This window comes from Syngnathus floridae, chromosome 19 (assembly GCF_059516105.1).
Source record: "Syngnathus floridae isolate MCC-2025c chromosome 19, RoL_Sflo_1.0, whole genome shotgun sequence".
Lineage (NCBI taxonomy): Eukaryota > Metazoa > Chordata > Actinopteri > Syngnathiformes > Syngnathidae > Syngnathus > Syngnathus floridae.
Window position 1 is genome coordinate 2423695 of NC_142431.1, and position 66703 is coordinate 2490397.

General features: G+C 44.2%; 1 protein-coding gene and 1 long non-coding RNA gene across 3 annotated transcripts; one reads left to right on the forward strand and one right to left on the reverse strand.

Moving 5' to 3' along the window:
- Nucleotides 1-927: 927 nt before the first annotated feature.
- On the reverse strand, nt 928-41050 carry LOC148381581 (glutamate receptor ionotropic, kainate 2-like). Of its 2 annotated transcripts, none has more exons than XM_088361537.1 (16): nt 40403-41050; nt 26400-26567; nt 26032-26295; nt 23382-23563; nt 22024-22077; nt 20696-20869; nt 12960-13103; nt 12246-12353; nt 12061-12174; nt 11764-11970; nt 11472-11695; nt 7541-7659; nt 6675-6892; nt 6385-6610; nt 2592-2842; nt 928-1939 (listed from the first exon to the last, which is right to left on the reverse strand). In XM_088361537.1, exons 1-16 carry the CDS (start codon nt 40524-40526, stop codon nt 1775-1777), a joined length of 2742 nt encoding a protein of 913 aa, XP_088217663.1. In that variant the 5' UTR covers nt 40527-41050; the 3' UTR covers nt 928-1774. The 2 variants fall into 2 exon arrangements, with proteins under 2 accessions (XP_088217663.1, XP_088217664.1); XM_088361538.1 differs by having other exon boundaries at nt 929-1939; nt 26038-26295.
- On the forward strand, nt 40391-42050 carry LOC148381582 (uncharacterized). The gene is made up of 3 exons (XR_015854330.1): nt 40391-40515; nt 40869-41073; nt 41437-42050. It is a non-coding gene; the product is annotated as an uncharacterized LOC148381582 (long non-coding RNA).
- The last annotated feature ends 24653 nt before the right edge of the window (nt 42051-66703 follow it).

Here is a 66703-nt window from a genome sequence, read left to right on the forward strand (position 1 = left end):
TAGTTTTCCATCTTATCCTACTCCTCATTCCTAAACTGCACGATGACCTTTGTTGTGCCGCCTGCAGGCTGTATGCTTTAACCTTTCCGGCAGCGGCATTGGGAAAACAAGGCAAATCCTCAATGTGCTGCGTTTGTGCAGACAGTGACGTGCGGTGAGGTTCACGACTGGGGAGACACTAGCTTGAAAACCTAGTTTGAAACCCTGACCCTAGCTTTAAACCTTAGAAAGTAGAGGGGGAGAGACACACAGACACACACGTAAACATGCAGATGGCTGCTTCTCCATCAAAGCACCACCATGGTTTGCAGGACGATTCCATCCACCTGAATTATTCATCCCTCATTAAAATGCACTACGAGTAATGACAGGCAAGAGTGTGTTTTTGGGGGGCTTATTCTTTCCCAGGCTAAAACGCAGAGGTCATTATGAGTCATTTGTAGTCAATTTGCTGTGATCAAGTGCGCTCCCGAGGAAGACAAAAACAGCCCATTTAGTGTGGCTGCATTCAGAGAACCCACGTATGAGCACATCAAACGATACATCCCTTCTTGTCCATTTGGCTGGCCAGTAAGAGAGAGAAAATGACTCGGATGAAGAAAGAAAAAGGCTGATGGAGCTGAGAAGAGCAACCCGCAAGGAGAGGAAAGTTTGACGGCAGCCTGGAGGTCAAAAAAAGAAATGCAAAATAAATACACATTTCTTTCTCACTACCCGAATTGAAGAAGACGCCATCCGTGGATTGTGTTGCGAGCAGCACTTAGGAAAAGCAGGAAGAGGACTTAATATGATGGAAACAAGTGTGACAGACTTAACCATCGTCTAACGCCCGCTGTGACCTTCCGTGTCACCGTGGAGGGTGGCCATTACTATGCTGCCGGCGGCTCCCAAAAAAAAAAAAACAATAATTAGAAACAAGAGAATCGGTTTTAAAAAGCAGCACCTTTGTGACTTCAAGCATAGCTTTATTACATAGCCATAATTTCTCCAGACACGCAAACACACAAAGAATGAAAAGAGTGAAAGCGGAAATGCGGCATAAGTAAGCGGGATGGAAAAACTACAGCGCAGCGTGTGGTATTCGTTTGGGTCCGCTGTCCGCTACATGTCGAGTCCTCGGAAGGGGGGGCTACCATGATACAAAGTCCTATAAAATGATCTTGTACAAAAACAAACATTATTATTATCATCATTTTTTTTTTTTTTGGTAGAAATCCTGCGTTAAAACAACAGCTTAGACGTTAGAAGCGAATTACATTGAGGCTTTTGAACCAAAAGCTTTGGCACGAGGAAAAAGACGGTACGATGAGTCAGCAAAGATGAATCCGAAATATACACACCAGTTCATAGTAAAAGTGTTTGGTGATGTCTACTCATCATCTTCTTGATATGATTTTTTTTTTCCCTTCTTCTTCAAATAATCCTATAGAAACTAACGGGGAAGGGGCTCACACAGAGGTTGGACGTCAACAAAAAAAACTACATCCTGTGTCACTTGTGTGTGTGTGTTTGTGTGAGATTATGTGTAAGAGAGTGTGTGTGAGTCCACCTTGAGCATATACAGTCCTTTTCACATCCGGTCCGGTTCGGTTCGGTCCGGTCCAGCTGCCTTCACAAAGTGACCATCGCAGTGAGGTGACACTTCCCACTCAGCGAGCTTGATTTCCACAGGAAACATCTCTCTACATAACAAATCAAGGGGGTCCCCTCCAAAAAAATTAAAAGACCGCCAATGAGGTCAGCCATGATGTCACCCAGCTCCAGTTTTGTCTTTTCACGCCATGGTTTCCTTCCCGGGGAGTCTCCTGTCGTTGAAGGTGTGCATGTTGATGACCTCCTCCGTCTTCACGATGACGGGCGGCTGCGGTTTCTGTTTGAGACGACGCTGGCACTTGAGAGACACTCGCAGCTCGTCCATCATGGCGCTGCAGAAGGATCTCTGCGTGGAAAAAACAATGCTTAGATGTCAAAAGTTTTAAGTCGCAATAACAATGTTCACCACTAGATGGCTTCAACACCAACAAATCCGCCATCTTAACGGCGAGATGCCACAGGTTATTTGATGACAAGAAATCCTTTTTATAAAAACATTATTATGTCTGCTCGAGCCCTGCCAAGCCGTTAAACGCCTTCAAAATCACTTTTAGATGATGCCCAATCCAATTTAGATGTAGGAGTGTGACACGGAGGCGGCTTGGACAACAGGTAATTTTTCTTTCACTTATACACACACACCATTTGACTGCTGCATGAATGACATCTCACGGAAGAGGGTGATTATAGAAGAAGAAAAGCCAGCGGAAGGAAGGGGAAAGAAGAGGCGGATTTAAAAAAAAAAAAGAAGGTTTCATGTGACAGGTAGAGCGAAGAGAGCAGGTGGGAGGGAGGCAAGTAAATGAACAAGCACCTCGCCGGCGTGGTCGCTGTGGCATTTGAAATGATTCAAACACTATCTTGATTAATGATGGCCGAGACGTGTGCGAGAACGAAAACACAAACTAATCAGCAGCTGCGGGAAAAACAAATGCGTCAAAACGCCGCAATGGAAACATTGAAGAAAAGAAAATCAAAGCTGCAATATGACAAGCTACCTTCTCCAGCTGGGCGTTCTGCTTGGACTTGTACAGGACCTCCCCCACGGCCACAAAAACCGACAGCACCAGCCCGGCGGCGAGCACGATGAAGATCCCGCCGATGTTCTGCACCCCTAAGGCGCTGGCCTCTTTGCTCTCTTCCTCGGGGCAGCCGTTCCCTCGCCACCATTTCTCTTTCATCATGTGCAGCTTGCCCTCTTCCTGCAGCTGCAGAATAGCAATGGTGATCTTGTCCCTGTACGGAGAGCCTGCGGGAGAGGAGACGGCCGTGATGTCATTTACTACTTTCCTAAAACTTGAGTGACGGAGTGAGCCCATTTAAAGCCGTCTCGTTACATATGGTCGCACACAAGGGGGTCCCCCTTTTAGCTCCCACTAATCCTCCTCATCACACAGTGACTCCATGCAACCTCTGCATTCCTATTAAGGCACAGGAAGTCGGCAAGAAAATATCCGAGGCGCCGCTGTTTGCTAAACAGGGGCCCAGCTGGGTGGAATATTACACAACGGTGGGATTATATGTGTATATTCCAAGTGGGGGTTTGTTATTTGTGCTCGGTTGAATGGCGGGATGTGTTTGTGTGTGTGTGGGGGGGGGAGCAGGGTGACGGTATTAGCGACACAGTCGGAGCTACTGGGGTGATCAAAAGAGGAGTTATTGTCGCACAGCCGCCTTGCCGCCACTTGCACTAAATAATGACACACACACACACACACACATGCCAGAGTGAGATTAATGCTCAGGGTAAGCTCGTTTCATTCATTTCTAAACGGTGTGAAAAGCGCGTTACATCTGTTTCTATTCCTGACTTATAAATCCAAATAAAAAAGGGATAATTCATGTAATCAGTTTATGAAACACAGGCAGGCTCATTTACATTTAGACGTATCGGGGGGAAAAAAAATCTGCGAGGTGTATGGTTGAAGGAGAAAATACCTGAAGCACGATTAAAATAAAAAAAAAAAAGAAGTGAATTAATCATTTGGTGGTGATGTGTGTTCGGAATGTTGGCAAAAAGCATTCTTGCTGTGCTTAACAGTCTCCCATCTGTTGTGGGCTCGCCACTGCAGGATGGGCTCTTTTTTTATTTTGCACTTTATTCTCAATGTCATCCATCATTTTCTGTTATCATCCATCATCCTTTCATCTCTCAGACTCCATTTATTTGGACGCACAAAGGGCATCGGCAGACAATTACGCAGAGTTTTTTTTTTTTTAGGCTGACTTGAGGTTTTCAAATCTTTACCTTTGTTTTGTAAAATAATACAACTTTATTTATGTTTCATAAAAGCTGCAGCAAAGGGCTCTTTGTTGTCAGATAAAAATGGTTTCAAACGAGGGTTAGGGTTTTAAGGCCATCAATTCTTCTTCAAGCATTTGCGTCATTTGAAGACGGGAAATCTCGCAACTATTGCAGACTCCTGATTGCTGCCCCTCCCCTTCTCTCTTTCCTCGCCACCAACCTCTCCATCATATTTCAAATGATAAATGATGGCCTAACAAAGGAGGCCTCGGATAAATGCTAATAGGATGAGTCCTCAGAGACAAGGATAGAGAGCCGCAGCCGCCGCAAATGGAAAAGCGCGACGCTTGACGCTACGTGCATTCATAACTACCTTACAGATGTTGAAAGGCGCCAGGCATCCATCACTCCCACGCAGCCGACGTGTTAGCTTTGAGTCGATAGCGCTGCTTTTGGGGATGGGACTTGGGAGGAGGGGGCATCGACAAGCAACGACAACATGGCACAAAATTGCTTTCTGCAATCATCAGAAAGTTTTTTTTTTTTTATAGTGGGATAAGGCAATAGTAAATCAGGGGCGGAGCTAAGTGGTGCCCAAGGGGGGGGGTCAAGGTCACCCTTGAACACGCTCTGGCTACTCCCACATAGAGATGATTTTGCTGTCATTTTCACATGCTTGCAGTATTCTTAAAGCTTCTTGAAAGCATATTGATTTAAAATCTACGTCCCTACTTTTCATTCAACTCGATTCAAATCCAAACGAACGAACCGCGCCGAGCCGGGAACAAAACTGGACTTCGATCCAAACATATTAAACAGACAAGGACGTTCAAAGTCGAGGAAAAAAAAAATCTTTTCTTTTAGGGAGCAGCTGCATTTAGTGATTAAAAGCCACATTTTTTTTGATCACAGAGGAAACATTTGAGCGAGGGTAATCAGCTTTATTCGGAACCAGTGAGTCACGAACACTCTCAACGTGAGCGCCGAATGAATTAGTGGCTAGTAATAACTCCTGCAGCAGACGTCCTAATCAGTCGTTTTTATGCATTTATCAGTGTAGCACTTATCGGGGAAATGAAGGATTTGAAATATAGCCGGTTATGTTTGATACGCCGCCGCCGCCGTGTGGTGGAAAAAACCCAACCGATGTCCATCTCAAGGACGTCGGTGTAAAGCGTTCGCCGCGGCGGGGCGATACATCACCGCGCCGCCTCGGCTTTGTTACAATCACGGCATCTCTGCAGATCTATAACCGCGCCGCGCTCATCGGCACGAGGCAGCTCCAGATGTGGACGGCCGGAATTAATCATCCGTATTTTGATGGCCTTCATATCGCCCGTGATGAATGTGGCCATTAGCCCCCTCCCCCCTCCCTCCCATTGGCCTCGTGGCGACCACTTTAACCTTTACTGCGACCGGGACAGAAATCAGCCACGGCTTTCCACTCCGGCACCCTTGGGATACATTTAGCCACCCGCCGGCTGCTTTGCATACAACACAACACGACGTGACAAAAAAAGATGAGTGTCGCATAAAAAGTTGAGATACTTTGAGAGTGTCTCATTTTTTGCGACAGGCGCAAACGTAGATTAGAGCGAGCGGTCGGATTGGCGTTTGATTGTTTGCCGGCAAAGTGTTTTGTTGAGACGCTCAGCTACAATTTACGCAACGTCGAGCGAGACGTGAAGGGGGGGGGGGTCTGCAGTAAATTCACTTTGGAGCTGCTTTCCACAATTCTTCCCCTCACAGTCTTTGTGACATGAGAAATAAGCTAAATCGCACCATTAGGGGATCTTCGCCAACATTAAGCTTTTGCTTCTCTGTCATTGAGGAAATATGGAAAGACGTGAGTCAACCTCTCCATTTTCTTGGTAAACATTTAGAATTTCACATTTGACTACAGATGGACAAATCACATTGTTGTTCAAACCATCATCCTACAAAATGGTTTCAATTCACTGTTAATTTAATGAGAGAGTTAATTAGTCGCCACCTGTACAGATACCAAGTATCGATACCAGTAGCATAAAATTAAAAAAATAAAATAAAAACAATAAAATACGTAATAAAAAAATATATATAATAAAGGCTTTTGATGCATAAAATTAAAAAAATAAAAACAAATTAAATATATACTAAAAAAAAATATATATATAATAAAATATAATGAAAAAATAAAAAAACAACGACAGCTAATTTAAAAGAAATAGCCATATAGCCATATTTCTTATTTCTTACTTTTATTTTACTATCCCCAAAAGATGGATGAAGTGGCTCGGGAAAGGCAGGTCTGACCCCCCCCCCACCGGCTAAGCGGAAAAAATTAAATGGATGAAGAATCCATCCCGGAATGTTTTGAATTGCTCTGTATTGACGCCGATGTTGTTTTGAGCACAATAACGCTGCCTGGAGTCACTTTAGCCTTTTTCATAATATCATGTTCTATTGACAGGAAAACGTTGAGACGGAATCAATAGCGCCAAATATGATGCAGATCAATTCCACGTAATCGTATGGAATTATTTTTTGAGCCAAGCGCTCCTTACCCATGGGCGTCCCCACGCCGTAAGCTTTGGAGTCGATGAGACCGCCGATCTGCGTGAGGTTGCAGTTCCGCTGGGTGACAAACTCGATGGTGGTGGACTCCATGAGGAAGGCGTATTCGGAGGTGAGGGCGCGCTGGATGCCCTCCTCCACGTTTTTCACCATCACCGACTGCCTCCTGCTGTTCATGAACTCCCACATTTTATCGTAGGTGGAGATCTTTGTCTTCTGCGCGTGACCGACGGAGAGGAAAATCAATCTGGGTACAGAAGAGCAATTTTTTTTTTCCTACCTTGAAAAATGTCATGGTGGCGCCATCTTCCACCACGCCGTAGAGGATCTTGGTTTGCTTGGCGAGGTCGTCGGCGGAGTCGATGGGCGACTCCATCCTCTCCACGGTGAGGAAGGCGGCCAGGTTGGCCGTGTAGGAGGAAATGATGATGAGGGTGAAGAACCACCAGATGCCTCCCACGATTCGCGTCGACAACGCCTTGGGCATGAGCTCGGAGCCTGAGGTGAGGGAGGCGGCGGGAGTTAAGCTGCCCCAAATATATCCCCCCCCCTCCACCCACTCATCCGCTATTCACATAACGACACACAAGATAACGCCGCTTGCTCTGAAAACAGTCAAGAACTCTCTTGAGATTTTTTTTTCCTCGCTTTTGTTTTGTTTTTCCACCCTTCATTCTATTCAGCCGATACGCCTGAGATGTAATCACTTGAAAAAAAAAAAGCTCTCGGAAAAGATAATTGTTGGATCCCCCCCCCAACTCGCTAACTGACACAAGTGGGTGCTTTGAATAATGCAAAGTGGGGAGGGGGATAAAAATAGCACTATTCCTGCAGACAGGTCGTTTCCATGCGTTGGATGCTTTCGGCAGCAGAGTGTGGAGAAGTGACGGGCTGTTTGGGCCAGAGAGTCATGTACCCAAGGTAACCTCACGTCCTGACTCCACACCCCACTGGTCTCTAGGCGCTGATGGGCCGAGCACAGACAGAGAGAGGACTATCACAGTGGCATTTTTAATTTTTTTTTTTTTTTTGTGGGACACACCAGATGTCTTTTTCTCTGTCGCCGCCGGCTTAGATGCAAGAAAAAAAGAGCCCAACCCTAAGAGACAGTGGGATATCGAGAGCTCCACAGGCTGAGGTAACTACCTTGCTGCATGAGAGCCCCAACTCCAAACCAGAAACTATTGAGCAGCGTAAAATTGTTTTCCACCACATCCGAATCGGGGTTGCACGGGTGCGGGTTGTACCACTCGTAGGGGCTAAACCTGCAAAAAGGACAGAAAAAAAGGTGTCAGTAAAATCGCTATAGTCAAATTAGAGATAAATCAGATTAATAAGAGAATAAAGTCTTATTTTTACAAGGAAAAAGTCGGCTCTTTATGAGGATTAAGTCGTTATTTTTTACGAGACAAAGTCCAAACGTTATGAGAATAAAGTCGGAAATTAACGAGAGCTCAGGTGGGGGGGGGGGAAAAATAGAAGACGTGTTACAAGCGCGTAAAAGACGGAAAGTAGATAAACATAGTTAAGGATATAATTAAGCGACACCTTTGAGTTGAAAGAACTTTACGTGGCACTTTGAATGGCGTCGACAAATAAACATTTGTAGAAATACTCGAATACAAATTTTTCTTTACGCATTCTGTTAAAATCCAGACTTTTTCCCGATAACTTTTGTCTTATAAAAACACATCATTCATAGCAGGAGTTCTAAAAGTTTATTCCTGTAATAAAAACTCTTGTAAAATACCTTTCCATAATGACTTTTCCCTCATAAAATTACAACTCTAATCTAGTTACGTTGCAGTGCAATAAATAAAGCGCTCGAGTGTGTGTGTGTGTGTGTGTGTGTGTGTGTGTGTGTGTGTGCGTGACACGCATCCAGCGCCGTGGGGTCAGAACTTGCGCCGAGACCAAATCATTCAGGCTTTCACCGACATCAACTTATTGGCATTCTCAAATGGCTTCACTTTATAGTGAGACCGGATCAATAATGTGGAATAACACTGTCACTGGTGATAATGTCCGAGTGCGTGATGATCTTAGGAGCTCATTTGGATTCCCTGACTCAGGAGCTGTTGTCTTCCGGACAGCAAGTGCGCTGGCTATTACTCACACGCACGCACACACACATTCTAAATTTGAGCTCAGCCTTCTGCAGGGCTGCTTTGGCTGAGTGTCGGTGTCTCGGGGTCAGCCGTAGACGTCTCCTATTAATTAGTTTCGGTAAAAGTGGCGTGGCATTAGTGGGAGGTGAATGGGTGAGGGTTAATCATCAAGGAGCTGGTAGAGTTTGTGCTCAAGTGCTTGATACATGGCTTACGCAAGGTTGAGGAGCCCTTCAGGCAAAGTGTAGCACTATATATGTGTGTGTGTGTATGCATATATACGTATAAAATATTACATATATATAAAATATTACATGTATAAAGTATAATATATATATGATTATTATTACTTTTATTATATAGATTATTTTTTTATATTACTTTTATTATGTCAGAATATTATAATTATTTTTATAATATATTTTTATGTGGGACTTTTGGTGTGAAGGAACTATGGGGAATGATTATCATTTAGACAGGCCATCGCACTGTCAATCAGAAAAGTAGTGCTTTGCCGCTATCCTGCGACATCTCTAGGCAATTATACACATTTCGCCACTGATTTCTGCCACCTACAGGAAGCAAGCAGAACAACACCATTGGCACAGGACGGTTCCGCCTTGACAAGATTGCTTTTCAGTCCCACAATTTCCTTCATGTTCCCCTTGAAAAGCATCTTTTCGGAAACGGCCGCCTCTGCACGCTATCATTCTTCCTGTCAACGCCATCCCAGCTGCTGATTTGTTCGAATGTCAATGAGCTCCGTCTCCTTGGCGGCGCAGCTAAGTGAAACTATCAAATGACCTCGTGGCCATATATGTACATTTGTCTTGTGCTAGAATCAGCTAAATGAAATGCAAAGTCAGATCTTTAGGGGATGCTATAACGCACATCTGCAGCCTGCGGCTTTGTGAACGCGTGAATACGAAGGTGGTGGGTGTAAATCTGCGCAACACACTTGATTGGATTGGCTCGGTCGACGCCCGCATGTTTATTCGCCGAGTGTCGGGCTCCTCTGCGTGACCTTTGCCTGAAGCCGCTTCTATATTCCCGCAGGCTGTGTTCTCTAGGAAGAAGCGCACGAGGAACACGCGGACATTAGGTCACCTCCACGCATGTCAAATTGCGCGCAGAATGCTAAAAGGATTCTCTTTCTGGCGGCCGTCTCCTCGCTCGCTCGCTGGCGCTTCCACAATAGCACAACGGGACTACTTTTTAACTGTCCCCCGGATTCAATTACCTCGGATAGCTTTATAGATCTGTTGACTCGCGCTCAGGCCAAGTGAGGACTTAATGTTCAGGGTGTTAAATCGCCACTCAGTGGACTTGAAAGACGCACTAGTTGCAACTAAAGATGCCATTTAAATCATCCGCTCTCTTGGGCGGGATGACATTTTCTACCTTGAAAGGGACTTGTGATGTGAGAAAATATCATTTGTTGCTGTTAATAAAGAGAGAAAATACGTTCAAGCGCAGACAGCTCTGGAAGGATCCGTTGGGAGAAGTGTGTTTGTCTCTCTCGCTTCAGATGGGATAACGCATTCAGGCAAGAAAAAAAGGGAGGGGAGGGGAGGGGAGGGGGGGGGTTGCGCGTGTGTGTGTTTGTGTGTGTGGGAAGTGCTTCAAAGATTTGAATCCCCAGCAGGAGACTGAAGTGTTCTGTGTTTTATTGTGCAAGACCACAATTTCATGAACTCCAAACAGTTTATTTGCAAAGACCGGAGGAGGACTGAGGCCGCACGGAAAAAGGCAATGTTGTGAGGATAAATGATGCTAGGAAAAAAAGTCGGAATGTTACAAGAATATTTGGACGATGAGAAAATATTTGGTATGTTACCGGAGAGGGGAAAAATATTCATATTATTATTGTTGTAGTAGAGTACAATAATATACCTGAGTAAAGTAAAAAAATAAAAAGTGCAACACAAAAATAATGGCACAAGAAAAAAGTCCTCACTTGAGGACGATAACAGGAAAGATAAGACTAAAAAAAAAATAGTCAAACTGTCCTATTTTTTTTATTTCTATTCATTTTATTCTTATCTTTATTTTGGTAAAATTCAGGCTTTTTATCTCCTAACATTCTGTTGTTATTATTTCTGCAGCATTTTTCTCCCCAAATCACACCTTTCTTCTTCTTTTTTTTTTTTTTTTCTCCCGCCCGCTCTCAGTAGAGCCCAAAGCGCTTTCCTGGCAACGGCTTAAAGAAAAGTTTTGTATCTTTCGCGGGGTTGGGATCCAAATATGAAAGAAGAGAACGTCACCTTCCATTTTAAAAACATTGTAGCAACTCCATTTGATATTTTTTCCCGCTGTGGTTTGCAATTAAAATCATGATGCATACACAATTAGATCAAAGCAATTTCATGAGATGAATATCAATATAATTGCATGCTCGTCACTTACCCGGCCACCGTTGCTAAATACGCGCTCAAATTTGCATATTCTGAACTAACTTAGGTGACAGTTGCTGTTTTTCCCTCTGCTGTGATCATTTTGCCGGTAACATTTGGCCAAATGTGCGTGAAAACCTTCCGTGGGGGCGGGGCTTAACACGCATTTCTCTGTGTGTTTTTGCAGGGATAACTTTGTGCAATGTCAGCAATTTATTTAGCTCTTTCCCAAGCGCTGATGAAGTGCTTTGCCTTATTTTCACCCATTTACTGCCACGAGATCAGAGTCGTCGGTTATTCGTCTAGATTTTTACCTTCAAAGCGTCTCCGTTAAAACTGTGCTTACGCCGCAAGTTGGAAAATGTTTTGAGCCTAAAGTGCTTATTTGTTTGTGTGACTGTGAGATTACATAAAATACATAATTATTACAAATGTTGTGGCGTAGGACAAAACCATAAAAGCTAGTTTTGAACACCACCACCTACAGGGCTGGAGTGGAACTGCATCAGTCAGAATTTTTTTTTTTTTTGCCTAACGCCTCTAACAGTGACATGAAGTGAGAGGGAAACATGTTACCTGGCTATGACAAACAGCACGCAACTGACACCCAAGCAAGCCAGCAGAATATACATCCAGATATCAGGTGAGAGCGGGTTTAGGAAGGAGAAGACCCCCGGGTTGGTGCCGTTGGGCTTGCGGTACAGGATACTTATCCCCAGCGTCATGAAGGGCTTAGAGAAATCGATGACCTTCTCCCGCACGTAGGTGATGGCCAGGGGAGCGACCGCCAAGTCCACTTTCTGCAGAAAGGGCAAAGCGGATGAGGCCGGGGTAGACAAAACGAAAAACAGCAAAACAGCAGACTCACGTGGTCCATGAGCTCGCGCACCATGCCGTTCCACTGGCCCGTGCTCTCATCCAGGGCGCCGTACTTGCCGTCTTCGACCAGCCGGACTTCGTATTGGAAGCCCAAGATTCCCGACAGCTCCCTCAGCAGGTCGATGCAATACCCTTCGAAGCGGTCGTTCCCGTACAGAGGTTTGTCCGACTTCTTAAACATGACGTATGGCTCTTCCTGTCCAGGGCGGGGGGGAAAGTGCAGAAAAGATCATCTTGTAAACATTTTCTATGGCTCTCACTTTTATTTCTAGCCGATTTGCTCTACCAGTATGGTGGATACGCGCAGAGATTTGTTAGCCAGCGAGTCGGTGATGTTGGACGTCTTGCTTTTGTGAGTCTCGGACATATTCAGACCGCTCGGAGGATCCCACGTGCCGATCTGTGGAGACAGTCACCAGTCCTGGAACTTTTCTGCCGCACGTCGTATCATTCGAGGCAGCGATAACGCACCTTTTCCAGGCCTTCCTCCTTCAGGCTGATAACATCCAGGTCGAAATCCGTCCTCAGTCCGTTGGTCTTGTTGAAGAGAACGCGGCCGGTCAGGCCATCCCAGTGAGCCTATAAACATAATGTTGATAATGATAATGAAAATCCTCAGCCCGGGAGCGCGGCCGCTCCATCAAGCCCGAGCGGCGTCTTTGCCCACAATATCAATCTAACCTCTAACCACCTCATTTTATTTCCGAATCATGCACCGCGCCGAGCTCCCTCCTCTCGCTGTCTGCCGCAGTAATTTAGCGCTAGACGACCGAGCTGCTAAAAGGGAGACAACAGTGACGAGTTCATCATGCGTTCGTGCTTCAACTTGCACTTTGAAGCAACAGAGAGGATTTGATAGTGGAGAGGGGCGGGGGGGGGCGAGTCCGCCGGTATTACCGACGGCACATTGATGATCGTGAAAATTACCTGCAATGATACCGTCCTCGGAATGAAAGAGCCGCAAGAACAAAGCAAGCAATCTGCTGACCCGAGCGAGAACGAAGACGCTTTGATGTACGCGTCGAAGAAAGAAAAGGGTATAATGGAGATGTTTAAGATGTATTCACGGGTTGTTCTCGGCAGAAAATGAGAGTGTAAAAATCAGCCATTCCGCGCACGAGCCCGCCGCTCATCAAAGTAACACGGCTCGGCGGCCGCCGGGGTCAAAGGTGGACGTCGCGCTACCTCTTTGATGAGGCCGATGAAGCGCCCTCCGAAGCGCCACGGCTTGTGGCGATTGCACTGCAGGGAGCTGACGGTGATCTGCGGCGACTGCTGGACCGCCACGGCCACCACGTGCACGGCGTCGTACATCAGGGCCGCGTCCGTCTGTCGGGAAGGACAACCACGTCACGAGTGAGGCTATGTTGCGTACATTCCGAAAGGGGAAATAACAGATTATTGATCGTCATCTTCCAACTATCGTATCCATTCACAAAAAGCAAAACAAATTGACAATGACCCCCCCCAACGACTCTCGCATTTCAATAAATATATACTCCGTTATTGGCTTTTCCAACAAAGGCGTGCAACAGGGCTTCTAACTCGACGCTCGATATAATCGCCCTCATTGATTCCGCACATCTATTACGGGAATGGGAGAAAGCATTCAAAAATAGCAAATGATACGATTGGAGCACTTTCAGGACACTTGGTTAAGTACGCTCAATACTGTACAAGAGCGAGACAATGCGTCATAATCCAATTTTAAAAAATAGTGTGGGAATTTTCCCCTTTCTATAAAGGCCCGATTTGATTGACAGAGTTCCGCCTAAGCCACACAAGTTCTGAAAGATGTGGCTCATTAAAGTCAACGCCTCAGAGGGACAAAAGGCAGCAATGTGTTCATCAGTCTGGGACTTTACTGCTCCCTGGCGTCTTTTAGTCCATTGTTAATTATTTAAAACACTCCTGCTCGTCGCCCACGTGTTTTAAACGTGCGCGTTTGTCGTTTCGGCGACCTCCTCCCCCCCTCGCCGCTCGTACTTCACGGTCTTTGAAGAAGAGCAATTCCTCAACGCATTGGTTCGTGATGGGAACAAGGGCTCGGTGGCATGGAGCGAAAGAGGGACGGGATCAAGGGAGCGAACGTGAAATGATGGCTTACATCTCTGGCAGATTGCCTCCCATTTCAAAACAATCCAAGTGTGATCTGGATATTTGTTTCAGCGCCAAGCGCCGCTGCGGAGTGCTCTTTTAAGTGCTTTAAGTGAAACCAATCTCCAACCAATGGGGACACTCGGGCGCTCGGGGCAAGGGTGGGTGGGGGGGGGGTCATACGGGATGGCAGGCTCTCGTGTCGGCTCACGTACGGAATCAGATAATCGGCGAACATTAACATGTTTCTTCATTTGTAATAAATAATAAAAAATAAAAATAAATAGAAAGCAATAATCATAAAACAACAACAGTGGTTGGCAGCGTATGAATTTTTCTACACAAAAAAAGCACATATGTGAGAATCAAAACAAATCGTCGCCACATAAGACGTGCGAACGCCACACGCACACACACACACACACACACACATCTACTCGGCGACAAAAGTCTCTGGAGACACGCTTCATTTACCCAAGGTGCATCCCGGCTTCCTCATTTGGAACAGGAGGAGCGAAAACGCCGCCGTGTGAACATTTACACAAATATATTCCTTCCTGCTCTCTCAGTATTCACGCCATCCATCCACCTGTGCATAATTCCATAATTCTTCTGATAATGTCGCACTCTGAAAAATGACATCCCTCTTTCTCATTTCACCTCGACACACAAATGTGCAACCTCACTGGCAGGTCCGGTGATGGACGGCAAGTGCATCTGCAGTGGTTTCTCCATATCATATACATCTGGTTAGCCTTAATGAGATGAAGCTTGACCTGTTATTCGCTATGCATCAATGCTCTGCAGCTGCCATCCACATAGCAGCAGCGACACACACATGGAAGACACACACACACACAAACGGCAAGCATCAGCGTCACAGTCTGCCACCGCGAAGGAAGCTGGCTGTTTCCTCGCTTCGCAGACGGCCCCGTGGGACCTGATGATTTACTAGACGAGTGGGCTAATTATTCATTTCATTAGCAAGTTCATATGCATGTGCGTCGCTCCACTAAGCGCTGGATGCGGGCATTTAATTCACAAATGCCGCTGTGGATTTTTTTCAAATGTATGACTTACAAGTTTGTCAAGACGGCTTTTCTGTGTGAAAAAGTGCAATGATTAATGCGAGAAAGTGTTAAGCTAGGATGTGGTGTTTACACGCTGAGAGATGTCTGCACACAATCACAATTTGGCAAGAATACCGACTCCCGCGGTGGAGCTAATCAGACTCCTGCACATGTTCGACTCCTTAGCAAATCGAATGAGTGAATTAACAAGAGATTAAAATGCTCAAAATATAATACATTTAGCATATTTTATGCTATATGTTGCTCAAATTTAAAATACAACACTGGCTTGTTTTCCACTTTATCAAACAAAAAGTTGTCTTAACATAATAAAATAAGAAAAAATAAGCTAACTACTACCCGGTACAGTTTGTAGTCGTGTTCACATTACTCCAAACATCCAGCCTCATGGTTTGTTGTTTTTTTTTGTTGGCCGGCTTCCATTATCGATGTAGCCATTCAGCCGTTGAATGTCGTACTGTGTGTGACTCACATTTTGCCCGTAAAAGTGAGTTGCTGCATTTGCAAGCGTTGCAAAGCAGTGAAAGAATGCGTGGGGGGAAAAAAAGCTGAAATGTGAGAAAAACAAGTGATTTATAAGCCATATTGGGGCTCTTTCAGCTTTCCAAGCGGCCACTTGTCAGATGATTTAGGTAAGTAATGCAGCATCATGCAGTTCCATCTTGACTTCTCTCCTCTTCTTTCCGTTTTTTTTTTTATCTATCATCCTTCTCATTAAAGAGGCGTTGTCATTATCGCCACTGACATTTCGTTTTCAACATTCAAAGCAGCCTTTTTAGTTATTTATGCGAGTTGTTGTGATTTTTTTTTTTTGTCACAGGAAAATAAAACTTTTGCCACGGAGGAGCCGTGGGTAATATATCTAGCGATGGCGCCGAATTTATGTGAGAGCGCATTCACGGTTCCACTCGAGATGTAAGCACACTTGAAAGTGTTTAAAGCAGCGCGGAATCCTGCGGAGTTCTCCGTCTAAGGAGAGGCTCATGTGGGGATAGAAGGAAGAAAATATGATTATTTTGTCGACAGGCAATACATACATACACAAGTTGCCTCCTGACATTTCCACTTTACATGCATTTTTCTTTTATTGATTCCCCGCGTAGCTTTTCAATACTTCCCTGTAACTTTCCCCGCCAGCCAAAACAAACTTTTCTAATTTGATCTCGTCGTTAAAGTCGATCTTTCAAGTGGCAGCTGGCTGTCCACTTTTGGCCAATTAGAAGCACGCCAGCGCTTATCAAAACACGGTTTGACACGAGGACCTTTTTTTTTTTTCCGTCAACATGCCTGCGGGCCGTTTTAGCTTGAAGGCTACAGAGACGAGCGGCTAGCCTTGAAAAGAAGCCAATTTGGATATTTAGGTTTCCCCGTTAGTTACATGTGAGCAATTCTTAGTGGCAAAAAAGTCAGAATACATTTAAGCAATAATGGAAATTTGTCATGATTAAACATGTTAATAGCTAGTTAGCGTCACGTAATTGTGCTTTCAATTAAACATTTCAAACTAAAACCTCAAAGGGCCAAAAATATTGACAGCTGGGGTTTTTTTTTGCTTGTTATCTCGTCCTTCCTTATTCTTCTCTGTGTGAAAATGCTCCATATTCTGCGCAGCGTGACGTGGGTGCTTGTTTTTATGAGGAGGTGGATGGGAGGGCTGGCTCCACCGGTGATGATGGCTTGTCACGACCGCCGCCACTCCCCCTCCCCCTCCCAAGGCCAGGCAATATTCCTGAGCATGAGTGTGACCGTGACACACATGCCCTCCCCGTCTCAACTCATGCGCCACAGAAAATCACAAACCTATATCTTGTGTATACACAAATAAAAAAAAAACTTGTTGACTGATATGGATTTTCGCTTTTCTTAGTCTTCTGAGCAGATAAGGGAAATTATTGAATGAATAACTAATCCAAGCTAGCGCAACCGTCGAAACGATTCAATACGATTCCGTTATTGCGGCTTTCCGACGCCGACTATTATATAAGACACCAGGACACCGGGCAATTTTCCTTAGACTGCATCTTCCTGCCTCTTCTCCCCCACATAAAGGCTTCTATTGGCCGATGGAGCGTCGGCGCTAATGATGTTGATGCTGCGCCAAGCCCAGCTGGTGGTGCCCGGCACAGGGCATCGAGTGTCTGCTCTCCACAGTCGTCGTCTTTAAAAAGCTTCTCGCTCTCCTCGGGAACAAAATCCCCAGGCAACTTTAACGTCACCGAATTCAAGCAACGTTGTTTTCTGCGTTGCTGTAAATTAAACTAAAAAGTTGACTCAGGTGACACTTTTGTGTATTGCCGAATAAGGCTCACCGTGGAATGTTTGCTGACTTGCTGACAGGGCGCAATATATGATAAGCTTACACGCCGACTGATAACAGTGCTGAGCTGTCAGTCAAGTCCCCGCTTCTTAATGTCTGGCGAAATGATATTAGGTGCGGATGCTTCACGCGAGCACACCCAGTGCCGTGTAAAACTTAATTTAGGCTGCAAAGCTTTGAACAAATAAAATAAATCCACCAACCCCTCAAATGCTGAATCTAATATCTAGTAAATCCCATTTGTGCATCGATTTATTTCAGAATTGCAGAATATGTCTTCTGCTGACCAGGGGGGTAGGACCAGAAGGGACTAAGCACCTGCAGATAATCGTAATTTGCTTGAAATGTGTGAATGGGCGCTCGGTGTAGCGCCACCATAAAATGGAATCCGACTTTAGAGCGAAAGCAAAACGAGTGTGATTCGTATCCAGATGAGTCTGCGAATAAATTATTTTGCTAGCAGGAATGCAAATGATGGCCTGGTCTTTAACAAATAATAATGATGGGAGGGAAAAAAAAAAATCTCCCTGCTAAGTGCGCATAAATCGACATGCATCTCGAGCATGAAAGAATTGAGTGCCCAATAAAAAAGGGAGGGGGGGGGGAACGTATGTTGCAGACTTGGTGCAATGGGACGTCACAAGTGCATGCATCATTTCCCGAGGATCCCTTGAAAGCAGGAAGCAATTTGTTTCCTATGGAGGCACACGCAATGACCGAGGGAGGCAGATGCATGACGACATGGAATCGTGTTTACGCAAATCTGCTTGGCTGTAAACGGCGCCATTTCCTCGCAAGCCAGAAGTGAAACAAGCACATTTAGCATGTCGAGAAGCGAGCTGACAGTTTACACTTCGACGGTTCCAGACCTGCTTACGCTACAGTTGGAAAAATGTGTGTGTGTATATATATATATATATATAAATATAATAAAAAATATATAAATATAATAAAAAAATATATAGAAGATATACATAAATTAATAATTATAAATAAATATGATAAAAGTGCATATTTATATAAAAAATAGGAAAAATAAGAACGCTTACATTGCCGTTTCCACTCTAATTTAGCGAGCACGTTAAGCATCGGCACGATCCATCTACCATGGTTCTAGTTTAACAGCGTCCCATAGGAAGCAAGCCCCATCATGTCATATTTATTATTCAAATAACTGATCTCAATTAATGAGCCAGTCATTATAACGAGCTATTACACCAGAATTTCCTATTGTGCGGATGACACCGGAGAACGCCGAGCCCGATGGGTAATTATAGCTCAATGAAACCGACATAAGTGCAATGATGCAGATGAAGAAAATGGTTGGGCTTTAATCCTTGGCGAGGCACACATCTGGGAATCTGCTTTTTTTTCTTCTCCGCTCGCCTTCAATTAAATCCGAGTATATACTGAGCTGAGCGAAGGGGGATTTAGAAATGGAAAAAAGAATTCGAATCTTATTAGCTAAAGGCAACAATTATAGGCGGGCGAGAAAATAATTATCAGAATGGATCCGTCCATACGTCCATTCGCAGCTTGTGGGTCTTTAATGGAGTTTAATTCACGTTTGATTGGCTTCTCCCTCGGGGGAAAAAAAAAAAAAAATCCACAAATGAAGCGGACTAATCAGTATCTCAGGTCCAAAGAGACTTTGCTTGTTCATGGCTGCAGGGGCAAAGAAAGGCTTCTCATTATGCAGCCTTCTCTGACACAACACTCGGCCTCACCCAAGGCGCAGAGTGTCACTGAGATTATTCACCTCTCTGCATTCATGTCAGCCAAACGGCGGGAGAGGAAAATAAATAAAATAAAAAGCAAAACACACAACACGTGCCTTTTAATGCTAGCGATGCCCCCCCCGATTAACAACTCCCCTCTCCTCGCAGTCAATCAATCCTGAAAAAAACACAAGGTGACACCGACACTGGTTGCCATGGCAACCATCTCTATACAACTGTTGCCTGCCTCTTGTAGCCAGGCTTGAATACGAACAAGGCACGAAGGAAAGGAAATAAAAGGCTTGGGGAGGGGGGTAGGAGGGACAAGGGTGAAAGGTCATGCAGCAGCTCCCGCCCCCCCCCCAGCTTTTAATTGAACGATACCCTCCGAGCTGGCTTCAGGGTACATTTGATAAATAATAATACAAAGTCTTCAAATGAGGAACTGAAAAATTAAAAACGTGATTATTACATGTCGCGCCCCCCCCGCCCCACCTCAGCAGGCCCCATTTATTATACCATTAAAAGTAGCTTTTTATATTCACCCTCTTATCTCTGTTGTCACTCATTATAAAGGGTCGAACACTCTAAAGAATAAAATACGTGAGCGGAGAGCGGCGGGATTTATAAATAGTCGGCACTAATGAAATAGTCTATCGAGAGCCTCTGGACTTATGATTATTTAAAAGAGCCCCACCGAGCCCAATGTCTTCAGAGATATGCCAATATGTGGCAGAGAAGCTGACAAATGATTCAAGCAAATGCTAATTTAGCGGCTCGACACTCTCCACTTTTAGTATAGGCATTTAATTCAGGGAGAATTATGAAATATTCATGACGGATATGCATCCTCTGCCTATGGATTAGCACCAACGTGCAAGTTGATTAACATTTAAAAAAAAAAAAAAGTGAATGTGAGTTTAAAAAAAAAAAAAAAAAAAGAGTATTATTTTAGTAACCAAGAAAAAAAAAGTAGTAATTTCATGAACCACTTTGACCCGGCAACAATCAAGCACCTGCAGCTTTAATGTTTGTTTACGACCTAAAATAACATCAGTGGGATAGGAGTCGTGGTGGCGAGATCAGACGTTTGACCTTTTCGGTTCCTCGAAGGTTCCGTCTTCAATGGCTGTGATCTTAAATATGCCAAGATGAAGGGCAGACCCGCTGAAAGCCGCACGCGCTTTGAAGGCTGGCCGACTAAATCGACTGTTTCCAACAACAAACGCCAAAAGAAGGACCTTGATTGTTCCCGACGAGCTCCGTATCCTCTTTTTCACTTTCAAACCACCTTATCCCACGCCGACTTGGATAGCGTCCCAAAAAAACAAGGCCGTAATTTACATCCGATGCGGCTAAAGCCCATCCAACTCTCTCTCTCTCTGTTCCCGCGTGAACATTGACAGATTGTCATATTTTGGCCGGGCTCCCAGAGGAGGGATGAGAGAAGCAGGAGGGCAGATAAATGCCTATTACCATTCACACCGGCTCATTACTGAACATTTAAAACCCGGCGGCACCGACACAAAGCTCGACTGCTGAGAACCGTCAAGCAGCGTAAACACCGTAAACCACAGAAGATCAAATTTTATGAATATGGGTGAAAATATGCAGAGGTCCTTATCGGCTGGATTGGAGCTCATCTGATAAAATTAAAATAATAAATACAAATTAAAAAAGAAAATGTTTTGGGCCTACCGTCATGAATCCATCCAGTAGGCCCGAGTCGGGTTTGGGCGGAGCTTGTAGTCGTTCCATGGACCACTTTTCGATAATGGATGACACCTGAGAGTTTTCAGTGTTGAGGATGCGAAAGCCGGTCATGTTCACACCGCTGAAACGGTACGGCTCCATATCCAGAGCGAAAAGGTCCTGGAAGGGCAAAAGTTTCATGATGGAAAATCTGTGCGCTTAGCAGCAAAAAGTAAAGAACACGAAAAGTACAGTTGAAGGTTTTCCCATTATCATGTTAGCTCTTGCTGAGGCAGGAGCTTTTTTTTTTTCCCGCCATTCTTTCAAGGTTACGGGTAGGCGTTTGGTGCCTTGCCATTTATCACACACACGTAGAAGGACGACCCAAATGTCCATTGGCATTCCAAGTGCTGTTGACAGAGCGTCCGGAAACGGAGCGCCGGTGTCACAGTTTGCTGCCTGAACCTGAACGCAGCACGCAATTTTGGCTAGCCACCAACAAACAGCAGCGCCGGCCTCCAATCTGACACAATGATGAGAAAGTCACCTGACAAGCAGCAGTATACCGCAATATAGACAAAAGTATTGGGACGCAACCATAAAAAAAAAATCACATTGAATCATACGTCCCAATACTTTTGGCCGTATGCTTTGGCGTCGCGCTCTAATCACCAATCATCTCCTGATGAGGTTGGCTGTGCTCTGTCACATGTCATTTCCAGGTCGGTCTTGTTCAACCCCCGTCTTTTAGCAGCCAGGTAACAAGAGTGTCACATGTTTATTAGGGCCATAATGGACCTAATAGCTGACAGTACCATCTTGTCAGGGCGATTAGCCCGCTTTCCAAGACCTCTTCCCCTCGCTCGAGTTCAACCGAGCTGTGCCTTGTTTCATCCACGGCTATCTTTGTAGAAGCTTGATCAAACAAGGACGCTGTCAGAAGCGAACTAAAATATTTTCCAAACCATTTTCTTTCCTCCTCTTGAGATTCCGGAATGGCGAATTTGAGTGCAAAAGGTCGGCCGGGGATTGAGGGAAAAAAAATCAATTGAAGTTGAATGTGCTGGAAAATTCAAAAGGGTGTATTTATAGTTAGCTGCCTGCGTTGGGAAAGTTCAACCTTGTCAATCACAACAAAGTCAGGTGATAGTTTAAATAATGGGGAGTTGTTTTTGAACTGGCGCTTGCATGAGTTATTCTCAGAAACCAAAGACGCACGCAGCAGGTAAGCAGATGGAAATTGGACAAGCAATTCTACTAATGGAACAGAACAAAAATAACAACAACACATCATTTAATCACGGCTATATAAAAGAAAATGTCAGTTGACTCACCAAGGTGGTAAAAATATAATGATAGTACTCCGTCATCATCCCCATGGCCAGAGCCTACAGATCAGAAAGATTTTTTTTATTCAATCTGCAATTACACGCCAAATCCAACCCAAAAAAAAAACCTGGGGATGGATTACTTAAGAATACCATCACGTCTCTTTATTCAAATAATGCACTTTTTTGTTACGAACCAAATCTGACATTCAGAAGGATGGAATGAAAAACAGATTAAAATGAGAGAAGGCATATGATCTTTAAAATTATCATTTTGTTTACTTACAGCCGCAGCTCCTTTCTCATTGCCAGGTTTTTAAACTGACATTTTCGGTGAGTTCATAAACAAGTCTGACTTTTTAAATTTTATTTTTACATTTCATCAATCATATTTGTTTTGGATACACTGTCAGAAATTGAAGTGGCAGTCGTGGTGCATTTTAGTGCCTCAAGGCGCGATCTTAAGTACCCCACAGGTTTAATTACTAGGACTGGTTCATTTTTTAAGATTCGGAAAGTTGATGATAAATTCATAGCTTTGTAATCATTTCTACTATGTGTTGGCTCGTCATCGCTTGACATACTTTAATAAACAATGTCTGTTCATTAATCGCCTTCAGCGTCTGTCAACTTGTTCATAGAAATATGACGTCAATTATTGTTTACTAGCGAACATTACAATTCACAACTGTTGGGGGAGCCCCGGAGCAAAAAAAATGTTCCTAACCGCTGCTTTAATTCTTCGATAAATAATCATTCTTGTTGTTTCCAGTCGGGACGCCGCTGTAAAGGCAATTCGGTCGACAATATGCTGCCGGGACGAGGTCCATTCATTAAGAAGCCCCGCGGTTCTCATAAAGAATGCGCCCCTATTAAACGAATTTAGCATGCATGTGAGTGAGATTAGATATTCTAATTAAAACCCTCTATTGTGCCATGAAGACGGGCGGCTTCGTTGCTAAGATCTCATATTTCATAAAGCGATTACACATGCAAGGGGCCGAGACTCCATCTGAATCATTTACATCAATTTTTTATTTTCCAAAAGAGGAAACTTTTGGTCAGATTCAGGACTTTATAAAAACGGAGCGGCAACATCGGTTACAAATCGTCTTCTCCCTTTGTTGACGATTTGTTTTGGCTGCCGATCGGTAATAATATGCCTTAAAATAATAAAGTGCCTCCGCAGTTATAGTTTGAAGCTCATTTCCCGAGGAAGAGTTTTTTTACAAAAGAAAACATGATGACAACTGCCCCCCCCTCTTCCATTATGTAAATTTCAGATTTAATTGGATTCAAAAATCAGCTGGATAAAATGTCCGCTTCTTCCCTCTGGCTGCTGAATCTTAATGAAGCACTCGTACCTGTTTTAATATCCAGGCAGCCATCTCGTGGCCGCAATCGAAGATGACGTGGAATTCTTTTGCTTTCTTCATCTCTTTGAGAAGCGGCTTGGCGTCCTTGGTCTCCGTGGGCAGCTGTCGGATCTTCAAACGAATGTTGTATCGTGACGGCGCCTTGATCAGCTCCTGCAGTCGAATGAGTCCTGGACAAAGGAGACGCAACAATGCCGGAGCGTTTAAAAAGACGCCATTGTGTGCGCAATGTTTGATATGCCGCCATTTTGAAGCCGTAGCGACGAATGCCGTAAAATCGTAATATACTCCTCGCTCGATTGCGCGATTCCTTAATCCACACTATTGATCCTCCTCCTCCTCATACTTGAAGAGCAAAAACACCAGTATGGGCCTATCAAGAAAATTCCACATAAGAGTCAGAAAAGAAAATTGCAAGTTTGATTAGTCGGGTTGTGTTTGTCTAGCTGGCACCTTTGTCATCTTCACCTTTCTCCAGTCCGGACCACACGCTCGGGTCGAAAGCTTTCTGAGATGAGATGACAATGAGTTTCCCCCCGGTGAGAAGAACTCCAGAGTTCAGTGATGAAAGCGCTCGGACTGATGGGAGAGATGATTACTTGTCATGGTTATAAAAATGGATGGAGGGCCGAGGGTATTTTGAGAAGTGGCGAGAGATAGGATTTTCTTTTTCTTTTTTTTCTTTTCTTTATAGAACCACTTTAAGATAGCTGAGCCTATTTCTTATGTTGAAATGAACTGCTGTGTGAGCACTTTAATGGGGTCCCCGGGAGTGAGTCTGGATTTCTGGATGGGGGGTGTGAAATAGCAACATGGATGTCTTGTTGTGAAAAATAAAACCATGGTGGCGAAGCTCCCGGAAGCTCTCCGAGGGGAATCCACGACTCTTGCGTCATCGTTCGAGATGCGGACCGGTTGCCTTCTATTCTGGATTACCTGGACCCGGATGGTCGAGACAAAAGTCTGCTGTATTGTTCATACTGTCACTCTGGTAGGTGTTAAGCTTAAAAAAAAAAAAAGTCTGTCAAGGGAGCTGAACGTTTGCGAAACACTGTCAGTGTAGATATTTGTGGGTTGGAGCTAATGCCTTCAGACATTCCCCCTGGATCTTCTAACGGCTGTGTGTGAATATTTTATCCCCTCCGATAGTCTTTCCCGCCAGCCGTCAGATAGGCTCCAAATCACTAGCTAAAGGCTCTGAAGCATGAAGTTGTGTGATTTGTGAGCCCGGGGCCAGGTGGAGGTGGTGGCGGTGGAAAAAAGGGGGAAGGGCGGGGCAACACAGCTGTCACACTTTTCAAAGCGTCAGGTGTATTCAACGCAGGGCCTAAATCCTCCTTTAGAGGGAGTCTCCGAGCGGGGCGGCCAAATGTCACCTTTCACGCTGTGGCGATTTGCTGGACGTCATGCTGAGCTCCCGGGTAGCGTGTGTGCGGAGGTCAAGGGGATGAATGCGGCCTTATCATCCCAGGTTAACGCGCAAAGGGCTAGCATGCTGCGATATGACATACCAGGAGTTAGCGTATGTCATCCAACAATACAATTGTGCATTCAAATACTTCCTCGTTGGCGACCAAGATTTCTTTCAGTCTTTTCAGGTTCAATGTTTTGGAATCGAGAGAAGAAATGAAGGACTGGTTCCATCCCCAAATAGCAAGGACAGAAAATAGGCCTTCTTGCACGACACCCCGTCATTTAGGAAATTGCTTTTTTTTTTTTTTTGGTGCAGTTCTACAGAGAAACACTGATCAAAAGCGTACGTGCCGCCACGGCAGGAGGATCTGGAGCAGCCCTCGTTAGACGACCGACCGCTGTCAACGTGGTCATGTGACTCATCCAAGCCAACTGGTGAAATTAATCGTATTTTTCCTTCGCTTTATTTAGCGACACGGGCTTTTAGATATTAAGAAAGCAATTTTTTTTGTGAGGGGGGGTGTGTGTGATAATTTTTCCGCCATGTCACTCGTCAAAGCTCCTCATAACTCGCTCTATTTTCCTTGCATTAAGCTGCCATCCCGGCCCAAAAGCTCGTAAATTGTGTCCTATTTGAATGCCTTCGCTGGGGCAATTACCTTTTCGCCCATAAAGATATCAAGAGGCTAAAATACAACTGCTCGCTTAAAAGGAACATTATGAGACCCTTCACAAAGCGGATGGAGGAAAAACAAAATGGCTCATAGCACCCCCCCCTCCCCCCTCGGAGATCAAGTGTCTGTGTGTTATTAATGGCGGCTGTCAGCGCACACATAGCACAGTGCGCCATTGCATTAATCCAAAGAGACACTGGGTCATTCTGGGTAATGTGGTCTTCCCTCTGTTCTTTTTTTTTTTTTCTTTCTTAAACTCTACACTACCGCCGTCTTTGCAAGGAAAGACTGACACGAGCTGCACCCGGAGGAGCGAACCAGAACAGTAAACTATTGATTTTTGAATTAGCCTGACAGGTTGCAAAGCACTCGCCCAACACCGAGTGTCTCTTTTGTAGATTCCATCTGGTCCCTCTCTCGCGACTAACGGCAAAAAGATTAGCACTTTTAAGCATCATCAACAACAACAACTACCTCTTGTGACTTTTACCGGGGAAATGGCTTTTTTTGGGGCTTTAAAGGAAAGGAGAAACGGAGCAGCGGCCGTTTACCTGTACCTGTGCTGTCGTCGTAGACCACGGTGACGGTTCTCCATTTGAAGAAGTGAACCAGGTCCAGAATGGCTCGGCTGAGGGACGAGAAGTCCGGGTAGAGGCTGACGTAGTAGGAATCTCTGTTGTCCGACACCTGGTGTTTCCATTTGGTCTGGACGTGGGGCACTCCCAGAGCATTGCAGATGGACTGGACGGCGTTGGCCGACGAGCTGTGCGATGGCCCGAATATGGCCGCCACCCCGAGGGACAGCTGGTCACATGCTGGGTGAGGACGAGAGAAAGCCAGAAAAAGAAAATGAGAACCAATAATAACACTGCAGATTTTTTTTTTTTTCTTCTTCTGAGAGTCCACCTGCCTAACTGACCTTTACGGGAGGCCTCGAAGCTGTCAAAGATGTTTATTCTCTGGATGTCGTAGGTCAGCGTGGTGTTGGGGAGCAACGTGCGGTTCCTGTTGATTGTGTTCAAGGCAAATTTGAAGGCGAGTTCCTCGGCTCCCGAGGGGCCGCTCTCGATGGATTCGAATATTCCCCCTGCAGGCGGACGAACGGACTTAAAGCATTTGCTGAATTCAATTTCCATGATTTCCTATCAGAACAAATTGACATGGATACTTGAAATAGCGCGTGAAGGTGCCGAGCGGGACGTTGACAGGCGACATAAGCGCATTTGGTTACCAGCGAGCGCTTTTCGAGTATAATTAATAGCATGCGGATGAAAGGTTGAGTTCAGCGGCGGGCGACCTTCCTTAACAGCCTCACTCGGCCTTGACAAGAAGGGCTCACTTTTCCATTTCCCGCTATTGATTTCAATCAATCATCAAACCAGAAATACTTAGCATAAATTTTGAGATTTGTCATTTCTCCTTATAATGTTAATGAGCATCCAGCAATAATAAACAACCAATCCAGAGTGTTTTGGACTAAATTATCACCACGGAGGTGTAGTTAATTTTAAAAGAGCTCCCCTCGGACTTGTTTATTATTTTGAGCTGAAGCGAAGCCATTAAAGCATCAAATGGTCCCCTCAGTGCCGTTCGCAATGTTAAATAAACCAAATGCTTGCATTGATTTTTCTCAATGAGTTTTTTTTTTTTACAAAGAAGCACCAAACCAACATTTCAGGGCTGCGTTTAATAATGATTTACATTACCTGTACATTTTTATTTCACCCTCAAGGCCGATTGGAGAGCCCAACGAGGTTAAATAGATGAAACGTGACAGCGAATGAATTTGAACTCATCAAGTCACAAATGTACGGCCTTTTTGTTATGCTGTCATTGCTGCTGTAATGGATTTTTTTTTTTGCCTGTCTCGTCTCACATTCATTTAAGAAAAAAAAATAAATAAATAGAAAAAAAAAAGGCTTGAAAGTTGCAATGGGAGATGATTGGATCCACGTCAGTGGCAGCTAATAGACAATGATTACGCTCTTGCCTCGTGGCCTCTCGGGAGACGGCGGAGCTCGCTCGGTGGATTCCAGCAGACTTCAAATGAGCATTAGGGGTGACACATCCTGCACGGCCCCGGACATGAAAGTGGGATTGAAAATGGCTGGAAAATTAACAGCAAATCTTTTTTTTCATGGGTTAAGTTGGACCATTTTAGAAATAAAAATACATTTTGACAGTAGACCGCTTATCCTGTTTAAGGTTGTGGGGAGTTCGCGACTATTTCAACTGACTTGAGGCCAAAAGTGGAAAACACTGGTCGCCAGTTTAATTGCTATGAAAAAGTATTTATTTTTAATTTTTGGTTTTATTGTAATCAATTGTTTTAATTGAATCTATTTGTTCTTTTTAATTTTCTGAAATTGTGGCGGCCTTATACTCAAAATTCCTTCTTAATTGCTTGTATTTGCTTAAAAAAAGTGGGATGAGGATCTTGAAAATAAAAAAAATTACAATATTGAGGGACAAAAAAAATCATACAGGCTTAGTTGTAACTCGAGAGGAATTTTCTCAACAAGTTACACAAGTGCGCATACATGTTGCTAGGCAGATTTTATGTGGCACAACTGTTTTGTGATTTCAAATTATGCTCTACTATCTATAAGCAGAGTAACACAATTGGAGAAACCTATTCAGCAACAGCACTATTAAGATCTAATTAAGAATAGCAATTCTGTTTGTAAAATTGAACCACTACTATTTAATAATAAAAAAAAAAAGCCATTCTTAGTGTGAGACAACCTCATCCAAAATCGTTTAAGGTTATTCACACCAGCGCGGGGAAAATTTCATTTAGGCCTGCCCTGAGAATTGAAAATGAAATTACTTGGTAAAATGATCACATAATAACTTGCTAATTCAATTCGGGAAAAACTTCTTCGTGTTGGTGCGGCACCTTTCAAAGAACCAGATGCAGAATTGTTTTTATGTGCTTAATTTGTACCGAGGAGCTATTTTTTTGTTTGTTTTTTTCCACAAGTGCACTTTCATAATTGAGGCAAAATAGCCTGTGTCCCATGATCAACCCATCCTTTCACAACATTTGGTCCAAATGACTGCAGGTGTGTGAATAACAGCGGAGAGTGCCGTGTGTGTGTGTGTATAAACGATAGAGCCACCATCAGAGGGACGGGTGTGAATTATGGTGCAAATGAAAGCTCGGCGTGAGTTATATGCGAGATAATCACCCTTGCGAGAAAACAGGCCTGCCCATTTGAGTGTCTCACCATGTGTATATGGGCTCTCCTGTTCTCGAGAGCAAGTGTGTGTGTGTGAGTGCAAAGAGTGAGAGGCGAGTGGAAATGAAAGTGCTGCGTGGGAGGGTGTTTTCATACGTGTGCTTTACTCCCTCTAATATGCGCATGGCAAACTGAGCGCCTTGATGTGTTGCAGAGAAAATTGGCTTATTATCTTTTTTTTTTCCGAGGGGGGTGGGGGTGATAATAGTTAAGACACAATCGTTACGCCGAAGTCACATTCGTAAAGTGGAAGTTGACTTGATGCGTGGACAGCCAGAGGAAGGTTAGCCGGTACACAATGCATGAAAGTACAATTAGTTTTCTTTACTCAAGGATGCTGACGGAGATTGAGTCAGATATGTTGCCATGGCGACTGCCGCATGTACGCCACGGCTGAGAGGCAGCGGCACTTTGCGAGCGCGAGCGGCTGATTGGTAGAGGAAGGACGTTAAGATAGTGCGGACGGCCTGTCTCCGCCTGCCTGTGTGACTAATGACCGGCGGTGTAGCTGCAGGATGGCGACGGGGCCCGCGCTGCCATGGCAACCGGTGAGCAAAAAGCATCGTTAGGCTAAATGGCCCAGGTGAGAGCACACTGTAAAAGCCCCTCCGCCGCCACCCATTTCTCGTGGGGGTCACAATAAGTGATGGAACCCCCCTGTAAATTCCCAGCAGGAACGCTATACGAATATTACCCTGCAAATGTGAGGCGATGCTTGGAAGAAAGGAGAGAGCAGCCACTCCCAACATATTTAAATGTATCAAAAAGAATTTTTAAACACACTCCAAACCAGTAATGTCGGTCTGTGCGTGTCTTTTTAAGAGGCGGGGCCGCTAAGTGGCGCGTGAGTGTGAGCTGTGGCTGACAGCAGCTTCTACGTTCTGTCTTTTATCGATCACGGCTGAAAAATGGTCGAAAAAAACACACAAGTCAATCTCACAACTTCTATATAAATCTAATGTGTGCACCGCAGATCAATAGTATTCCACTTGACTCACCAGTGCTCAAATTTTCCCTTCATGGCTCAGTCCGGCATTATGATAAGTGAGCAGAATAACACAATCCCTCCTGTCAGTCGCGAGCATTTTGACAGCGAGCTCAACTGTCCCCTGACACTCGGGGGGCCGCTAAAGCTCCGGCTGACTCACACACTTGAAGTGAGGAGGCATGCGAGTGCACACAATCACGCACTGGCACCATTGAGCCTAAACCGAGCTGTCAGTCACAACACAAGTCCGGCCGAGGGAAAATAGGGGAGCCTTTCAAGACCTCACCTGTGGTGCTCTCTGAAACTCTCAGGTAGTTCCATCGCAATTTATGAGAAATAATTAGGGCCTATTTTGATGTTGGGGTGGGGGTCCCTTAACGAGCTGGCCTTATTTTTTTTTTGCCAAACAACCCATCTCATCAATTTCCTATTAGGACTGTGTGCACACTTCAATTAGAAAACGCGCTGCCAAACTGAGGCGATTCCAACAAGAGGCAGCGGCGATCGTATAACGTGTATTCACGGGGAGCGCCGGCAACAGATGTGCTCATTTGCGCGCGTTGGCGCCCCTCGCAATAATGTGCCAGCTAACTCCGCTAAATACGTGCTAATTTGCAAGGCCTCGCAGTGGCTGCGCTAAACTACCAGCTGACGTTTTCTGTGCTAATTTGTCAAGGAGGCAGCCCCTTTTGGTGCTAATTGTGCCAAATTGTGAGTACACTTCTACAGGCCCCCGCGTGCCAGACTCTCAAATGACTTCGTGTCCGCATGTAAGCTCTTGTCTGCACTAAGGTTATGAATGTCGCTGAAAAAGAAAAAAAACATGATTGATATCAGTACAAATACGTTATGTTTGTACTTAAAAAAATGACCCGATACTAGGGTATCGATACCAGTTGTCGGCTGAGCTATTAAAGACACAGATGAGAACCCATTTGACAGTCTTTGATGGTCCAAAATATTTTTTGGGGAGTTATGGCTGGTAAGTCAGTGTATTTCATTTCAGGGGTATAAATAACAAAATGGCCGCCCCCCTAAGATGAACATAAAAGGAGGATTTTGCTACTTCATTCATATTCCATAAAGTGTAATATTAATCAGAATGCCTTGTTTAGACTATTGGGGGGCTCTGAAAGCAGGTTCCGAATGTTTTCCTAAATTGTAAATTTGGCTTATTTCATGCAGGAGCAAGCACAGAATATATATATAAAAAAAAAGTTAAAAGAAATCCCGGATCACGGGCAGGACCCGGTCCGCCGATGAAAGAAGACGAGTGGAATGATTGAATATGGAGCAGGCGAGTGGGTTTTGGAAAAGTCGGCATGAGAAAGAGAAGGACCTGGGAGAGATGATATTGTGGAGTGCAACATTCCATGTATAAAAATGAGAATTGCCAATATGGTAGCCTCCGGGTTGCAAAGTTCAAGTGCATAGAAATGCTACGCTCGAAGCGGTGAGATGTCAAAGCAGGACACGACAAGCCGGAGAAGAACCGAAACCAATGTTAGCAGAATAGAAAACAGTGTTAGCATGAAGCTAACACTTGACCAATTCTTTTCATGCCCCCGTGTAATTCTTATCCAATGGCCGCCGCATACGTGTGTTCCCTGACAGCCTCCGCAGGTGACAGATGGCGACCTCACAGCACGGCTCGTGTTTAACTCGCTTTTAATCAAGAGCGATATGCTAATTATCCGCCGAGAAGCGGCGAGTCAGTCCATCCTCGACAACATTGTTTTTATTTCCTTTTTAATGATGTTTTCGCTGGATTTTAACGGTCAGGGTCTCGGCCGTTATGACGCCGTCGGGGTACTGTGAAGTATTTACGGCCATGCGAGATGAGCCCTGGATAGAAAGCTCAAACAAGAGGTGACTTGCTGTTAAGCTTGAAAAGAAACCAAAAGGGAGGCGGCGGGATTCTGCAAGGATTGCGACCTTGTGCAGTCAGCGAGTGACCAGCATCTTTGTGTGATGTGTGGGGAAAAGTTTTGACTTGCTGTAATTGGGCAGATTTTTTTTTTTCTTAATGTTTGAGGTACACATGAGTTTTTCTATTGAATTGGTGAAGATTTCTGTTTTTGTTTGTTGTGAATGAGATACTTGTAAATTTATTAATTCCTGAAAATGTATTTATTTCTCACTTCAATGAGATACCACTTTATTCAATTTTAGAAAATACTGTAACCAAGAAAACTCAGAATTTTCTACATAAAAAAAATAAACCCATGCAAATATTTTTGCATTTGTTATTTAAGTGTTCAAAAATATTTTAATATTTAACAATGACTGATTAACTTTTTTAGTTTATTTCCTTTACATTACTTATTACCACTGTTCAATTTTAATATATGGTGATTTTTTTTTTTTATTCTACAGCTCATCATCACATCATTTTATTTGACATCTTAATCATCTCTCTGCGTGTCTACTATCATTTTAACCTCGTTCCACTATAAAGTAAAAAATAAATCCATTCACTTTGCAATTAAATGCGTTGCTCCTTTTCCTTTATTCTAATTCTCACCGTTCCCCTGCTCATCAAGCCATCCATGTTCCGCTCTCCTACGCATTGTAAAACGAACAAAATGGCTGTAAAATTACACTTTCATTCTTGTCGAGAGGCAGATGTTATCTAGCAGCGGAGCCAAGAGGTCACAAATTAATTCAGGAGGAAGCTCTTTAATGCTCACAGCTGGTTTGGGCAAAAGGGAGGCAGGAAGTCATGTATATTTTACACGCATTCATCCTTAGTCTGAAATCACCTTGTTATTCAAATTGAGACGCTACGACTTATTCATTGGCTTTTCAAGGAACACCCTTGATAGACTGTCGGCAAAGTATCAGGTGAAAAATTTTGAGGTTGATATTGAAGCAAAGGAATGCATTAGAAGTTGCTCTCTGTATGATACAGTGGAACGGAATACAAGGTAATGGCAGCGAGTACAAAGAAGCCGGCCGAGGAACCGAGACAAACAAGGTACTCAAACAAAGGACAGTGAAGGACAAAAAATATAGAGAATAAAAATCTATTCAAATTCATGTTTCAAAACCTGAACCAATCAAAAGTCGACCAAATTCCCAGAATAAATCGTGTTCAACTTTAGAATCTCTGAGGTGATCTAGTTGAAATCCAATTCTCCAAATACTTTCCCACTTCACCATGACCTCTGTAACCTCCTGTCTAAATAGCCTGTTTAAAAAAAAAAAAAAGGTTTCTATACCGCCCGGGTTTCAACACGGCTGTCCAAAGACGTGTGATTTGGGGTATTTATTTACGCTGTCTGAAAAAGCTCGCCTTCGCACCGTGTCAGCAGGTGATGGCCAAACTCGGAGTAAGCTGTCAGAAGAAATAACCACTACCCCCTAAAAATAAATATTGAACGGTTCAATGGAGAGGGGAGGGGGGTAGGAAGAAAAATGGACAAGAACAAAAAAAAGGTACAAAGAGGTCACGAAAGGCGGATTAAAGATGTAAGATTGAGCTGACCAGATATGGACACACAAAAACAAAAAAAACACCTTCTCACTTCTTTCAGCCCGAGGGCAGGAAAATGTGAGTTGCGTTGACAAACGCGACTCCAGGTGCAAGTCGATAAGCTGCACTTTGCTGCAAAGGTGTGTCCGTTTCTCATTCTTCGCAACAACAAAAGGCCAATTGCGGCAATCTGCGCTAGGGCGGCCCTGATAGAAATGAAAGAGTCACAGGCGCTGATTTAATGGAGGGAAATAAGCCAGAGGCGAACAGATCCGGAAAGGAAAAGGAAGATAAACGAAAACAGTGAAATTGGTGGAAAATTAAAGATTTTCTAAGCTCGTGTGTTTCACATTGGGTACCACCCTGCTGAGTGGGAAATGGAGAGCTTTTTGTCTGGAAGAGGAAAAAAAAATAAAATAAAGGGAGCATATAGACGGTGAAGCCGTTTGGTAGATTAAGTTTTCTTGGAATTCAAAAACAGATTGAAGGAAAAAGTTTGCCGGACTAGCATCACACTCAGTCAAGGTAAAACAGTTAGCGCTTGTTAAATCCAAATATTTTAGGAAGAGTGTGGGAAAATTATTATTTTTTTTTATTATTGTTCTGAACTCCTGTTTGTCAGAAGCAGAATAACACTGCCTGTAGGATTTAGCATTTAGCTTCCATTGCTAACATCACAGCTCCTCTGCTAGCATTTTGTTGTTATATATGTACCATTATTAATTATCAATCAATTCCACACACACAAAAAAGGAAGCCCAGATTCTTCTTCACGAATAATGCCGGAAGTATTATGCCTCTTAAAATGCTCGGTGAAAGAACAGCGGACATCCTACTTGACATTGGATATTGATTGAATGAAGATGACGTAAGTGAATGGGCCTGAATGGTTGCTGCTCCTGCGCCCTTGCTTCGCTATTCAACCAGCTAGCGCAGTCAACTTTGCGTTTCATTCTTATGCCGGGAAAACATGAAGGTGAAACTTGCTTGTGGCAAGCGTCATAGCAACAGCGGGCTAATCAGTTGACCTTGGATGCTTTCATTTACCGTACTATGCCGTTTCTTGTTTCCCTGGCTTCTTGGATGTCACGTAATTGCCCCGGTGTGCGGGGGCCGATCCTCCGAGCTCTGACGTCTCCGGCGAGAGGCAATCAATGTCACTTTTTAGGTGTAATAATCACAACGGAAGTGCAGGGCAAACATTTTAGCGTGGCGGCCAATTAGCGCTATTGGCGGTGAATCGTTGTCAAGCCGTGTTTGTTTTGTTTCCTTCAAGCAGTCATCATATAAGTTTAATTACCACGGAGGAACAACGGGTCCCTTGTGTCCTCTTTGTAAATCACAGTCATGGAATGCTAATAGTAGCGGGAACAGAAACTTGACTTATAATATTCTACCCACTGAATTTTTATATTGACTACATGAAATTGTATTTCATTTGCTAGCGTTTCTCTCGGCAGCATAAATATGAGCTTTTCTTCACAATGTGTCATGTCAATGTGTTCTGCCCAAGGTTTTATATTTTTGTTATATTAAATATTGATTCAGAACAGCTTCCGATGATGTTATATGACAAATTTATGTGAGCTACAAGCTAGTCCACATTCAAACCTAGCTTAACTACAGTGACGCTAAACTGCCAAAGAAATGACGATTTAACGGAAACTTTACGGAAATTTACCGAGCCCATGTACAAAATGGCACAAAGTCTGTCACAGCTACAAGTGATTAGCTGGTCCAAATGTTTTGGGGGTCTTATGTAGAGCAGTGACGTCTTGATCAGCAACCAAAGTTTGGGCGGCTCATGGCGAGCCACAACATGCGCCGGGTTTTTAATCCAATCTCTCACGCTTGTGCCTTCTTCAACGCGTTTGCGTTCTCACAGATGGTAACCTGTGATAGAAGCACACAAGCGGCGCCATCCGGGACTTGGCGCCGTTCACTCGCCGCGGCTGCCAGTTTTTTATTTATTTTTTTATTAATTCCGCTTAGCAATACAAACATTGATTTTTTTTTTCTTCTTCCGATTCCTAATGTCTCACAGCCATGATTCAATATAGGGAAGCATGTGGGAGGATGATAAAATATAAATGTGGGATTTCGAGGGTTTGGAGTCCCTTGCTTGTTTTTACTGCTATTTCTTTAAATTGCAGTTAATCCATTCTTAATATTGAATTTTTTTGTATTTTTCTGACTCTGGGAGACTGCAGAACAGCATATTGACCTTCACTTTTTTTTTTTTTTTTGGTATCTGCTCCCACTGAACACGCTGTCCTCTGGCTTCCTTTTTTCCTTCCAGCCCAGCGTGACATAAAATTTCCCTCCTCATGCTCATCTTCCTAGGACAGCGTAGCTGGACGGATCCACGTGTCTCGCATTTCCTTCCATGTGAGCGATCTGGGCTTTTGACCTTCAGTCAGCGCTTGAGCAGGACGGGCGAGGAAGCGAGATATGCAAGCAGGGGCTTCTCTCGAGGGGGGGCGCTCGCTTAGGACGATCGCATACATAACCCTTCACCCTGCAGGGGAAACACTTGAGTCGCGATCACCTCGAGTGAAAGGTCAAGAAAAAAACAAACGTCTTTGGGGGTCGGTTTGATTGGATTAGACGCTTGAAAATAAACCTTGGTGCCAATGGTGAATATAAACGCGTAAAAATGTCCTCGCTGATGATTCCCGTTCGGATGTCTGTAGCATGAATCTGTCATCAATGCGCCGTTTGAGGCAAGACCTTCAAAGACGGTAAACACGTTTTAGAAATCCATCCAGATAATATCCGCCGCTCCAGGTCCATGTGTGCTGCTGCATGCTAATGTCAGCGCAATCTCCTCTTTGTTCTTGAAACCCACAGTAGATATTTTTAAACCGTGGAAATCATTTGCCAGCAGAGAGGAGATGGTTTCATATTTCTATAAGCTACGCCACGCAGGGCCAAGTGACACATGAATATTCTAAGCAGCTTTGTGCCTCTTTAAATGTATTTGCGCTGAATGTGCTGGCAGTGGGCCCGGGCCGGGGCCGGGGCGCCGGGTGTTATCTCTAATTCTTGCAATCCTAAACTAAACTCCGCCATGGTGATAATTCAGCAAGGCACGCAGCAAAAAAAAAAAAAAGCTGAGTTAATTAACTCCAACTACTCCCTTCGTATTGCTTCTTTTTCCCTTTACGTGTCCTCGGAACACCCTCAATTTCACGCAGAAGCCACGGGAGGTCCCCTCTTTCCCACGACATGCTACTGACTCGGGGAGAAACATTTATGAAAACGACTGAATTGCGATTTTTCTGACATGTTTGTGATTTCAACAAACAGATTTTTGATTGCAGCCCTACATGCTAGCTAGCTAGCTAGCCCTAAAGTCCACAGCACATATCATAAAAATGCTAAAAATGAAAAAAGTACTTTACATAAAATCCTCGTTGATGTGCATTCAGCCACTATTGTTATTAGTTAACACTGACACAATTGGAGCACATTATGCCTCTGGACCTCACTCTTGGTCAGACTATGGCCACCCTGGATGCTAACATTAGCCTCTTTGCTAAGCTAGCTCTGAACGCCTCATTGTTTTCCCACTGTTACGAACTATAACCACAAATAAGTGGTTAACAAATACATTTAAATATGTTTAAAGCATATATGGAAAGAGACTGGGGCAACCTTTGCTGCAAAGTATAAAAGTCACTACTTAGCAGTGGAAAGGCCGCGTTTGTTGTATACATTTATTATTTAATAACCAATTTGTGCTTTAATACCGCAGACAAGACGGAAAACATAAACATAGGCAGGGAATAAGCAAGGAAAATATGCTTGGAGCAGTGTTTGAGGATGATGCTATCTGTCTACCTCCCAGCGCCGCACCTTCTTTGGTCATTGCAATAAAAAGAAACGTCTCAATGTTGACTTTACGTCTTTTTCTCATCTTCCAGAGGCGTTTGATGAATAACAAGTCTGCATGACCCTAAAGAGAAATTAGATCACATCTTCCACTATGTGACTCATTTGCTTATGTGAATGAATAAATGAGCTTTTTTTTTTTTTTTTTGCCTACCAGTAGCTGCCACCCCTCGCTGCATTCCGCCTCATTTGACTCATAGGAGTCGAAAATAAGCGAACGGCCGTGACTGCAACTTTGAATCTTAATGATTTCCAGCATATCCAAAGTGGACATTTTCCAGTTTCTTCCTTTTTGGGCAGCGAGCGTAAAAGAAGTGGCTAAATATTTACTTGAGCGACTCAGAGAGACGTCCCGGCCGTATCCATGACTACAACATTCCGTTTAGTGCCCTCCGTAGGCACGAGTGAGCAAGATATAAAGGCACAAGTGTGTTTTATTACGCCGTGTAAAAAGCTGCAGCAGCTCCTATAAAAATGCATGTATCTTCAGCTGATGACTATAAAAGCTCGTCAAGCATTCGGCGCGACAAGGTTAGGCCGCCGCGACAAGACGCGAGACAAAAGGCCACTGTTTGGTTTCATGTTTCAACACGGCTCGTGCGCGTTTGCGAGGACGAGCGACTGACAGCCGAACAATACTACGGGCGCCGTGCGGGGCCCTGCCTGTCTTGGCAGAACACGAGCGGGCACCGGAAGAAAACAGACAGGCCCAAGGGGAGCTGACCTCCTCGTTTCGGACGGCTTTTCTGCAGAAGCGGCTGGGATTATATGCTGACTCAGCACATCTCGCTGGACAGGACATGCACTGGAAAAGGACCAAAGGTACTCTAGAGGCTCTTGGTACATTTTTCCTTATGTGATGGCCCCACCCTGTAGCTGTCATCTATTTTTGGCTGAGAGGGAGACAGCACTGTATGCAAAATAGTACACACATTGTTTTTCGTCCTTCATGTCAGTTCTCATGAAATGAAAATAACATGGAAACTAGGCCTTTGGAAAAGTCGTATCTTGCTTGAAAATATGTTGTTCAGACATGGGTCATGGCAATGGAAGCGAGGGGAACACGCGTGTAATTGGATATCCTCGGATCCGTATCGGGACTTGATTACTCGTTTTTTAAAAAGTGCTTATTGTGTTCAAGGTCGTAGGAGTTTGTCACAACTAATTTCATCTCTGCCAATGTGGATCTACTCCGAAATCTGCTTCAGCCTTTAGGTGACACTTAATCCAAAATAAGAAGCAGCCTCAATGAGGGCGGTTGAGAAGAATGTGAGAAGAGATGAACAATATACAATAGAAATCTGCAGGCGGACTTGTTGGCAAAGGGAAATTGCTTTGTTTGTCTCCATGTTTTCCTCATATTTATAACAGCTGTTATTTTCTTTTTACACTCGGGTGACGATTAATAAATTAAAAACAGGGAAATGGGGACGGCCACGGAAATTACCATGATCTCGGGTTCAGTATTAACTTATTGTTATACTTTAATATTTTTTTCCATTAGGAAGTGGAAAACATTCTCATTATCCAGTGTAATGATGCCAAGTAGAGGATAAAGAATATATGCCTGTGAGTGTTGTTACATTGTCTGTCTACATATGTTGCTCCACCATTAGTGTTCAAATATATGTTGCTGAAAGTGTGATCACTCGGACTCACAGATGCTATTCATGAACCCATCTATGTTGTTTTACATTATGTGTTAGCATTAAGCTAGCTGACTTTAAAGTTTGAACCACACATCTTGTAATTTTCTTTATCTTAGGGCTAATTTGACAGTTCATTTCAATTGCTCACGGAAAATACGAATGTTCTACATCAGCTTACTTGCCCTGCTGTCCAAAAAAAGCAGCCTGTCGCTGTCCATGGTGCTGGAAACAAAAAAAGTGTCTCATGAGTGTCAGACTAACATTTTTTAGCGGGTTTTATGGTCTGGCACCAGAAGAGGGCCGTGGAGGAAAACGATTATCAGATTTATCCTGCAGCAAAATGTCACCGGTGACACGAATCAGCTCTTATCTGCCGTGAATATTGACTGTGATGCCTGTCTGATGTAGCCTACGCACGGCCCACATGCTTCTCATCAAAATGCACCGGACAACAAAAGCCAGGCTAGATCTTATCTTCTGTAATTACACACATCGGCCACAACGTTACCAACACCCGCACGCCCTGGTAAATTTATTTCAATACAGAAACTGCTGCTAAAAATAAAATAGTCAACATCATACCCATGCGATCTATATAATCGTCCAATAAGTTTTCAACAAAAAAATCTGAAGTTTAGAAAGTTTGTAATGTAGCTGTAGGAAATTACAACTCGGCAGACCTCAACTCGGAAGTGGCTGGACAGGCCAAGGGAGACAAAGCCAGTTTGTTGTCATAGAGGCGGCTCGTGCAGACGTCGCCTGACTTTCAAATAAGGCCCCCGGGGTGAAGGGGCTTGCAAGGACGTGCTGTCAACACTCGCCGACACCGACTGTCAAGGCTGTCACTCTTAAAAAGCGCCCTGTCCACTCGACGGTGTGTAGCACCAAGAAAAAGACACAGCAAAGATGCCGGGAGACCAAACAACACAACTGCTGCTCTGCATTAATTATAAAAAGTCTTCCATATACATGCACCATGTGATTACTTTTGAGTGTAGCACTTTTACAACACCTTCCAATTTAGCCAATTAGCTTCAAAGGGATGTCGATGCCAATAACATTAAGTAGTAGAGTGTATGGGGGGGTGATGGGGGGGGCAGAGTATGCCAAGACAATTGATTGTGTAGATGCGCACCTGGGCTCCTTGATTTCGCACAAACATTCACTGCAGAAGACGTGTTGGCATTTCAGAGTAAGGAAATGACCAATTAGGGTTTGACAAAATATGCCCCTGATGCCTTTGTTGCTTTGTGTGGGGATTCGACTTAATACTTTAGTTTAATACAAGACTTTAATTTAAAAAAAAAAAAAAAAGTCTATTTGGCTGGTTGCTATAGCACTTCTCCTCATACCATATATATATATATTTATTATATATATATATATATATATATATATATATATATATATATATATATATATATATATATGTGTGTAAAATAAAAATATAAAATAATACACACACGCACGCACACACACACACACAGTAGCATTGCAATAGAAAGTAAAGCAGCAGCAACAGGGCTTTGCCAACTCTGGCTGAGATGGAAAAAGAGTCTGAACAAATCGCCCCCCCCCCCCCCCCCCCCCCCTCAACACCCCAATGTCATTTCAATGTGGACCACCACCACTGGCGCGGGCGCACGCATTGTTTACAAATAAGTGCGATCTTACCGAATCTTAGGACGTGCGGCATCCCGCGAGAGTGACCGAGAAAGAGCAGCAGAAGAAGAATGACGCTGAGCTTGGACCTGAAAACGACACTGCTTATCATCAGCGGACGGGAGGTAATCTTCATGTTGTTTGCGGGGGGTAATAAAACAAATGCACCGTGGTTTTTTAATCCCGCCGGCGCGTGGGTTCGAGCCCCCGATTTTCCTTCCGAGTCACGGTCGCTGTTGCTTTCTTAATTTTGGAGATGGCCGCGTGAAGATCACGGCATGGTCACTCGCGCTCTCCCCAAATCCATTAGCAGTCCCGGCATGGTCCTCCTTCGTCTTGCTCACTGCACCAACGCGCAACAATCCTTCGGGTCGAGGAACGACGGGACATCCATGTCGAGGGAGGGGGGTGGGGGTCCGAGTGGGGAGAGGAGGTGTGTGACTGAGGTGCGCGTTGCTTTTTTTTTTTTTTTTTGTAGCGCTGGCGGCGGCGGCGGCGGGGGAGAAGGAGCCCGAGCACCGGCTTGTAGAGGTGAGGATGCGGGAGCGGGGATGACGAGCGCCAAGCAGAGGACACAGCAGCGATGTGCAGCAGCAGCCCCCACTCTCCTCCTATGAGGCACTGTGGCTTGCATGCACTCCCGTTCTACTGCACTGCTGCACAGCCAGTGACGTGGTGCCAAGGTTAGTCGAGAGAGAGAGAGAACGAGCAAGAGAGAGATAGAGATGAGAGAGCGAGAGATGGATGACGAGTGATAGACGTGAACAGCGCTGAGAAGGAAAAATTTGACCGCCACAAAGTTCCCAGATTCCTTCCTGGAGTTTGCATTTTCTCCTCAACATCCCCAAAACAAACCAAAGTACGCCAAAGATTCACTCAAGTTAAATTGTGCATGATATTTCTCGGACTTGTTAAACCACTACACTATGTTAAAAAGATCCACTCCGTCACTCCACAGGGAAGGAGAAAATATTTGACCAAAGCAAATAAAAGCCTTGCCGAAGGGGACTGTTTTAACATCCGAGGCATGATTGTTTACGTTTCAGGAAACAAAAGCGGGATCCGCGGAGGTGGCGAGGAGGCTTATCGCTCTGATTAACGACTTCAAACAGGCCGTATCCAGCGGATATGTCGCTTAAAGATGCCTATCTGCAGTCCTAGCATGGGCCTACATGTTATTGATTTAACACTCCCCGCACCTTATCAGCTTCCACCCCCAATGAACATCTCCCAAGTGGGTCGATGGACCTCCACCAGGGATCTGTGCAGCAGTCCCCGCGACCAAAGAGCGGGATTGTATTTCAGTCCGATAAATACATGAAAGGAGCTCTTGGACTTTTGGATCTGTAGTTTAACAGTTCGATCGTTGATGGGTTCTTGTGACATTTCAGTATTATGGTAAGAATAATCATTATGTAAGCAGGACACAATCAATGTATGAATTAAAACTAAAAACAAAAAGCTACTGTAGCCCATAAGTGATTTAAAAAAATATTGTTGCTGTCAAGACCGCAAAATATCATCCCGTGGGCCGCAAATGGCCCCCGAGCCGCATGTTTGAGACCAGTGCTGTAAATGTATTTAAACACACTACATCATGGAATCACCAACATTTTTGAAACTAAGAACTATCAGCACCATGAGATTTGATTTTTTTTTCATTTTATAATAATGCAAAATAAAAGATGGAAAAATGCAAATTCAGCCGTTATGAATGCTGAGCTGTCATCCTAACCACACGGAGATGACAAAATGTGTCAATAAGGACATCATGCTGACGCCCACTCCTATTTTTTTTACAAGAAAGGCTGCAGAATCAGAAAAAAAAAAAGATTGTAGTCGTAGTAATGCTGGTGGCGCATATGGAAATGAGATTCCCTCGCAATGGTATCACAAACGCGGCGTGAACATTGACTTTGAGTGAGTGTCACTATGCGTGGGTCTACACGGCGGCCATCTGCGGCGTCAGAAAAATCAAAAGAGAATGGAAGCCATCGTGTCGCCATCTGGGCCATTTGCATAATTACGGAGAAGTTGAGGATTTAGGCACAAGTCGGCGGAGCCTCACAAAGCATGAAAGGAATGCTCATTGCGTGCCCCCATAAGAACTTGTCCTCTTAAAGTCACAGCAGCATCGAGTACAGGGGTCACCGTCCGTTTTGAATCTGAGAGCCGCTTCCTGGGTCCGAATTCATGTGAAAGGCGACACAAATTTGTTCAAATTACTTTTAATATTTAGTCGAACACGGTCACTCTTCAAAATTGACGACAAGGCAAAAATCTTTTTCTTCTACTCATAAGCTGAGCTGAAGCAATGCAACACTGCCATCTACAGGGATGTGTTTGTCATTACAGTGGTTTACAAACCTGAATTTCACATCAATATTATTATTATGAAACCTAATGTTCTACAAAAATTTAGAAAAGTTTACTTGCATCTCTAATTTAAAAATAATAATGAATTAAAGGCATCTCTGGATCTGATTATATCGTGCAGGGGTACCTAATGATGTGACCGGCGCAGCTACATTCGTTAACAGCCGGAGCAAATACTTGGATATCCTCGAGTGAATCTCAACACCGGGCTTTCAGATTGTCTTGTCGAGTAAACAGATGGCAGGGGAGATGCTTTATGAATACACAGATTCCAGCGACTTTGCATCTTCCGGAGTCGGCTGGCACCAGAGTGGATCCACTTATCCCAAATAGGACGCTTGAAGCCAGCGTCGCCGTGAAACTTAGCGCCGACTACTCGTATATTTCACAAAAGCACCTCGCGTACTGGATGGAGGCTCGCATCTTTCCGCTCAGCTAGCGCCAGTCTAAGGATGATAGATGAGAGCCAAAGTGTTGTGTACTCAGGTGGGGACGGCATAATGCGCCCAAATTTCTCAGCTCATTATTCCGCAGTCGGTATATGGATGCTCAGAGTTTGCAGGGTTGGTCAGAGTAGGAGTAATTCAAGCTATATAGGACAATGCGCACTGAGAAAAGTGCCCTGGCCTATTTTGCTGCAGAAAACAATGGATCTAGATATACAATTATAGTCACCAAATGATTATGTAACCAGGACGCAATCAATAACTTACAGTATGAACTAACTCAAAACAACAAGCTATTGTAGCCTATAAGTGATTTAAAAAAAAAATGTTGGTGTTAAATCCGCAAAATATCATCTTGCAAATGGCCCCCGAGCCGTGGTTTTGAGACCTCTGCTGAAAATGTATATGGAACACACTATATACACATTATAATAAATAAATAAATAACCCAAAAATGTTGATGTGCTAGCAGTTCACGCGGAGATGTTGTCCCGCTGATTGACTAAGTTGCATTGATTAGCGCTCTGTGATTCTCGTGACTCGGAGGGAAGCTCTCCCGCGCCATTGGAGAGGCCGTATCCCATTTGCATCCCTGATCAAACCGTGTCGTTTTTTTGAAGGAGACTGCAAATGAGTTGTGTTAACACGCACCACCGCATGAGTCGTAGACACGGCCGCTCAACCGCTCGCCGTATACGAGTCGGCCGCTATGTCTTCTTCGTAAAGCCTTCTCGGGCTGCAGAATGCAAAAAGGGGGGACTTTATGCAAAAACGAGATAACCGCTGCTAAAAGCCTTCAGTCGAGCGTACCCCCCCACCCCCCACCCCCTGATCCCTCCATCCATCCATCCTCGCTCGCTCACTTGCCCGGGCGCGAAACGTCGACAGAGAGGAGGGTGCCATGGAAACGAGAAGCTGACGCACTTTGAATGGTAAGCCCCGACAGAGAGGACTTTCATTCACTTCAATTGCCCCCCCCCCCCCCCCCCCCCCCCGGCCGCTGCATTATTCAGAAAGTCACAATTGCATTTTAACACGGCAAAAAAAAAAGCTAACAACCGTCCTCCTCACCTGCCTGTCATGTCGGGATGGCTCCGACTAAAGACACCCCGGCTTTGTGACCAGCTTTACACAAAGATGTCAGTGGCCTGTTGCACACACACCGACTGGATTTTGCACTTTGGAGGGTCCGGGGTGGATGGTGAGGTCATCAAATTATTCCTTCTCTCAAAGACCCCCGTGGAAATACATTCCTCCGAAACGACAATTAGTCAAGTGAGACAGTTATTAGGACCTTTCTGCAAACTGTCACTTCCTGTTAGTGCTGACAAATGCCTGGAACCCATCGGCAGAACCCCCCCACCCCCCTTTTTCAAAGGACCCGAGATAATAAAAAGAAGAACTTCATTAGTGCGACACTGTACTGTTGATGCAAATATTACGGTGAAAATATATCAAATAGTCGGGGGGGAATGGGTTTGATGGCTTAATTTGCAAAAAAAAGTCGGAATATTAAGATTTTGCCTCTGTTCTTGTCGACTAATCTCTTCCCAACCTTGCGGTTTGTGATCTTCAGTAAACATGCACACACAAACACTCAGCAGTAAACTAGCCAGATTCGTCGGAGGACGCCTGGTGTCGGACGATTGCAGAGCATCCGGAGCCGTCTGGTCGACGGGATAAGGATGTCCTTACAAGGCAGGTCTCGGTGTGAATAATGAGGAAATCTGTGCGTGTGTATGCGGAAGGGCAATGGGGATAGAAAAAGTCTGAAATCGAGCCGTAAAAGTAAAAGAATATAGACACATCCATCCAGCTGCTAATACATTTTGGTCCTCACATGGTGGTTGTGTGGGGAACCCTTTCTCAACTTTCCACAATCTGCACGGGAGAGCAGAAAGGATTTGCCGAGCAGATGGCTTTGCATATTAATGCATCCTATAACACAAGTGATGTGCATAAATCCAACATCACATGCACTGCTCCAATGTCTATTGATGATGTGTTTACCACGCCCGAAGATAACCTCACTTCATCGCGAATCGGACTTTGAGAGAGTCGTCATGCTTTTAGCGCGGCTCTTGATTAACTGTAAAAAGTGCCCTTCGAAAAAAAGCCCCACTTCAACTCGAGACCACACGTCAACTATTCGCGTAAAAGTAAACATTATGCAGGTGACGAAATTCAAAAAGGCTTTTAGAGTGTTTCATTAAAAGGCATTTTGCGTCAAAGTACACAATGGGGGAAGGATCACTTAATTTCCGCGAGTCATACTTTTGTTGCCATGACGATTGGTGGCGGAGCTCGCTGACTAGTGCTGTCAATTTAGCAATTTTCTACTTGAAATAAAAAATATATATAATATAATAATGAAATATATATATAAATATATACTTTTTTTAGATATTTTAAAATATATTATATATATAAAATATAATTAAAAATTATGTATAAATATTATATATATGTAATGTTTTTTTAAATATTTTAAAATATTATATATATATATATATATTTTTTTTTACTTACACCCCACATATGTACTCCAGTAATCCCCAGCCTGATGACAGTGGGAAGCCACAGTGACTAATAACCACATGGAAGCAGGACAACATGGCGTTGCCGGATATCGTGCTGATGTGGCTAATTGCTAAATTTGCCTTTTCCGTCCGCCTGACTCGCCGACAGACTTTGACAGTCTAGCAGAAATTGTCAACAGACCAAAAGTCCTAGCCAGCGCTCGATTATTGACAATGGTGCTGATTGTGACAGCGAGCAAGGGAGGAGGAGGAGGGGGGGGGGGCGACGAAAACAAAACACCAAGCTCATCACACTGCGGCTAAAAGGATTGCGAGTAACAAAAGAGCATTCACAAACAGATGTGACTCCGATGGATGAAACTGCCCATACGATAAATCGAACCGCAAAAATTCTACTACAGTAGTTCTAAAACACAGCCAAGTCTTCTTCCTGCATGACCCTAAAAATAGCGCAAAGTTTTGTGTTCATCTCGAACCTCAGCGCTCCAACTCACAGAGCCGTTGTTACTCTAATGGTTGCCAGGGCCTAGCCAGACATTCAAGCCGTAGCGATTACAGCCGGCCGTGTTTCCACGGAGGAGGTCAGCTATTGTGACTGCACTTCTTATATTCAAGACAGCTGGAGAGGCAGGCCAATGTGAAAAAGAGTCTTCTATTGTTCTCACTCGCTTTAATGGTGCAGGAGAAATATCTCAGGGGTTCTGCTCTTTAAGCTCCTCGGCCTTAAATTTTCTTTAAGAGAGAGAGAGAGACGAGCGCATGCTCAAAATTCAGTGCGAATATGCTCAGTGGGATCATTTGGATGGAAAATATTCCGTGGCATTTGTTTTGAATAGACGCAATACGTTTGTGTGTATTGATTTAAATGTGATATTCATCTTCGCAAGAATTAAGAAGCGCGTTAGATGAAATATTAGCCACAGTATAGCGCCACCTACTGCTGTGGAGGACTTAGCCCATCGGTTAGTGGAATAATAATCATGATTTATGTGAATTAAACAATTTTAATTGGCTGCAGACAGCAAAAGAAATTATCATCATATGCCGATCACATACTTTTCCGCAGAAATCTGCTGATTCATCGAAGCACCACTACTAAAACCAAGTTTCCAGAAAAAAAATAAAATAAATACACCTATTGGAAGCTGAAGAAACTATTGCCTGCATTCATTAGCGATAAAGAATCAGCCGCATAAACACTTTGCGACAAACCCGGCCGTTGAAGCACATTTATTGTCTTCTTAATTAGTTTCTACGGCATCCTGCATTCTCGGTCCTCCAGGAAAACGGAGCCACTGAAGCGTCCTTTAAAACAACCCAGAAATATCTGAGGGCTTCATTTATTGGACTCCTCTCCTGTGCCATTAATCATCAGCGTACGCATGGAAATGAGCTTAGTCCCTTTTTCCTGCTCCACATCCACTCAAGGACGACTCGCGGCGCAAGTGTAACTAGGATCGCGCCTCATATTTTCTTCCTCTTTGTCCGCTAATAGGTGCCCTTCAAGCTAACGTCGATGCCGTGGCGCTGGAGGGAGGAGGTGGGGGCAATTAGCATTTGCATGGCGGTTTCTAAGTAGGCTCCAGCGGAAAATGGCAAAATAAACAAAAGGTGGTACATAATGTATGTAAAGAAAGAGAGAGGAAGAATCAAATGAGCTTGGGTCCCATTGTGGCACTTGTGCGTCGCTACTTAATCATCCCCTGGCCTATAAATAGGCCGTCGCTGCTGTAGAATATTGGGGAGATTAATGGATGAGAGAGGAACACCATCATGCACTCAAGCTGCTCGACTTTAGTGGAGAAGATGTTATATCAAGTCGCTTCACTTAGTCGTGATTGTTTTAAAGTTGTTAAAAACGACTAGCCTCCCGGTTAGCATGTTTAGGTCGAGGCTATGTGACACCCACATAAAGCGAGACGTCGATGTAAGCCCGCGAGCTCTTCCCAGAGCGGCGTTGTCGAGAAAGTTTTTCTTTGCTCGCACTTTATTCGGCGTTCGGTTCGATAACGCTGGGAACATGTAGATGAGGGAGGGGGCGAGGTTGAGTCACTGGACGTTTTCCTGTCTGATGGCAAAGGCAACAGTCACAAAGTAAACATTGTTTTTTTTTTACTTTGGCTCACCCGAGGGGAAAAAAAAAATCCATCCTCGCCATTTTTTGTTCCAACTACTTTTTTTAATATACATTATTCAATAGTGCAAATTCTTCATTTAAAAGGATTTTCCTCATGATGTCTTAAGACACACAGCACACTAATGTGCACGAATTAATTGCCCTTTGAGAAAAATGGCTCGCTCCCTCTTGTGTCTTCATACATCTGCATTACACTTTTGTCACCTAGCATGGCTGCTGTAATATTTTACACTCAATTGTGCTTTTGACTGGATGCCAAAGTACAAGCGACAGACCAATCGACTCATTTATCATCAGCGAGAAACATGCTCGGTGTTGTCTCCATCGCCTTGTGGGGGGGCCGAGGGGGGGCTTGTCATTCCGTCGACCTTTTTATCGTATTTACATGTCGACGGGACACGGGCACGTGACTTCACATTATATTCTCCCTTTTTTTTTTCCTTTTCAATCTCTTACCTTAGGATAAAATATAATAGTGAACACACGGGTGACCTTGCGATACTCTCTACGCGGCGTGATGAAGCGCTCCGCATTGGGACTCATAAAGGAAGCAATAACATTAGCGAATCACTTCACAAAGTGTCGCTCCCACTCACTTACTGATATTACATTTTATTTGAGATGATTATTAGACTGTTGTGATTATTCTCTACTCTCGTGAGCAGATTCTGATGGAAGTCATCAAGACTTAATTGGATATTTTCACTGGACTAATCTGTTATTAAATCTAAAATGTATGTAGTCTTTTTTTTTTTTTAATTATTATTCATATAGCCTGTGCACTTTTATTCTCCCTTTGAGTATGGGTTTGTCTTCTGGATCCTGCTGTGTGACTTCGCCTATACAGTGGAAAGTTGGCTTGAGGCTAATTATGTAAAGTAGAAGTATAAGAAAATGCAGTGAGGGCTTAATTATCACAAGAAAATGAACTGGCGGCGAGGACAAAGAGCACTTAGGAGACAGATTTGGCATAATCTGACATTTAAATGAGTCTCTCTCTGTCTGGCTTTTCTTAAGGTTGCGTCAAATCTTTTGAGCGTGGCGCTTGCGTATATATTTTATATGCATTATTAATGAGCGAGCGAAACGTTGGGAAGGAAACCGCGGGATAATTGAAGCCATCTTGCGGGAGTGACGGCAATATTTTCCCCGGTGGTATTTATGAACCTTTGCGTCTTTTTGTCAACAGGTAGTACGGGGAGGATTCACACACATTGTAAAAATATTATATCGTAAAATTAGCGGATATTCTGTTCATACAATACCGTAACAGAGCTAGCAATATCTGTAGTTTTTAAAAGTGAAAATTGCAATTCTATGATTGACATATGACGTCGATCCACAATTCATCTTTGCGGGCCACATAAAATGATGTGAGGGGCCGTATATGGCCCCCGGGTCTTGAGTTTGACACCTATACTCTAAAAGCTCGTTTTTAATAGCTTGTGTGTGTGTCTTTCAGCGCGTCCCGCCATACGTCATCATTTGTCTCGCGTGGTGACAACAGTTCAATCAAACGCCAAGCCTCGTGGGATTCAACTGGAACCCTCCTTCCATTGGGACACTTGTTACCATAGCAACTGCGCGAGGTATGAAAACCCCACCAATAAGCCCGAGATAGCAGTGTTTGTTTTGTTTTTGTTTTTAAACTTGGACGACACGCATATAATCGCCGAGATTGTGGGTTATTTTGTTGTTAGTTTGTCACACTATAATTCGTATGCCATCATTGTTCGGCTTGGAAAAATCTTTCTGGCGGTTTTCCTACATGGCCGCATGGAAGGTTAGCCTAAGCTGCGATGATAAATCGAGGCAAATATATCAAAACATGCCGGCGTGCCTGTTTTCTCCCAAAATTGTGTGTGTGTTTTTTTAACTACGGCCTATACTGTAATTAGACTCTCAAAGTTGCCTCGTGTGATGGATTGCATGCACGTAGAATTATTTCCAGAAAGTCGGCTAGCCCTCCCGCCCGCCCGCAGCAGCAATCACCCAGCGCTTCTTGCTCGGAAGGAGCCTACTTGCTATTTTTACTTTGACATCCTCTTTTTCTCGGCGAGTAATTAAAGGGAGCGTTTGGGCATGGGCAATGACAGGAGGTCCGCTGAGATAGCCGGTGGTCTAATTAGCGGCGCGTATCGCCATTCTTTTCTATGAAAACATTAGTCACTATGGTGCTTTTTACACCAGCTGCGATTTAAGTATCCTGCTGCGGGATTTGTCTTTACCGGGCTCGCCGCAAGAGTTCCGCCGCTAGCTTGCAAACAAGACATCACTCAAGAGAATTAATTTTTTTTTTTTTTATATTTTTTCCAAAATGATGATGAATTAGCGGCGAGGAGAGAAAACAAGCTAAGCGTCACGTCGGCAACAAACTAGCATATGGTCAGCGCTCCGCCGGATGCTGGTTCATCATATCGCGGCGCTTGAGCGAGACGTGGGGAAGGCGATGAAATATTAACCGGGGAGGAAAAATTATGCATGCGTTTTCATTTATACCCAACAGGCTTGTGTTGTCAAGGAAGTGCCATGAACTGATTCATTACGCCGGAGGATGCTGTTTACGCGGCTCAGCTCGGCTTGTTATTTCTCATCCGCGGCCCCGACGGCGTCGATGCTCGCTCGCCTTGAACGACGCCGCCTCCCCGCTGCCAATCCGAGGAGACTCTTTAGAGGGACTTTAGGCAGACAACCTGGTGGTGAAACAGCTCAGGAACAATAGCGAGGGGAGCCCAAGTCAGAAGCGACAACTGTCCGTTTTGACCTCTCGAGTAAGCCGTCATGCAAATCGCTTCGCTCGAGGTTTTAACCTGTAAGCAATAAGATTGATTTAAAACTCGGCTGGTTAATTATTCAAGTCCAAACTGTTGAGTCTGGTTGGGATTCAAAGGATGGTGCGAGAGTGCAAAGGATCAAACATAACCTTGATGTTTGATACTTGGTGGAATCAACTCAAAAAGTCAAAATGGGATGCACGCAGGGAGCATACATTTTGCGATGATCACACGAGGAAGGATGGGTCCGCTCTCGGCTTTAAAGGGAGGCGAATCTCGAAAAACTGCCTTTTTAAATTGTTTGTAGACAAAAAAAAAAAAAGTCCCCCGAGTGCCAGCCCGGCAATCAAGTGTGAAATTGAACAAGTAAATCCTTTTGTTTGCCGCCGATTTGTGACATCACAAGATAGCCAAATTGTGATGTCATGACGCAGTAGGTTGGAAGTAATCCGACCAAGTTTAACAATAATAACGAAAAAGTTCAACTTCCACCCCCGAAGGAAAGCCTGACCCAAGATACAAAGTGCGCAGCAGCACAAGAGGTTACGCTCGAATAATAAAAAAAAAAAACCCATCCTCGCTTCCCAAAGTCACCCAAAGTTAACCTCTCCCTCCGAGAATCAAGTGTCAGGAGAACCTAATTTCACCAATAATTTTTAGAGACAGTTCTTTTTTTGGGTGCATCCCGCAGCAAGGACTCCCGAGTATTACGCATTCACCTAAATAACGCCGCGGCGCTCTCACACTGCACACTAACAAATGGCGCTTCACTGTAAACATCCCGCGGTAGTGCTCCAATTTCACACAAGTTTGTGAAAAGCAAACACACTTCGATATTTTATCTGGCGTTTGAGCACGTATATGTGCCTTGCTTACATTTTAGTACCTTTCCCCCCGGATGGCCTTTCAACTCGGCGACGGGACGAATGTCTCACTCCAGGGATGCAGAATTGCATTGTCAGAGCTGCGTGATAGATATTAATGTCATGGAAGAGCGTGATGGATGGAATTTCGGTGTGATGCTGCGTTCTATCTCCGGCTCCGTCTCTCACGGCTCGGCGGGACTCCGACAGCACTTTAATGAGCTCTGGAAGCATGTGAAGACGCTGACAGCCCTTTTCCCTTAACGGCCGCTTTGCCGGAAAATGCTCCAGTGGGTACTGACACCCTGGGAGGTGCAGCGGGGTGGTCAGGGAGGAGCTATTGTTGATTGGAACACGGAAAGTACCGGTTCCTTCTATTTTATTGTGCTAAATTTTTCAAAACTGAAGTTGATGACATTAGGAATTAAAGGCATACTCATGGTATCGGTACTTGGTATCGGTATCATGAACTAAAGTAATAGCATCAGATCTAAAATATTATTTTTGAATATTTTTTCCATATGCAGTAAATTTTATGCATCAAAACTACTAATAGTATCGGTACTTGGTATCGGTATCATGGGCTCTCACACACTCTTCAGGCCTGACTGGAAACTACAAATGCGTATAGATAGATAGAAAGAGCGATGACAGATGGTGAGATGGACAAATAATAATCACATGATAGAGGACATCTCATTATGCTGATCATGACTGCACACCTAATGACGACAGGGATATATGAGAGTTAATTAAATGAGATGAGAATAGACTGATGAATATCATTACGTTAATATCAATCTAGGCCTTTGACTGTCTGCTTAAAAGCACGAACACTATCGCGAGTCTACGCCGAGAGAAGTCCGTCGATAGAATTACACCAAATGTTTTGATCGACTTGCATTGGTGCAATCGTGAGGTGTCCCGATACTTCTGAATCCTTAAGAAATCCTCTCCACTCCTTTTGTCTCGCCATCAGCTATGATTTTGTAATCTAGCGAGCCGCTCCTCATCATTTCCCGCGTCTCCTTGATATTCATGTCAACTCGTCCTCTTGCTTTGCTCATTCAACGCGCAACTATTGTCTCCACTTGCCGTCTATCATGACGGCTGAGCTTTTCCAAATGAAATTCAGCACTGGGATCCTTGTAAATAACTTTGATGAGGCAGTTTCCCCCTGCCCGCCCCAATCTGCTGCTTTATTGTATTCTAGAGTGCTTGATGGTCTGGGCTGCCAAATGCTTGTTCATAAACACCATGAAAATCAATTTTAAATGTGTGTGGGGTTATTTTTTCTTTCTTTCTAATGTTCTGCAATGGCACAAGGTTGAAATTCTGTCCCCAAAATCTATGATGGTACACTCGATCAAATATTTACCATTAATATCAATTTGCATAAGCAAACAAATGATGGATGCCACGGCATAAATAATTACGTGCGTTTCAAGCCTTCAAGCTGTCTTTTCAGCAGTAGCTATTTTGTACACCTATACTGACACCTAGTGGTTAAAGTGTTTAACTACATCAAGCTATAGTGCACTTTCATGCCAGTAAATTATTTTGCGGGTGAACTGTTTATTAAATTAGTTCAGGTAATTTTCTGTGTTTTAAACCTGATTTCCACCATTCTAAACTATTTCTATTTTTTTTTGACCATGTGAGGTTACCAAAATATTAGGAACAACATTTAGTAAAACTGTGCAAATCCACATTGCAGCAAATCACAAGCTTGATTTTAAAACAAAAAGTTAAAATAACGCCTTTCAAACAACGGGGGGATGTAAAAAAGGAGATGGCTAGATGACAATCGTGATAGGGGCCACAAGAGGGCGCCATTGCGCAAGGCTGCGCTCACGTTGGAGGCCTTCTTCACGTGAGAAGGGACAACTTGTTTTAGTTGCTCACCTCATGTATCTCCATGTCTGCTGGCATGGAATTAACAATTCAAAACCCAACTTGAGGATAGCCCCTCGCTCGTTGGAGGTCAGCGGAGCGTACGTCTATTTCCTTTCCGGCAGGATATCAACATGTCGAAAATCCTCCACTTCCTGCGAGTGCCCTCACATGCCGCCTTATTGTTCATTGGTGATGTGCGGCGGCGTGCATCCAAGGTTCTCTCTGCTTTGGGCCTGACCCGACAGTCAAACATGTGCATATTTACACCTGAGCGATTTGAGTAAAGAGTTGCGCTTAATGGCGGCCATTGGAGGGATGAGGGGATGCGTTCGGGAAGAAATCATTTTTTTTATGAAGTGCTGCTTCCATGAGTGAAAATTGTCGTCAATTCTTGGCCCAGATATATAGGTGGCGGGGTCACGCGTGAACAATGAGAGGTCATTTATTAAAAAAAAGTTTTGTTTTAATAGAGGTCATTTCTGTTTATAGTCAGAAGGCGGAAAACCCGCCATTTTTCTCGGAACCGAAAAAAGATCAGGAAAAAAGGGGAAGGCTCCAGGTGCTGGAAGCAGAGGGTGTAAATATTTGTTTTGTAGTTCCTCCTCGCTACGAAAACTGTCTCCCACACCAGAAGCGGGAAAAACAAACAATCACACGTCGCGCCGTCTGTCTTGCTACCGAACGGCGAATGGGTTTTGTTTGTTCAGACAGACGCCATGACAGACGTAAGGAACGCTGAGAAGGCAGAAGACTGATGAAGGGCAGAGAGGGAACAAGAGTTGAAGATGAGGAGGAGGAGGAAGCGAGGTTGGGGTGTAGGTGGGGGGGCTGCTCTTTGATGCAATAGAGGATGGATGGAGGACTACACCTCACAGATGGTGCGCTTGTCCAATTCCCAAAGCTTGGCTCTGCGCAGACACGGGTCAAACAGTATTTAAAGCTAATCTGTAGCACATGTCGTAACCCGCTTCACAAACAAAATGCAGCTCGCAGGACAAGGCGTGGGAGGGGGATCGCACCATTCACACACTGACACCACGTTTGAAGAATTACAATGCGGGAGAGAGAGGTGGAAGGACGCTTTTGTCCGATTATTTCAATGAACAAAAAATGGGGAACATGATTTTATCCGATGTTTTTAGCGCGGTTGTTGTTGTTTTTTTCTCCCCCCCCAACTTGCTTCTGAATTGGTTTAGCCTTGAGCCATTTTTGTTTCAGATTTTTTTTCTTCTGTAAATCCCATCAGCTTTACAGATGCCACCTCTACTTTGCAGGTTTGTTTGTGGTGAAGACATCGAGAACAAAACACACACACTTCTCCATTCAAAGGAAACTATTTTTCTTTTTAAATCTCTTTGTCTTTTCAGTTTTGTTGCTTGTAAGTACTACAGAGAATGTTTTTAAACTAATATAACAGCAGCCAACCATTGATTTTGAATTCTGGCATCTACACAGGTTTTTGTGTGTGTGTGTGTTTGTGTGTGTGTATATCCGAGGGGCTTGAAGGAGCCGATCTAAGTATGCTGAAGAGGCTCGCTGAGCACTGGGGTAAGATTAAGCTCGCTCACAGAGAAATCAAACTGACCTGGGAGGCATGCCATCAGAAGGACAGATGGATAAGAACTATTGACCCGCTGACCTGCATCACATTCTCACTCGCTCATGCTAATTCTCATGCAAATTGCCACAAATACCCACTTTGACTTTTTTCTTTCTTCTTAGCGTCTATCCGAGGGGCAGTCGTGGCTCATATTTAACGCAAACTCACGAAAGTCGTAAACACGCTAGCCTGCTCTCCCCCCCCCCCCCCCGGTGGCGTGCCCTCATGGTGGTCGGCCGCACTTCTAAAAAGCTTAATCTGTCCGTCCCGCCTCCCTGGTTAAGAGAACAAAGGCCCCTCTCCCCTGACACAAAGGCGGCTCACACAACCCGACACACACGTCCAGACGGACCACCCATCCTTGAAGACCACTGACACGCACACACGCAACAGGCCTGATCTACTGACGTCGCCCGGGCACATTAAAATCTCCTTCTCCCATTATCTAGTTCACACACCCTTTTGGAAGAGGGGGGGGCGTTTTGTCCCTGCGGTGGAAGGGGGCGTCAGAGGGGGCGCCACGTTGGCAGTCTTTGATCCGAAGCTTCTCTCGAGGATCAGATTATCGCGCCGGCCGCATTCATCGTAATGAAAAGCAACAGAGAAGCAATTTGCCGACACCACTTCAGGTCAGCGCAAACTACGGAGGGTGTCATGTCACGCTGGAACGTTTGCATTTTGCAGCCATTCACACACTAATCCAAACCTCACCCTGGATTTGGCTCGCGCTAGCCACACCGCATGCTAAATAGCGCCCCGAACATTAAAACGCCGTGATTTAGCTCGGTCGGTTTCGGAGTCATTGGAGCTGCGGCGATCGGCCCCGCCCACTCGTCCCAGCTAGCTGGCGGGAGCGATTTATTAGCCCATTAAAAGCACATTATCGGTCCACATCTGCAGTATACATTTGAAGGAGGATTCCGCTTGTCTATTCCCTAAGCAGCCTTTGTACTAATGTTTATTGAACGCACCGTCGAGAGGTTGGCTATGATTGACAATGATCCTTTTAGCTAGTTTCAAAATGTAATATTAAAGCTACGGCTGAATTAGCTGTAAAACTGCACAGTCCCAAATGGGGAAAAAAACGGACGTGCACTTGTATGACTTTGACATTTTTACATCCATGTTTGTCTTAACGATTTGAACGACCTTTTCCGCAGAGGCCTTTCGGGGGGCCCGGCGACCGGGTATCTCCCGGCGGATCACGGCGCCGTGTGTGCCATCGGGCTTACGACGCCATTGGCGGAGTGAGTGCATTTGTTTGAGCTGAGCTTTCTTCCCGTTTACTCACAGCCTCCGCCGAGTCGCCAGACAGATCTCCATAATCCGCAAACAATTATCATATTTGCCTCGGTGGACGACTCGGCTTTTTTGTTTACTGATTCAAAATTAACAATTTACACAGCTGGGTTTTGTAGCGAACGCCTTACTTGTCAGGCAGGGCAGCGTTTGGAACGTGGACGGGCGGAGAAAAATATGCTCCGTTTGATGATGTAAAACCAAATGCTGTGATTTAACATTTTAAAAGACAAAGATGATCAGATAGTGATCAAGGAGTCCAGTTGCCATTAATGCCAAAACCAAATCCTCATTAACACCTGAACACTTGTTTTCCTCCTGATTACGGACGGAAAAGTGAATTTCCGTGCCAGTCGCCCTCGGTTCTGCTTGCTAACTGCCCCTGAGAGCTCACTCAACCTAAACCTGTTCATGACCGCTCATTTGAAATGACCACTTGTTCCTTACGTTCTCATACATTATGTCCGTGCTGTAATCTGCCCCTAAGACCTCGTTGGTGATTCTCACCTTCACACTTCTCTCGAGTCACTCAATACACCCCATAAATCTCATTTCCAGGTTACTGACTGGATCGGAAACAAGAGAACAATTCTCTCAAACTAAATATAAGAGAATTACATTCTGTGGCTTAGCCTGTCGGTCTGTTAGCTTAATGCTAACGGACTGCACAACAACATGTGTTACGGCAAATAGTATTAGTGCCGTACTGGTGGGCTGAGGAAGGGTTGAATACTGCCCCCAGGTGGTCAAGGCAGGCATAACACTTAAGTCAAGGTTCTAAAGATCTCCCACACTGCATCTGCACACAGAGATTGATCATGGAGGCTTCTGTGGGTGTCTCATATAAATACACACTCTGTCTTCTGCCACACAGTCATGTCTCAATTCAAAACCAAGCGCAGTTACTTATTTCCTGGGCACAATTGCACGTTTCGTTGTTTCCTTTTGGCATACCGGGAAACAATGAGGTCATGCCGGTATCCTTTGAATATTTTAAAGTGTAACCACCAAAAAAATGCTCTTTCCAAGTTTTTACACACAATTGTTGATATAACCTTTTCACATTGTTAATTGGCAATTACAAAAGCAGGCCAACCCCTAACTTTCTTGGAAAGTCAGTGAACTCTGGCCAGATTCAATTTTATGGCTTGTGAGCTGAAGCATAATGTATTGCTTTAAATATAATGAGTGGTGATACCGCATGCACATTACAGTGCCATGTTCATCAATCATCTAATATTTACCATGTTTGCTTTTGTTAGCTGGGATACAAGGTGACACATCTTCTCATTATTATTCTTGCATATCTATAAATAATGTCATTTATTGAAAACAGGAATATATTGTTTATGATTAATGCAGCAGAGGGTTCATTTGCTTCCATTAAAGAGTCACCTTTTTAAATACAGTTTTAAAATACATTCTTCTCAAAAGTCTATGAAATAACATGCGGTGTGCCTCAAGGTTCAAGTTTAGGTCCCTTACTTTTTAATATAAACAATATAAGGTTGTCATTAGGAGTGAATTCCAAAAGTATGCAGACAACATCTCTGTGTCTACCTAAGTCCGATGGATGCTCTTTTTCTCGCTTCGCCATGTGTCTCGAGGTAGTTAGAGTCTAGTTTGCGGCTGTCAAAAGTCTTGTAGTGACACAAGCGTGTGAACTCAATTAAGTGTGTAACGTCAGCTGTCTCTACACTTGCAAGTGTAACAAGAGGCCAGGTCTGGGTTTTGTCAAACAAATAGCGAGCTGGACCGCGCGTGTGTGTGTGTGTGTGTTCCAGTGATTTATTCAGCTCCCATGCTGCTGAATGCCATGTAGTGGCTGGACACCCCACTGTTCGCAATGACAGGCTCCATAGCAAGCTGCCAGACACACAGCAGGAGAACACAAGCGCCCCCCGCTTCCATTCTGGGCTGCGGAGTTGAATATCCATCATATTGCTTTTTCGCAAAGACATGCTCCATCCCGTTGGCTGGCTTTACTCGCTTGCACGGATTCGGCATTTGCATCTTTTGTGGCTCACGGTTGTACAGTCGAACACGGACTAAAGCCATTTTGCTGTCTTTTGTTTATTTTTGGGGGTGGTTTTTTTTTTATTTAGCTGACTTTAGGCAATGAATATTCACACCTAATTTTGAGGCCTTCTATGAAAGTGGGAGGAAGATCCACACAAGCAAGGGGAGAACATGCAAACTACACCGGAAGGCCTAAACCCAGATTTGAACCCGCTTTTTACTGTCGGATTAAAAGAAAGTAGATCCTCTTATGGAGCTTTAGTAAAAAATGAGAAAAAGCAAGCAAACCCTCCACTGTTCCGAAACCCACGCATCCAAACAACCGAGGATGCAATTACACATATGGCTTAATGTATTTTGCTGCGGAAAACATGACGCCCTGTTGCTGTAAGCCTTCCCCATTCTCACCACTCAGCCTCCTCTATAATGACAGATCAATCACGGCGGCCATATGTGGTGATGTCATGTGCCAGAGAGAGAGAGCAGAGGGGGGGGAAAGGGGAGGGGCTTGCCAAATCCATCTGTTCCAGTTTGGGGAACATTCCAGCGCTTGAACATTTGCATGGCTGTCGGACGGACGATAAAACCTCATTTTTTAGTCACGGGGGAAAAATAAAGGTGGTGGGTGACCATTTTAAAAACTCGGTCTGCTTTTATTATTATTATTATTATTATTATCATTTTAGACAGGTAAATAAAAATATATACAATATTAAGATATTGGGGGGAAAAAAAGAATTAATTTTTTTGTAATATGGTCGACTGCACAATGTCATGGCTGCACGGTGTGCACAAAAAAAACACAACACGCACACTCCCCATGGGATGGATCACTGCAAGAGTGGGAACAACCCCAAGCAAAATACTTCCGCTCATGCTCCACGTGCCATGAAGCTATTACCGCCATTAAAGTACTCGCCACCTGTTAACTGCCATGTAAATATTCATCTGCAAAGCAGGGGACAGTATGCGGGCCCGCCGGGCTGCATGGAAATGACCTGTCCCCTAAATCAGCCCGGCGACAAGTCAATGCCAAAGGCCTGGGCTAAAAAAAGGTTAGCCAGCTCATGAAATGGAAATGACATTGTCCCGCTGGAATAAAAAAAAAAGAAAAAGAGCGTGGAGAAGAGAGTTGAACTCTCGCCGATTTGCATGACACATGGGAGAGGTTGTTATTGTTAGCAGCGCTGTTTATAGTGAGCCACCGTCTATAAACCAAACTCAAATCACGGCCTATTTGTATAGAAAGCCTATAAAGGAAGCAGTTGTCGACAACATGGGACGCGGGCGTGATCTCACGTGGAAGCCTTTAGCCGTCTAGTGCGATAAAGTGGAAATAGAAGCCATACTTGGGGGCCGCACCTTGCGTGCCTCAGCACATGTGAGTGTTTTAGTGGGCCTTAAAAAGGTAACACGCTTGAGAAGTGTTAGAATAGAAGACAATACAATTTTAGGTGTTAGTATGAATATTTATTATATTTATCTAATACTGAATTTTTTGGGACATTTGTGGATAATCAACTTTTCTGATAAATATATTCAATCAGATCATTTTTTTATTATAATTTTAATTATGCTAACCAACATGAAGTTTGAAATGATTACAATGCATAATCTGTAGCTACTAAATGTGTTTCCACCCCCTCAAAAAGAAAATATCCGGAAAATGCTAGTTTTGGCCTAAAGGCAGCGAGCCGAAACATTGAGCCCGACAAACAAATGAGTAAAACGTTCCCTGTTGTCTAAACACTGCCTTTTCTCGCCTGATTGTTCTTCTGCTTTGACTAATCAGCATGCGAAGACGTTTGGATGGCAACCAATAAAAGCACAGCCAGAAGATTGTTGTCTTGATTTTATACCAGTAGAAGTAATTGCCCTATTAGAACACATTGCCCCACATAAAAGGACCTAATAACACTTATTTATTGACTTATTTATTTATTTTAGAAACACAACTCCTCGCAGAGGATAAAGAATATATGACTTTAAGTGGCATTAAATTGCTCAAAGTCCAATCATGGCTCATATCTTGATAAAGTCTAAAAACCGTACACGCTGGTGCTACCGTCTAGACGCGAGGATACCCAAAACCAGTCCCCGGCAGGTCTCAAACGTTCCCGAGTCATGCTCAGCGGGCCTGCTGAGAAGCCTGTGCGATTCCTTTACGGGTTCAACCTAACGACCCGTGACCGGGTGGAGTTTTACCGTGCGGTTTGTAAATCAATATTACATTAAAAGAATTCTGTCTCCCACAACTCTCCAGCTCAGGTTTTACGGCGTGTGTGGTGTTTAAAGACGGTCGGGTATAACGCTAGCGCCATGAAGCGGATTGGGTGAACCCGATTTTATTTCACACGGTGAGCAAGTAACCACTGAATTGCGTGTAAAAAAAAAAAATCATAAAGCAGCAGTAAGGAAACCGCACCTCGACAATAAGGTGGGAGCAGTTATTAGCATTTATTCCAATCATTTCTTTATTCCCAACGAGACCACATATGTCTCCGTTCACGATAAACACGCTTTTACACCATAAAGCACTGCCTGTTACGCACACACACACACACAGAGCCGTGGCCAATCTCATGCCTAATTCAAAGCCGCCTTATGAGTCCCCTGACACATTCACACCGAGTCGTCTCGACACATGCACACAGACATTCAATCACCGCGAGGGAAAGCGGGCCGCATATAAATCCATCCGGGGGAAGCATCTTCTGGGCCGAAGGAGACGAGGCCCAGCCTTATGGTGTTGTCTGCTCGCCGCCGATGCGAGGATGTGATCTATGCCAGCCTAATTGTAGCAGAGGGGGATGTTTTATAAGCACATACGGGACGGGGGCAAATGGAGCAATAAATCTGGGAGCTCGTTTCCTCTTAGCGGAATAACAACAAGTGAAAGATAAAATGCAATCGGTTGCTTTGATTGAACGGTCGGCGGAGTAGACGGCCGCAAAACGCGGCTAATGTTCAAAGTCGTATGGTCGGGCGGTCGTGGAGAATTGGCGTTCACGCCTTTGGTGTGTTTCTAGATTTCTTTTATAGGTGTTTTAGATTACAGTGGGCAGAGTTCACATAGCGTGCACGGGTTTGGGAAGAGAAAGGCCTATGTTTGAGTTAAGCGTGACCTTTTTTTTTTTTTTTTTTTCTGTGGTTTGTCAAGCTTGCTATGGCACAAGAGCCTTTGTTGGCTGTAATCGCAAGTAAACTGGAACAGGCCTGAACAATTGAGCGAATTGAAATCATCGTGGCAATGTGGTGGAATGCACTTTTAAAATTGCAGATTCCAAATAAATATTAGATTGCAATAATTAAAAAAAAAATTAAAGGTGCAAAAAAAAACGTGATTAATTTCAGCTAGTTAGCAGGCCGATGTGCCTAATTTATCAAACCAAATAATTTATGGATGATAAATCTGATATTGTAATAAAGATGAATTCATTGCCTGTGTTTTTAAATAATAAATGGAAAGAGGCCTTGAAAAAATATTTTTCTTTATTTAAATAGTTAGTGTTTTATGATTAAATCCTGTAATATTTTTTCCCATTTTTCACAGAGGAGAAAGAATATATGCATTTCCTGTCATGTGCATGTGCAGTATTAATTTTATATTTACATATTAACACAATATTAACTCAAAATTGATAACACAACCGAGAGGTGTCCTGGCTAGTCCAATCATTTTATAGGCGACTAAAAAAAATAATTTTGCTGATTTTAAAATTACTTATTGTTGCTTTAATGTGTCATGTCACAGCATGGACGATTGACCCCCGTCCGTCCCTCCGACGCAGGCCGCTGACCCCTGGCTGACCCCCCGGGCCGGTGGCTGGGTGTTAATGTTCACCCTGACTGGGGTCGCACCCTGCATGTTTGTTTAATAGACATAGAAGAGGGGGGTGGGCTCACTGGAGTGACCCCCCCTGCCAAAAACTGTCCCGCCTTCTTTTGGAAAAGAATGCATACAGTGTGCTACATTTTGTTCCGTTGTCATTCACTGGCTCTTTGTGGATTTGCTTCATTTCGATAGGATTCAAATGTTTAATGCAGCATGTCGGGAATTTGGTTTGCAAGTGAGGTTTTGTGAGCAGGCAGCTAACCACCACATTTCTTGTATGCAAACGCGCACATGATGCAGCGTAGCCCGCTGAGCCGCACGCCGTCGCTGCTGCTTTGCATTTGTCATCACGCCGCGCGACCGGCGCTGCTCGATGAGGCTCAAATTGGCCAGCGGCGGGCTTTACCGAGCGCCACCGGCGGAATGGAAACTGTCGCCAAAATTGTTTGCCTGGATGCTGTTGCACATTTTGTTTTTTACTGTTTGACTCTGGCATGGATTTCCTGTTAGAAATATTCAACAACTTTTTTTTTCTTTTGTTAACTCTGAATAAACTCGAGTTTTGTTTGGTTTCCATTATGGAAGCATTTGACGTTATAGGTATGGCTTTTCCTGCTTTTTACTGGACATAGAGATGCCATAATTTAGAAATGGGCGTCAGCGCCGTTGTGGGAGTGAACACTGCCGACTTTTTTTTTTTTTTTTTGGCTCCATTTTTGTTCATTTGAATCTACAAAGGAGATTGAAATATGCATTTTGGATTCCTACGTTTTTTTCACTCCCCCCCCAACACACAAAAACGGTGAAGTGGACCAAACGGCAGCTTAATGGAAACAAGGCTTAACGGTGTGTCATTGCGCCTCTGCCTTGTGCACACACATGGCCAAGACGAGCCTTGGGCCATATTTCCAATTCCGCTCAATTTCTGCACGAATCTCTCGTAATCCCGCTGAAGAGCGGCGCTTCTCCCACAGTGACATCCCATAATGGCACTAACGCCAAAGTGGCGGGCACCCAGTTACGACTCCCGGGCTCCATTCGGCGCACGTTCCCAATCCCGCCTAGCCGCCCGAGCTGTCTGTATGCAAACAGAGCCCCCCCTCTCGGAGGAGAACGGTGATCTGGCAGCCTTGGGCTGAGCCCCGTGTAGACATATTTAATGCCTCAATAACCACTGCTTAAGACCGAGTGATGAACGTCAGGGGTTTCATTACGGCGAGAACTTCATACGCGCCCGACGATAGGCAAATAAGTCCTCTGTCGTTTGCCCATCGGGAATGTCAAGCTGTTGTTGTTTTAACACAAATGCATATGGCGCCGCCTCCGCCGCGGCCCGAGCATATGGCGCGATGATTGGCTCCGGCGAATTAATACGTCGTCGGAAAGACAGATGATACTAATCTGCCTTTCAGCATTACAAATGTATTTTGCGGTTAACATTTCACAGCCTGTTGACAGCACAGACGTGTGAAATTTAGACGTGGCGCTTTGTTTTTTCTTTTAAGTGTCATGTAAGGAAAAATGTAATATCGCCTGAAAAAATGTCTTCTCCATGTGCGTGCACTCGCTGCTGACGACGGGGCGCTCTAACGCAGCCACAGGAATAGACTACCCAAAGGAAAAAAATGCATTTTCGAGGCTAAGCTAGCTGTCAATAATAAGAAAAAAAATCACAATAACACACACAATTGGCTTTTAGCTTCACACAAATGTTTTTCTTACACTTTACTAAGTGTCTCCCCCCTTTCCCCTCGACGCCCGTTGCCCTCAGAAGGCGAGAGTTCACAGAGGGACTCGTTTGTCCGCCCAGGAAGGAAACTGTGTAATGTTAATCACAACTTTAATTTGGGCCGAATTAGCATTTTGATGAACTTGCTCGTCTGACTCGTGCACTCTAGGCAACTTCAAATGGTGGCTGCATGTAGGAAATGGCAGCGTACTTAATTAACGCTCGCATACAGCAGATGGGCTCGTTGGAGGGCCTGGCGCCGACACACACACACACACACACACACTCTGAGGTGGTGGATGAGAGTCACTGTTAATGTGATGAAAAGAACACATTAGAGGACATTTCCAAACAAGACTCCCCAAATAAAATGGCTGGAATGAAACCAAGTGGTACCTTGCGCTGAATAGCATTTACGCCTTTTGTTGAAAATAAAAAACAAAAGAGGCAGTAATGATGTTCAGAGCACAACTGCGGAAACTCGGACAAGCGGGCAGCCTGTTTACATATACCCGACCGTTCCAATCTCGGAGCACAGAGTGGAACTCAACATGGTGCTTTGCTCTCATTCCCTTTTCACTCGGATTGATTTATAATGGAATGCGGAGCTCTTTTTTCCACCTGCAACAACTCTCGCACTTCAAATTCTCCCATAACATGTAACGTTAGATGCAATTAAGATTATGGCAACCCGTTCGTAATGACGTCACGCTAACGGCGCTTCGTTGGTTTCACGTTTGAATATTACACGACTTTTTTTAACACCTACACGCCCTCAAAGGGTTCTAAAGTGTTAATAAAGTTTTAATGGTGGCAGCAGTATGACCCTGGAATAGATTCGGGTAGTTCAGTTTACAATTGTCCCACCTTCCCGGGTTACAACTGGCGCCCGGCGTAGGAATACGTGGTCACGTGGCATATATGAATATAATTAAGACATTTCCATCATGCGTATTCATTTACAGGGGCCACAATTGTTTTTATATTTCGAGTAATTATGACATTTCTTGGTTACAGGCATCCCACAATTAACTAGTTTTCGCAGCAGCGTACACTCAGTTTGATTGCTCTCACTTATGAGCTGGAAGTGTTTTCCATATAAATGCACGCCATAATTATGACTCTATAATTGCGTTAGCCCGTAATTATAAATGACGACGTTCTCCATTATATTTTGAAATCTGAACAAATAGTCTGTAATAAAATGAAATACCTTTTGCATCATTACTTTATTGTATCGTGGCACTGGTGAAAGGAAAAACGATGTGAGATGAGTGCACCTTAAGTTCCTCATTAGTCATAAGCAAAGCAGACCCCTATAAATAAAAAGCACATTTAGCCATGAGAAGAGCTCAACCATGACAGAAATACAACTCCCATCCCTTCGTCCTCCAGCTTTTCCTTCCATAAATAACCTTCATGCGCTCCCCCCCCCTGCAATACCAAAGCTTCTGTCGCACGCTGTGGAGAATCTCCTGCCTGCTCTCCAGCTGAGAAGCACAATTTGTACAAACACAATCAAAACCAAGAGATGGGTGCAGGGAGTGGGAGGTGGGGGGGGGCACAAGTAACAAGGCGGGCTCCCCCGTGGTGGGACGCTAACAGGACATCCAACGAGCCTCTGGTTGCATTGTTGATCGTTATGAGAAAAAAAAAAAATATTGCTTAGATAGCGGCTGGGCGTTTTGGAAAAGAACCTCAGCCAATTGTTTGCACCGAGAGGAACCTTGAACTTGCCATGGTGACCTACGGCCTGTGACTCATGTCAAGAAATTAGCAGGGATATTAGAGCGGTGCTGGGGAAGGTAAGAGTGGAAGATTTTTTTTTTCCCCCAAAGAGGCTATATAGCATCATAATACACCACTATATAGTCCACTTGGCATCTGTGGGGCCTTCTTCTAATTTCCAATTTCTTCTCTTTTTCCTCTGTGTCCGAAATGAGAAAATAATCAAGAGGCGGTACATTGTGAGGCTAATTCCAAGTCCGGCGGAAGTCATTAAACCCGGGCGCTCCTGCGCATGCGTACACAAGAGAGAGTCAGAAGGAGAAATCTCCAATTATGGCTCAATGCAGCATCAATTTCAGGGCTAATTATGCGCGTAATGAGCTCACCATCATGCATCCGAGCCCCCCTCCCCCCCAACTACCCCCCCATCCAACCCTCTCACCCCGCCTCCCCCATGCTCACACAGCAGCTCTCCATCTGAGCTCGGGCTAACTAATTAAAAATGTCCATGCGCGGCGGCGCTCTCATCTGATTCCCGCAGTGGAAATTAATCCGCCCATAAATGTGTTTGACGGAGGCCCAACTATAGTGCAGGAGATCCGGACCTGGCCCGCGCTGCTCTGCTCTCCATGACCGCGTTTTGCATTTTACTTTAGGAGGGGGAGATAGCAAGTGGAAAGAAAATAAAAAAAGAACTTCTAAAGTGTGGCTAAATTCAGAAGTTGTGAATATAGCAAAATCAAATGTTGGGTGGATTGTATAGTAAGTGCAACTTTAAGAGTTGATTTAAAGGATTATTTCAACATGGAAAAAATGAATAAATAAAAATATTCTACAGGAGTTACTTGCAGAGCAGGAAAGAGTAAATTGAAAGTCAAACAAGAATAAAATATGCCATAAGGTGCATTTGTTGAGATTTTTTGTTTAAACTTGATGTTCGAATGTTAGACTGCAAACAGAAAATGTACGTACAAACACCAAAATATGTTGATGATGGGGTGGACAATGACAGGGTGGACATTTTTGGCTACACTTAGCAGTTAATGAGCAAATGGTGGGCCTGCATTTTGC

Bases quoted from the DNA above. Each gene is read 5' to 3' on its own strand.
- LOC148381581 (XM_088361537.1), bottom strand. From the start codon at position 40,526: ATGAAGATTACCTCCCGTCCGCTGATGATAAGCAGTGTCGTTTTCAGG. The intron at 22,078-23,381 runs GTACGAGTGCTT...TCTGATCTGTAG, and splicing joins CTGCCTGGATATTAAAACAG to GCTCTGGCCATGGGGATGAT. The intron at 12,175-12,245 runs GTGCGTTATCGC...CTGTCTCCACAG, and splicing joins AGGAGGAAGGCCTGGAAAAG to ATCGGCACGTGGGATCCTCC.